Source organism: Pararge aegeria, chromosome 10 (assembly GCF_905163445.1).
Source record: "Pararge aegeria chromosome 10, ilParAegt1.1, whole genome shotgun sequence".
Taxonomy (NCBI): domain Eukaryota; kingdom Metazoa; phylum Arthropoda; class Insecta; order Lepidoptera; family Nymphalidae; genus Pararge; species Pararge aegeria.
This window is the reverse complement of record NC_053189.1, coordinates 3,927,695-3,999,783: the sequence shown is the minus strand read 5'-3', so window position 1 is coordinate 3,999,783 and position 72,089 is coordinate 3,927,695.

Below are 72,089 nucleotides of genomic sequence, written 5' to 3'. Positions count from 1 at the left end.
TAAGCATCCTTAAATATTATTTCGTAATTTGGGAACACGTTGTATACATATATATATATATATATATATGTATACAACGTATATATAAATATATATTATTAAACAAACAACTTGAAGCTAATTTTTCTCCTGACTTACACACAGACTTACAGAATCTTATTCAAATTGGACGACGTCATATTACCGTCTGAGATGAGACACAATAAACAGAGATAAATTATTACTCAGTTACAACGAGGAGTTTGAATAGAACTGAGGATTTTCGATACCTCGTGAGAGTAACTGAGTTTGGTCTCCGGGTCAGCTTTAAAATTGTTAAGTATCGGGTTTTCCTGGCATTTTTTTTTTTAGTACATTCTTTAATTCACAATATTGATGGTGAGCAACCGTGCCTCCGAGACTATGTTATGTCCCAAATATTAAAGCTAACATGGAATAATATATCTATAAAACGACTGTAAATATAAAAAAAGGGCGCGGCTTTATTTGGAGTATCTATTTAAGTACCTAGTCAGTCCATATAGGTGTGTTGTATGCAAATAAACGATTCACGGAATTTCACCTTACGCGCCAGTTAGCAGTGAAATTGTTATACCGGTCGGTCTCAAAGGGGACATCATCCGGGCCCAGTGTTCACCGGAGCGCGATTCCTGTGACATGCCCCTCCAACTGTCTGCATACGTCCATCTAGTTACACTTAACTTTCCTAAAATATTCCTGGTACATTCGGCATCACATATTATACGATGCTCATTTATTTTACTCTCGTGGCTCAGCGATCCGGAACGAATGTTAGCTTCTGTAGCCAAGAATTTTCGGTTTCGGCTTTTCTGTTTTAAATACGACGAGCACGAGTACGAGTTCCCTCGCTCGCAGTCATCGATCAATCGAGTCAATCGTTTTCGAGCGTCTAAACAGTAAAATGGATCTTATTCGTGTTCCATTAAAGTCCAACCTTTGCCTACAACTCTTCACCTAGTGCTTTTAGCAAAACAGTTTGTAAAATTAAAACCAGTACAAGTACCTACAGGATTTGTGACTGTAATACTTGAAGTTGTAACATATTTTCGTATACAGGGGGTTTTGGGGGTGATAAATCGATCTAGCTAGAATTCATTTATATTGGCATCTCGGAATCATTTATATTGGACATACGATATCATTTTTTTAAGTCGACTCATTCGCGAACGAAGTAGCGCGAGTCCGCTAGTAGTAATTATATGAAGAAGCGGCCGAAAGGGCTTTCTTGCCGTTGGTCGCTCTAAATATAGCTGGGGAGATAAAATTGAAAAATAATCGAGTGGACTCTAAGTCAGCAGTAATTGGTAGGAGATAGCTCAGGATTGGAAGGAACGACGTCTGACGTCTCTTGATTGCGGACTAAAGATATTCGACTTATTTTTCTTTTAACTAAATATCTTCAGCACACTTGAATCAATTTTACTCATCTCCAATAAATTTGAATTAGTATATATTTTATTAAAATATCTACCTTGTTATATTCGACTTTGTCTCTCCTTACTAAGGTAATTTCAAAACTTAATTGCCCTCAATAAGATCCACACTAGAAACGCCTTGCAGGGACCGACAATTATGCAAATCTAGATATATCAGGCTAACCGTAAAGCGCAATTATTCCAGATCCTAATTGTAAGCAATTGTGCATACATTAGCGAGTACTTTAATATGAGGTTCTGTTAAAATTGTACTTTATTATTAATTACTCCAATTACCATTCCAGGCTAATCTACTAGATTCCATCTACCAATAAGTGATGCAGTAATTTCTATTTACAGCAAGGAGATATCGTCCTTTATATTTCATATGATTAATTACTTTGCATTGTTTCATTCAATATTCCTCCTTACTAGCTTCAGTCGAGAACTTATTATCAGCTTAGCCTTACCAATACAGCTAGATTTTTTACCTTATCTCCTAATTTGATATTTGCATCGTTTTTTTTTTATTATAATACTTGAATTTGAATTTTCTCCATTGAAACTTTACGATGAAGTTTTTTGAATTATTGAACATCATTTATTAAATCTGGGGTTGTGTGCTCTAATCGGTGATTTGTTGGTAAAATTGAGCTACAATTTGCGTCTAAACGAAGACAACGGAAGATATGGAAGTCAGTTTCGGTTTGTTAAGCATTTTATTATTAAAAACTAACAACTCTTTTTCTCCGCCTTCGCCTTATTATATTTATATTTAAGTTTTCTATCAAAATAAACTTTCTTATCTTTTGAAATGAAATGAAAATGAAATGAAAATTTATTTGTTCATATAAAACAATAGCAGATAAGGCGGAGAACTTCTGTTAAGTTTAAAACCTGTGCCAGAAGATCTCGCTCTTCCATTACAAAACACATTTTTATCTCAATTTATTTATATATTACTTTTTTTTTTTTTAATTTCTGACATGCGAGTAAAACATGCAGTGTGAGTGCGATTATGTTGTGTGTGTGTGTGTGTGTGTGTGTGTGTGTGTGTGTGTGCGAGTGTGCGCGCGTGCGTGTGTATGTGTGAGAACGTGCTTGCGTGCGCGCGTGCGTGTATATGCGTGAGGCTGATTATTACTTAAGTAATAAACCTTATTGTTTAATAAATTTAATGCCTTACTTTATCAGTTGCAAAAGGAGTTCAGTTTTTTCATATGTTAGTGATTGTAACCATTGAGTAATTTTTGTTTTACAATCGTAAGACTTTAATTGGTATATATTAAGTGCTTTATTAATTCTGTTATATATAAGACTGGATTGTTTTTTTAATTGTTTATTAGCAAAGGTTTTAGTGATTACTGAAGGGACAACAGTATTATTAGTTCTTTTATTAAGAATACTTCGATCAATACGCAGAGTTTTATGTACTTTAAGAGTTGCATTTGAAACGTATAATTGTCTTACTGTAAGACAGTTACTGATTTGATATAACCACTCTGTTGGGAATCGACATGATTTGAAGTTCATAACTTTCAGTTTTATTTCATATAGTTCTTTTTTTATGTTTAATTCAATTAAATAAAAAAAGCTCAATTGAATTCATGTATATGCTCCGTGCATTCCCCCAGAAAACTATAAAACGAGATATTACCGGTCTGCACTCAGCAGTCGGTACGATTACATAACTGAAGCGAGCTCGTTAATTCCGCTCTTCGACTGAAAGAACGTGGAAATGTGCCGTGAGCAGATTGATTAATTTCCGCTTACGATCTGCTGACAGATAACTCAGCTGTGGACCGAAACGATACCAGTCTCTAGTTGCAGAATGTAATTATGCACTTTATGGCTCTAGTTGTAAACTGCGTCGTTGGTATACTGTTACAACGGTTCGGGAATTTGCGTTCCCGGATCGGGCCGGTTATAAACATATATTGGTAGTTTCTGACAAACTTACCTCAGAACCAACCCGGATTTAAGAAATCGGGGTATTTTAATCCTCGAGCCTTGTCTTGTCGAAATAGTTGCAGTAACGATCCAGAACCGGACATTTGTGTATAAATGAGACAAGAGGCATATGCCTAGAGATATGAAATATTTGTGAGCTGGGGATGGCGGTGATGACAATGAATTTATGAATGAATGAATTGATATGCCAGTAATATATATTGGACCAGCATGATATATCAACAAGAGTCAAAGTTCGTGCGGCGCCTAAAATGAACAGAAATTTATCTAGAACGGTGACTTGATGTTAACAATTGACTCTTAAATCTTCTTTATCTTAAGACAAATAGGTCTATCACAGGTTTTCGTATTTATTTATGTAAATATATATATAACTGATGATATTATGTCATGATGAAAGCTACACTCGCAACGAATTAAATAAATACTGATACACCCTACAGGAACTGCCAAAACGTTATATTTATTTCTCAATTAAACATTTTATGGCTATAGGTAAATTAGACCTTAATGTAATAAGTATGTGATAAAATTATATGTCAAAGAACTACGAACTGAATTAAATAACATAAAAATATATTATCTATTCGAGAGCTCTGCTCTGGAACCGTTGTTGATTCAAACTTTTTACACGACACACCGGCCTTTGCGTGGAATAAAAACGTAGACAGAATTGAAAATTACCTGACAAAGTAAATATTGGCCACGGGTCAAGAAAGTGGTGCCAGATAAACTCTCAGCTACTAATTGATTTAATCTTGTAGATCATAAGTAACAAGTTAGAGTTTCGAAGTAATGTTGCGAAAGATCCGAAAACAGCTAAGTGATAAGTTCTTTGTTTTCACGATTACAAATTTGATTTATTTTTTGCTTGGTAAATTCATGTTGTTTTACCTATATAAATTTGAAGAGAAAGCCTTTTATAGATAACTCGGAGTGATACGAAGCGGTCGCTATAAATGGAAAATAATTGGTTTAAGATATTAGAACTGCACTAATCAAGATCACGACCGTCAACACGCCAACCGAGGGCTCAAAATAAATGTTCTCATTTATGTCATCACCATCTTTTTACACTGGATGAGTTGTTAGCACGTGTGTCTCAGTGTTAGGATTTATTGCGTTCTTATCCCATGTTATTCAGAAATTAAAATTATAAAATTTATCTTAGAAATGTTAAAGTCACTGTTTATTCTTATAGTTTTAGATATTTGGACAAAAATGTATGTTTCAATGAGAACATCTTTGTTACAGACTTCAAAATGGAGGATTCGCTAAAACAAGGTATTTTCGTAAATGTACGCTAAGCATTTAATTGATTCGATTTATTTTATAGGTATTGGTCGCATTTAAATTTGTATGCTGGTATCTAATGATAATGTTCTGAAGGATGCTCCGCTAATCAAAACAGCAATGCACTAGCAAGCGTATGAAATTACATCGCTCGCAATCGAACAGTCGCTTTGGCGTATCGAAACTGTAACGTCAAAGCTAAGTGATATTTTCGGCTTACAATGCAACGTTTTAGTAAACAGTAGGTTGAATATATCTTGGAATACATATTAAAAAGCTATAGTAGCCGAGTATATTAAATAGCACATTAATATCAGTTTGTGATTTCCTGTAAATCCTATTTTTAAGGTTGTTGAACATCGTAAAGATTCGCTAATTGCACGTGACGTCAATACCGCAAACGTATCAAACGTCCGGACGCTCCAAAGGACAGACGGACTTAGAACAAAAATAATTACGCCGACGCACAACGGTGCGGACTGCGGGCGTCAATAAAAAAAAACGCAAACGATTAAACATGAACATCAAGAAGAACGAGACTGTATAAGCGATTATAATCCTACTCGCCTTCACAATATGCTATATAATGCCGCGGATGTGTAAGCTCCTTATAACTTATTGCCAGTCGTACGTACTGCATTGCAACGGACAACAGTTACACATACTTATTATGAAGTTAACTGCATACATTGGTTACAATCATGTCAGTCTATAAATCAATTAATTTCCTATTATGTTATTTCCTAGGTATGCAATTATACTGTTTATTTATTTCTTGCTAAGATTTACTACCGTGTGGATTGAATGTGATCACAGTTCAAAAAATCTGTGGTTTATGTTGTCAGTTATAATACGGTGGAGCACTGTCATAAATATTACAAAATTCGCGATACGTATACTACAGCAGTTGTAAACACATGTTGGTTTGAAGGCTGCTGATTGGCTAACCATCACAGTCAAATCGGTAAGGGACCCTGATAGTCTATGTATACTATTACAACTGAACTGAACACGAGATCAAAGTCGTCGAAATAACTGTACCTCTTCCTCTTTCTTTAGGGCCCCTATTTTAATTTATAGATTAATATCTACTTTCAAAGTTTAAGCTTTTACCAAGTATGTCCTCTGAGTTTCCAGCAAGCTCTTCTGTTATAGGTTTGTTTGTGTGCCGTTCCACCTTCTCTCAATCGTTATCTTGTTAATTGGAGAGCGCCAATGTCGCCGCTCCACTTGCGCTTATTGTTTGCGCCTCGACACTTTCTAAAGTTATCTAATCCTAGTATCTAGCTCTAATGAGCCCGCTCTGCATTATTAAAACGTACTCCTGCCAGTTTTGCTACTGTGTTCATTCTGAAGTCGGGCTCAGGTAGTGAAGTCTGAGCCCTAGGCCAGTATCAAACTTCATCGATCTAAGAACAGGTTTTTTAAGTTCGGTCTTAAAATTAGATTGAGTCATACTCCTGAGACCTGTTCGGAACTCGATGTCAGCCACCCTACACCTCAACTGGCCAGTGGTTGTGACCTCCTCTTAATTCTCTGTGACAAAGCCATTCCAAGAATAACGGCCAACAAGGTATCCCAAATAGGATATACAGGTTTATATATACATATATACTATTGTACAGCGTCTTTGTCAGCGAAGAAAAGCCCCCAATTGCTGACGTTACGTACGTTGATCTTATCCAGTCACAGGAGTGTACGGACTTAAACCTAGGCCAACCAACCCTAACTGTTCAAACGTCGAAGAGGTGCGAGCCTCGCAAGAATCTTTAGGGTTGACGTCGTGTCCTGGGATTCAACTCCTGGCGAACTGCTTAAGGTGGTTATTAGATAATTTACATCCGAAACAACATAACTCGATGTCGGTTTATTAATACGTGGTGAAAAGATAAATGTGTTGATAATATGTGTATTGCATAAATTACCTATCTCCGACGGCTTTTATGTAAGCAAGCCGTTGGTTTGCTGTTCACAAAACTTTGGGAAACAACTTCAATCGATTTTCCGATCCTTGAACTACTAGTTCTTCCATAAGGTGTCATAGATCATCTGACTTCTAATTTGATAACGTAGATAAACACACATCGAGCATAAACTTTTCTAACCCTGGAGTGACTACTTTGTTAACTCGAAGTCAGTTAATAATAAAATTCATAAGAAAATAAGTTCAGATATGCTCAGTAAATCGTAAAATACTTAATAACTGTCGTTACAATATCCATAAAACTTAATGCTCATCGTGATATTTGTTTGGGAACTAGAAATTAATTTAGTATTGTTCCATGCTCCATTGACCGGACAGAAAAGATATTAGCCGACTTAGCTCAGTTACTACGACGACCGTTTCATATCATGCCTATGTTACAGTCCAAGTGATTATTAACGGAAATATGAATAATTTCTAGTATTTATTTGGGATTAGTGTATAGAAATACAAACAAACAAAAACATTAAGTTGAAATACGAATATATTCCTATCAAATAGTTACGCGTATTCAATGAAAAAAATTATGCTTTAATAGTTATATCTTCTTTCACCACATTAATAAAAGTAAATATCACGTCCTAGCAATCCATGCTTCTATGTGGTAATATCATTTATGTTAATATTTATGCCCTGATAACGTAAGCTTATTTGCTATCGATTACAGTTTTTCTTTCGTTTGCTTGACGATTTTGTAATCTCTTCAAATTATGTGTTTAATGGTTTAAACAGCGGGCGGGGGTGATACCTTCTAGTCTCATGTCTTGGAACGGCGACGGCGACCAGACATTGCAGTTTTTCCCCCCCCCCCGGCCTTTTTTTCAAAGGCATTATTTATATAGTCCGGGCTTTCTTTACGATGCCCATGTTAACAATTTCACCGTAACATCAGTAAATGATTATCTCCCGGTTATTTGCATTAATTCATTGTTTGTGGGTTGAATGCCAATGAACCGACCGAAATTGATAACACAGGCCATTTTAATAAACATCCAATTCATCGCACATTGCGAGACGAACGGCAGGCAACACATTTAATATCAGTAATGGAAATGCGTTCTTATGACGTCATGTGTGTTTCTTTGACGTATTTGAGTTTAGAATTCAGTATCTAAAATTGTACCCGCCAGTCAGTTACATTAGTAAACAGTAAACACTTACGTTTAATGAGTATTATGGCCCAGCTAACCGAATTCGAGCAGTGTGGGGGGTAACAGAAGTCTCGTCGTCTGTACCCACCAGTCGGGCATTGATGGGCTAGTAACGATGATGATCAAAAGATTCTGTAGACCCAAGATAAGCTTAATTAAATTTAAAGGTGGGTATAACTTAAGACACAAGCTGTGCTTCTTCATAAAAAACAACTGATTCTGGAGCGAGGCATAGAAGATGTTTCTAATATTCGGTACACTTCGTAATTAATCCTAATAACACTGCAGTAATATCGTGACCTCGACCCAAAATTGCAAACTTGCAACTAGGACAGTCTGCAAATAAAGCAACTCCTCGAGTAGTTGTTTGTTGTTTGGGTTAATTGATTTTGTCGTGATTGATATGTTTAAGGATAATGCGGAAGTTTGTTTAAAAGTTTTGCGGCGACGTCCGTAATATGTGATCAACATTAACCACCATTTTTGTGTTTATTCTTCGTGTTCCAATATGTAATCTTAATAAGTAGCACAACCAAATGTGATTACGAGAGTCTATTTGAATATATATAAGCCAACGAATACCAACTTAAACATATGATGTTTTTCAAAGTAGCTGTCACGCTATGATTTTACTTTTTACTAATGGTAAAATAGTAGGTAAGTATTGGAAAATCTATCTGATATTTATAGGGCATTTAACTTTTTCGTCGCCAATGACTTCTATTAAGTATTTTGTATTGAGATAATGCTTAACTTCTCAAGTTCATCTTAGAACGATAAGAAAATAAACTAAGAATACCTACGGTAGAAATTTTCTTTTTAGAAACGTTACGTTTCCTATTATTATTATTAGTGTTTTTATCTAAACTTACTGATATTTTTTTCAAAGAACTTTTCAGTAGGAACTTGGCCTCACGCACTGCCGTGCGGCTCAAAAGTCATTACATTGTTCACTGATTATAACCTACTTTATATATAAATTATTCGCGTAGGAGTAATAAATAGTACTTTATGTAATTTACAATCTTCGTGGGCTCTCTTCTATTGTTTAAACTGTTCCATTCTTCTCAATTCATAATTGACCTTAATTTTGAGTTTTTCTGCTGATTCAATTACTGTATTTTATTTTAGACTTTTATTTTGCCGTGACATCTTTCGCGTTGAAATTTGTATGGTACTAGAATATTGTTTCGCGATACTTAATGCCGTATTTCATATTTGCTGGCCCATGATAGGTGCTATTTCTGTGTCAGAAGGGTTTGAATATTCGATTACCTTCTGTCCGCCATTTTTATTTGTTACTAAAATAGATGCCACGCTCAAAACCTTTATTTATCATATCATGTCATCATGGTTTTACTAGCCTCTCGTGGGCATTCTCATGACATGACCGCAACAGTGCAATTGTCGCCGCATTAGATACGTCTCGATGCCAGTGACTCTTGCCCGTCTTAATACGTCGGTGCTTCTAACGTGATCGGCCCACCGGATGGTCTGAGTATTACGAAGGCATTTAAGGTGAAATCTATCTCATACGCGAATATGCCTGCGGTATACCTAGAGTCCAAGTCAATGCAGAGTAAAGAAGATTTGTCTGTACGATCGCCATGTACACTTTGATTTTTGTATCCCACTACAGGGCAGTGGTTTCCTCTCACAATGATAAGGGTAGTCCGCCACGCTGACCCAGTGCGAATTGGTGGATTTTACACGCCTTTGAGAACATTATGAACTCTCAGGAATCTAGCTTTTCTCATCATGTTTTCCTTCACCTTTAAAGCAAGAATCTTTACTAACATATATATTAATAGATAAAACTGGCAGCTATTTAATTTTTGTATGAAAACAAAACAAAGAGTACAGACATTTAAATTTTATTAATTTGTATTAATAGAAATACAGATTAACGACCCTCGGGCCCAAGTTAAGAGCATCTATGAAATACTTGTATAATTGCAGTCTCGACGGAGTTCTAATTCGTGAGTCACGGTGCAGTGAAATGGCACGCGGTTCATGATCGGCCCGCCTCGTCCAATTATGGTGCGTGATATGACTCGTAAGCCATTGTTCCTAACTTGGTTCAGTCTCCGCGTCATACGCCTCAGCAGATGAAGCTTTCACCTTCTTTTGTAGGGGCAGCGCAGACCGGTGGAGTCGCGGGAATGCGCCCGAGTCTGTTCAGATTATAGTATTCGGGACCATAATTAGATGCAACAGTCTGATGCGACGCGAGTTGGTTCTGCGGACAAATAATACGAGACAGATTGCATCATCTCACTGTCACTCCAGCATGATTTTTGCACATATTTTGATTTTGTCTACATTTTGAATTATTTCACGCGGTGGCGTGAAACTCCGGCAATATCCGCTGACCCTAAACTCCCGTGCTTCTCAAGAGTTACACATTACTTACCTACCACGCGAATCTCGATATTCGAGCGACACTTCATTATTAAACTTATTCATTAATTCGGTCAACATTTGCGCTTCGTTGCCACTCGACCGGCTCTTGGAAACCTCTCGGCCCGTGTGCGCTGACCCCAAGAGAAACTCGCGTCTCACGAATCTTTTCCATGTTCCAACGCGTTTACCATATACATAATCAGGCTTTCATACATCAGATTGATGGACCCATATACAGGCTTTGACGGGCACCAATATAAGAACACGCTGCGGAGCCGATAAACACACAATCATTATATTGTCACATCGCCTCCGCCGCTGAGTACGGCTCGGTAACGGTTCACGGAACTGGGACACTGCGACGTACGTAATCCTATTATGAGCTCGTTAATGTAATCCCGCTTAGATGTCGGCCTGAATATCGACCACCTCCGTGGCGCAGTGATGTGCTCTTAGGTTTAACAACTGAACGCCACTGGTTCGGTTCCCAGCGCGCGTTTATAATATTCATCGACATCGGCGTAATCAGCGTATCAACGTCCCGCAGCTGGGCTGGAAGGTGTCCTATATCATGAGAGAGAGGTTTTTATAGCATAGACAATTGTTTTTGAGCTCTCTACAATATTATCACATATCTTATCCTTATATATACAGCTGTTGCGTTTGTTTGTTTGTTTACTTGAACTCGATGAACGCAGGAACTATTGGTCCGATTTAAAAAAATATTTCACTGTTACATAGCTGATTTGTCGAGGAAGCCTATATATCATCACGCTAAGAGCAATAGTAGCATAGCACCAATGAAGAATATCTAAAAATCGGCCGTTTTTTTCTCTTTTTGAGAGCTTCCGCTGCGTAAGCTGCGTAGACGGTTAAAGTTTAGATAAAATCATGTATGACAAAGGTGTTCCCATTTGAAAGTTCAAAAAAAAGTCTACGGCAGCATAGTATGTACATATTTTAAGGTTGACGTATACGCGGACGAAGTCGCCGAAAATGAAAGCTTAACGTGCGCTCCAAAACACTGGGTTGTTCACCGCCAATTTCTTAACTATTGGCTGGTATCCTGAGAATTTTTAAACGAAATATCCATTGTCACCATTGTCACCGGTTAGCAACTCGCGAAGTTAGTGAATTAGGCGCGATAGGCAAACTTGTAACAACTCAGTTAAAATGTACTTATCTTTTTTGTTACAATATATAAATTTGCTCTTGGTGACATTTTAGAACACTAAATAGTGTAATATGTGCGGTTTTAATACGAGGAGTTTAGTTCTATTTTACTTTGACACAAAAGTGATTTGTTACACAAAAGCCATTTCACGATTGCAAGCGTTCATAACTCTTTCGAATGGCACAGATGAGATAACTGCCAAGGGTTATCGTCGAATAAATAACAGTACGGTGATAGCCTATTGGTTAGGGTTCGGGCCTCTCTTTCGGGAGACCGAGTTCGATTGCCGGGACGTACCTACAACGGCCGATTGGCGCAGTAGGCAGCGACCCTGCTTTCTGAGTCCAAGGCTGTGGGTTCGATTCCCACAACTGGAAAATGTCTGTGTGAAGAACATGAATGTTTTTCAGTGTCTGGGTGCTTATATGTATATTATAAGTATTTATGTATATTATTCTTAAAAAAAATTATCAGTTATCTTAGTACCCATAACACAAGCTACGCTTACTTTGGGACTAGATGGCGGTGTGTGTATTGTCGTAGTATATTTATTTATTATTATTATTTATAAATTTCCGGGGTAAAGTGAGTTTTTAATAAATGCAATTCAATATCACTCACTCTACCTGTTAAGCAAAATATGGTGAGGAAACCAGCACGCCTGAGAGTCCTCCATAATGTTCTTGAAGGCGTGTGAAGTCTACCAATGTGTGTGTACCGTTTTAATTCTGAAAGAGGACCCGTGCCCTGGAGTAGGTCAGAAAGGGTTGAGAACAAATGAAATAAAAGTGAGAAGTCATCCCTACATTGTCACCTAATTTCAATTAAACTAGAACATTGAATAGGAAGGACGGCCGTTGGTACTAGGAATGGGCGTGTATAATTTATTGTTGCTACGATATTTAACTACGCTACATGACGGCGGTGTTATTTAGTCATGTTGTTATTATCTCTTTGTGCTAACAGCAGAATAAAACGGTGATGTGTCAGATCTAGGTTAGAATTATAAAACAAGCGGACGTCAAGTTGGACGGAGCTACGCGGACGTCTAAGTAGGTTATTACTTACTTATTTATTAAAAGAAAAAAAACATGATATTTTCACAATAGTAATCGTTCAACGAATCCGAATTACATCTAGCACGTTAGAATAAAATCAATTCTATAATAATATTCGAAATTCAATATTAAACAAAAAACAGTTCATAAAATTGATACTCGATATAAAAATAATACCCGATAGGATCTATGAAGTACCGAGTATATCTCGATGACTGTCACTGAATATCACAAGCAAGCGAGTTAATTTCAAAGCTCATCGTAGAAAAAACATTATCGTACAGTAATCTACTCTTAACATAATATAATATATTTTGTACTAAATTAAACCTGGTAAAATAACCTTGCGGTGACGGCAGAATACAGTTGTTATAACCCCTCAACTTCCGGATGTCGTACGATACGGCTAAGTTCGATTCCCACAACCGAAAAATGTTTGTGTGATGAACACTAATGTTTTTCAGTGTATGGGGTCTGTATTTATGTATACTATTCATAAAATTATTCATTAGTCGTCTTAGTACCCATAACAAAAGCTACGCTTCTTTTGGGACTAGATGGCGATGTGTGTATTGTCGTATTATTCATTTATCAACGAAGTGCGGGAAGCAACGTCGTCTGTGCTATTACTACCATCTACTGCGACAACCAACACGAGCGCGATGGTTACGGGCAAACCCTTTTAGTCCAGGGAGAAGCCTCTAGTTCAGCAGCGGGCTGTTATATTGATGAACTAAATCCATTTGAAGTTACTTTCGCTCGGCATTTTAAACGGATAGTATCTACGAAAGCCTGCTAAGTGGAGGTTCCGGGTTCGATTATATAGTTATATTTTTTTTTCTGTTCTGCACGCCTAGCATGCGCAGTAGAAAATTATATCCCCGGGGAAAGCATATAAATGTATCTTCTACCACAGCTTCATCAACTCTCAGATCACTGGCGCACAAGTGTAAATAATACCAATGACATATCAGAGCAATGTGATTTGTATTGCTGCGCTCTGAGTGAATTCACATTCGCAAACTGGTTTATTTGTTACAGGATTTTTTTTGTAAAAAAGCTACACTATCGCATTAGGTTTAAGAATTCTGTAATGATAGTGTTGTTAGTGAAGAATATAAATAAATAAATATCCACATAACATTTGCGTATTAATAAATTGGAGTAGACTTCTCCTATTCCATGTTCCAGTGATTTAGGAGGTGGGCACGTTTATTATATCCCTTGTCAGGGGATATAATCGGGGGATATAATTTTTTTCTCCCCCTTGGTCGGCCGTAACTAGTTACCATCCTATCGACAAAGACGTGCCGTGCCGTGCGAATCCGATACGATGCCGTATAGAAACCGATTCGGATGCCATACCCCAAACAGGTTAGTCCGTTACCAGTCTAGACTGCATCATCAGATGAGACCACCAAGTGAAATTGCAGTTAGGGGCTAACTTTTTTTTTTTCTTCATTGATGATCAAAGTAAGTTTAATCGAATACTATATCGCCATCCTTCGAAATGAAACCGTGCATGTAAGGATAGGCAAACTGGTAGTGGATTAAAAAAAACCTAAAACTCGTATTGGGGGTATTCACAATTATGTATAATTATTAGTGTTGTCTTTCAACCTATGTCCTTTAACAACACAATACAGAAGCTATTAGGTAAATATATCACAATTATCAGCGTTTACTTTAAATGGATGGTATTCTTTATGTGTGAATCATAAACAATGATAGATGACCAACAAAACCCCGCCCTTGACTCCTGATTGTAATATAATGAGGACAAATTATCCCATTAGGTACGTCCAAACGTCTATTTAGAACTGGCCCGTTGTCAAATTAAGGTTGATTAGCCGAGCGGATGCTCTAAAAGCTACATAATGGGAAAATTTGTTTCTGTCAATTAGTTTAATTATTGTGGAATCCATATTAATATTATGAATGCCAAATACTGTTTGTTTGTTCTTTTCTCTCGCCCTTTCTTAGCAACCAATCATACTGATTTTTGGCATATTGTTAGTTGAAAGGGCGAAGAGTGGCTTGGCTACTTTTTATTCCAGGAAAATTGTTTAAATAAAATACAATAATAAACGCGACGAAGACGGCTAGTCCTAAATATTTCTGTTTTGTTAATATTCTACTCTGTATGTGGATATATTTTTTAACCGACTTTAAACCGGTTGTATGTTTTATGTTTGTTCGCTTAGAATTCTGTCATTTATAAGAAGATTTGAAACCTTTTTGTTTGAGGCAGTTACTTCCCATACTTACACAATCTTGAACTCAAGAAAGAACAACAAGATATTTTAAACCTCGAGAATTGAGGGAACTCTTCAAATATTATAGGGACATCTATCGCGATTTGAGTACTTTTTAGAGTAACTTGAGAATTTTCTACCGAAAACCACCATTTGGTCAAGTGACACTGATGATGAAAAAACCTGAATGTGGTGGCAGTCTAGGCAGGTAAGGACTTCGGCTTCCCTTGAGGAGTGTACGCATATCTGACTTTTCGGAGTTAGGAACAACATCGTGAGGGAATCTGCATACCTGAGAGAACTATCAATACTTAGGCAGCGTAGCGGAATCCGGCTAAAACTCTTCTAATCCTGAGAGGAGGTCTCTGTAGCGAACCGGTAATAATAAAAGTATACGACATCACAACCTTATTTCAGAAAAACACCCATAATTAACAAAACTGAATTTAATTATACCTAACTATTCGTTAACATACATTAAAAGTAAGGTTTCAAACGCTTTTTCTTAAGCCTGAGATTGAATGCAGCCTATGATAATTCAACCATGCCTCTCTCTCTTGTTTAGTAAGGGTTTAGTTAATGGGTTCCTTAATCATATATAACCTACCTAACGATATATTTTTGATTCCCCTGAGGTGGTAAGTGATGATGCAGTCTAACCTATCCCTAATCGGCTTCTTCGTGGCATCATACGACAGTAGGGTGGTAATTAGCCACGGCCAAGGCCGTGATTTCCCACCTGATTCCAAATTATCTCCGCCGGCGATCGAATCCGGAACCTCCCGCTTAGATATAAGAACATAGCGCTCACCAATGCCATGCTGTTGTCAAAGATCAATAAGTGTAACAATGCTTCCTCCAGTACTTTATCCGTCTTAATTTGTTGGCGTCTTCCGTTTATGGCAATTAACTTAAATGCTTTTACGACCTTATGCGTAGCCGGTATAAATAATCTTTAACGAAACTGAAATTACGTGATCACAAAGGTCCAATTTTCTGGCAGTTGTCGATGTTATCAAACGTGGGCGTTGTCACGATAAGCTCGCATTTCTCAGATCCCGGCTCAACACATACAACGGCTTTATTAACCGCAACCAGTACGTGTAATGAAGTTCGTGCACGTCCAACGGTCGTGTTTCGAAGTTGGACCAAACAATGTGACGGCAATTGTTTGGTAAGATCCACCGCTTTAGATAGCACCTGCGGAAATATTAGTTCCGAGAGCGCTGTGACATTTTAAGTTAAGCGAGCAATTTCTTTCTGAGCTCGCTTTATACCGGTATTCCCGCACGAATGGGCTACTTGAATTGTATGACTTAGACAACTTATAACGAAAGACGAAAATACTATAGCTACGTACAACTAAATAGGATCTGAAACTTGTTTGTTATAAATTTTAATGAATTATGTTTAAACGTACTGTTTGTGGTGTGGTAATATTTCTAACGTTAGTCTATTCAAAACAAAAATTTAAGTATTTATAACCGATTCAATACATAAGGGAATAAGTAAGTGTCTAAAATCGTCTAATCAACAACAAAAGTCTTTTAGCTCTGCCATCACAAAGGCATTACGGAGTTAAATGATTTATTTTTAGTGAAAAGTAAAGTAGGAAGCCATAATAATATTAATAAAAAAAACAGTCAAACTAAATTGAATGAAAAATATATAAATTGATCAATTTTAAATTTGTGGTCTCATCTTGCATCTACACCAAGTAAAATAATTATGATTTCGTTGTAACATGTCGTTATTCAAAATAACGTAAGCCCTTTTGAAACCTTAGGTCTGTCTGTGTCTGTACAAACAGATAGATCGAGAACAGATAAGATTCGTAAGGACGATTCTACCACGATGAAGCCGGCGAGTAACTCAACAGTCGCTCTTTTCCAGTTTTTTTTTAGTTAACCCCTTCCAAAAGGTGTACTGATGACAACAAGTGAATCGCAGTGAATTGCTGTACAAATGCAGCACAAGATCGTGGAATGTGGAAGTCCTTATAAAATACTTACGATTTAAATGATACTCGTAGAATGATTTAAAATAAGAGCGCGGGGCTTTAAATTTTCGTTTCAATATTAAAAATTACCAATCCAGTAGGTACTTGCTTATCTTGCATTTTTCCTTTTTGATAAACTCCACTACTGCATTAAGCATATGGGTATGATGAATTGGGATGGAACAACGAGTGATTTATACCTCGACTCGCATAAAGACACTCCGTTTATAGTCAAAGTCATGAACCGAATGTAAACGTAACCTCGTTTCTTTATAAGCTCTCGACCAGTCGCCGTATACTGAGTACCAAGGGCGTTTCTCATCTCATTAATATTAAGCTGGATAATATCCCCTTTTTGCTTGTTACTTAAGTGCTCCGCAAACAGAGACACTTTTGTGTCTTGGTTGTGTTGAGTGTATGAAATCAACCACTACCTGCGCAGATGTACACACTTGGTGTCACGAATTGACAATCAAAAAGTGTGCAATCAACTACAAAGTAAATGTTTTCAATCCGGGCACAATATACATTTTCAAGGCAAAAGAACAAATTTACAAGCGGCCCATGTCGCTCACAGGACAGCAATCATAGTGTAACTGACGAAATATTAACATTGAACCTAGTGTCCAATTTTGACCAGTGTCCATTAGAAGCCACCAGAAACAGTGTCCAATTGATCTTACCCAATAAACGCAGTTTTCATTTGCTGTGTCCCGAATGTGTTAGTAAAATTGTCTATGTTCATCAAGCGCCTTAGCAAATTTTAAGACTTACTGACCAGCCCATTATCTGTATGTTGTTAGTCATTAGGACTTGAGACGACTTTGGGAAAAAATTTAACAGCAATTTGCTTTAAAAAATAATTGTGTAGCATAATTATTAATTTTCATTTAAACTACATACACACAGTAGTGTGTACTGGGTTTCATACCAGGGTATGCATACAGTAGGAAGATTGCAAACAAAAGGGCCAACAGTCCTGCTCCTATACGAGTTATTATATAAATTTTAATGTAGGCAGTGCTTTTGCACATGCACGCCTCTGCATACACACTACTAGGAAAGTTGCAGGCAAGAAAGATAAAGTAGTGCTAAAGACATTTAAGATTATTAAAATAAGTATAATGATCACCTAATAATTTAAGTGTACTTAGTAATAGGCGACGGACGAAATTCACTCTAGGCATTGTACCAGAAAGATCGCAGCGTCTAATCCGGTCCCGCACAGCACTTATCACCAACACCTTATCTTTATGTATATATTTCTTCCGTGCGTGTGTATGTCACTGAACTCCTCCTAGACGGCTGGACCGATTTGAATGAATTTTTTGGTATACTTGGGTGGCACCCTGGATGGTTTAGGTTCACAAATTAACCCGACAGATGGCGCTGGGGTCCGCTAGTAATATATAAATAATTTTACCCGTGAGAAATTCAAACTTCTTTGCCTAAGCTGGCTAACCCGTATTGGACAACATGGTGGATCTGAAATTAGACTGATGAATGTTGAATTTAATACTGACCTGAATTAAACTCAAATAATTAAAAAGATGAAATCGAAATAATTTAAACAAAACGATACTTTCTTGAATGATGAAGTATAAGGATTCTCTAGAGAGTATGCCGACGTAAATTTTGCGTCATTTTCAGAAAATACGTCATCATGAGATGTGCACTATAAAATATGAGTCGCTTCGTTTTGGCGGGTGCGTCTACCTTAACATGAGTTACTTGAAACACACACTTCGTCGCAATCAGAGCGTGGTTCGCATATTTGCACAATCGCGTGACCTTGCCTGAATCAGAGCAAAAATAATATCGGATGTCTGGCCACGTCGCCTTTTAATTTTTTTACGTACATGTCGAAGTACCTGCGGCCTTGATCGAATGCGTTTAAATTATTAAACTTGCTCCGGAATGGGTATTTTGGAATGCTTTGACGCGGAAGGCTATAAGTGTTAAGCGTTCCATGACGCTATTTTAGACTCATACTATTCTATTGAAGTTACAAAAGGGCTTTACACAATTCAATAGTTAATGGAAAGTAATTATTTAAAATGAAGAAGGAAATACTTATAGTATTGTTGCTGCCATACTTTAGGGCAGCTCGACTTATAGAAATACACCCTAGTAAAAAAAAATAATGGCTAATTTAAAAAGGACGAGTTATCCAACATTGAATAGAGTCAATGAAGTAAGTTCAAGTTACTAAAGCTTCTTTCAAATTCGAAACCATGTCCTTTGTTAAGCGTTCCATTATTCGAATTTAAACTTACAACCCCTCCGGATCACCTTGCGCTAACTTCTTTGACATTATTGCTTATTTTCTATGAAGGTGGTGGAATGTAGGTAGATTTCAATATCTATCTCGGTCGAGGTTTTTAGAGCGCATTCGTGCATAAAAGAATTTTAAAACACGGGTCTCAGTATAGTAGAACGGAAGTTGTTGGATTCATGTAGGTAAAACGTCTCTTTCGCCTGTGACCTAGCAAGGCTTGACATGTAATTTTGGCCTAGATCTTCCGACTTAAACTTTAACGCGACCATAGAGGTTCGTGTTTACATTTTTAAAAACCGCACTCACGTAACGGTAGGCGTTGAACGTTCAACTGTATTATTCAGGTGACAGTTTTCTTTCTTAATGGGTTTTTCTGTTGGTTCCAAACATTAATGTTTTCCTGGCACGGTGACAAAAGTATTTTTAAACTTGTATCTTTATTATTCTTCTTATGGAATTCAGATTTTCTTTTTTGTGGTAAAAGTTTTCAAGCAAACGAAATTTCAGATTTAATCACATAGACCCATTACCGGCCCACTCCACGGGCACGGTCTCCCGCAATGAGAACGTTATAGAGACCTCTATGGCATGCAGGTTTTCTCACGATGCTTTCATTCAGCGTTGAAGCAAGTGATATATTAATTGCTTAAAACGCACATAACCTAGAAAAGTGAGTGGTGCCTGCTGGGATTCGAACTCGGCCCCTCGTAAATGAAGCTGAAGGCCTTACCACTAGGCTATCACCGCTTAATTAAGGTTTCATTAAAAATGATAATTTTTGGATACACCATGTATTTGTTTCCATTGTCATTGCGATTTCATCTGTTCTGCTAGTGGAGACCTACCAATGCTGGTGAATGATCCAACGCGAGAACACCTGAGACTCTAAGTGTCATTTGGTCTTACGAGCATTATGCCCCGACTATTTCCCGTTAAAAGCGACCTAATTTGTTGAGCTTTGTTTGTTACACTGGTATTTCTGTAACAGCCTTGACAGCCATTTGATCACTTAGATATATTTCTGGTATGGTTTGTCATCCATGAAATGACTGGGTGATCTCATCTTTATGTTTCTTTTGGAAGACTTCGAGCCTTTCCAGGCAGACATTTCAGGAAAAACATTAACATTAAAAGTTTCTACTAGCTTTCTGATTATTTCCAATAACAGTTACATACATTAAATACCAGTCATGATAATTTTCAAAAGCAAAGCGTTCTATCAATTAACACCACGCTGTATTTAATTTCGTATTATTGTAAGTACTACCCTTGAAGATTCGCAAAATTTAAATTATGGAATGGTGAAGGATATAGATAGGGTAGCCGACAACATAGTTATGGCAGGAATTACGTCACTAGAAATGCTTTCGGATTAAAGCTTGAAAAATGTACCCACAGGCAGGATTTGATTTTTTGTAAACAACCTAATAAAACCCTACAGAATGTCTGTTCACTTAAATACTCATACTTACGAGTAAGTCTTGTGATATAAATCCCGTCTCCTTTGAAATGCTTATGACCGTGGGAAGTGGAAATTAATATACAACGAGTTCGCCTCAAAGAAGGCTTTGGATGTAATGTTTAGAGACTTGAGACCTACGAGTATATTATAAAGAAGAGGGGGCTCTTGTAAATCTGGAGACGTTCTTCATGAACTTTGGCATTTTCTGAATGTTAAATACCAGGCTACCTGAAATTAGAAAATTCAAATATTTTTTGGTTTTATTCATGTAGATCTTATGACAGGCACTTATGAAGCGGTCATACATTTTACATGTTAACACTAATGTTAGATGATGGTGATAACTGCATTCGTTAATTTAAAACTAAAGCTAGCAGGGTTCTAGCTCAATTAGTTCAGCACTTCTTTGAATTCCTTACTCTACAGCTCTTTGGATGCAGCCAGCTCTGCGTCAATCTCTTACAAGATAGAATAATGAATGGTAAATTACAAAATTGTATGTTGGAAAAGAGCAACTGCTGTTTTCTCGGCTTCTTCCGAGTGAATCTGCCTTCCAAACCACTATGTGGCGGTCTGCACATTACCAAACTAAATGGCGCAACAAAGATCGCGCTTACGAAGACACTACAGTCACTTTAACAGACAGATTGAAGTTTCAAAAATGTACACAGCTTTTAATAAATGGTTAATGAATCTTTGTATTTGAAAAGTATGTCCTGTATGCTTTTAGGACAAAGATGTTCTTGCGATATACCCTGAGTAAATTTGGTATACCTAAAACATCATCTTTGGTTGCCACGCGCCGCCTCGTTATTTTTCAAGAGATGTACGATTACAAATTCATCAAATTTAAATCTTAATCTAAGTTAATAATATGATTAACGTTGAATATGGTTATGGTAAACGATTTAAATCGTGTAAGGGTCCCACTTAACCAACTCTATAAAATTCGAAATGAGATCGCGTTTTATCCGGTAAGCAGGCAATTAAAAGGGATTAAAAAAAGAGGTAAATAATTCTTCACTCTTTTTTAACCATGATTCCATTTTTAATTGCGCTAATTGCATGTCATAGTATAAAAATATCTGCCTTTGAGGGAAAGGACGTGCCGCTCTGCAACGTAGAAATAAAATGCCCGTACGTGCAATTCTGAGACCTACCCTAAGAGGGTTTCGTACTATATCGGCATACCTAACAGAATTGTAAAATCGGTATCCCTTTTTTATTTAAGTGACGACATTAAGGGTAATTAATAAACATTGGTCACTGGATGCGGGTTTTGAAATCATGGATTTCCGTAACAGTTTTCAAGTCCATATAACACTGGCTAGGAAATTGGTTTGGATGTGGGGTGGTAAACAGAGTTTTCTAGTGCTTCCAATATCTATGCATAAAATTTAAAGTCCTGACTGACTGATATATCAAAGAACAGCCTCAACCGGCACAGGTTTACTAGGTTTACTAGGTTTACTAGGTTAACAGGTTCTATAGTGTACAACAACAACGTTTGTCAACCAGTTCAAAAACGTGCTAATTCTTGATCAAGCCCTTGAAATATGAGCGATAGCTCATTCGATGCGGAATACCGTCTAGAAAAAATATATCGAAACTACGAAAGTATATATAAGCAAATAAAAAATTGCAATTGTTATGAATAATTTAAGAAAAAAAAAGGAAAGTATTTTTTGTTATAAACTCAAAAATTATTCATATTTAAAGAATTTTGAAAAAAGATTCTTCAAGAAGAGGAAATTTCCAGTATTAAAGTCTGGCCTCTTCGTGTCAGTGTCTATCTTAATTGTTAGCATTTTTATTTAACGCCGAAAATAGCTCTCCACGCGGCTGTTACGGTAAGAGGGCAACGCCGCATTGAAACAGAATTATAACATAAAATTATAAATATTTCCTCCAACTGACAGTTAAGACACGAAGAAAATAATTAATATATGCGCGTAAAGAATTCAATCAAGATCTTCAAGGAAGACCACGGAACGAGAATCCATATTTCATGGAGCCAACCTGTTAATTAAGCTGTTCATGTATCAAATTTACACATGTAGAAGACGCCGGCGATCCTTGATTCATATTATCGACCGGCAATGCTCCGCGTTGAATGCTAACGCGGCAGATTAGTCATGCTACGCACTCCTGCATTGTCGTTCACACGCAACACAACCAAGATTGCTCGATATAACAGGGTCTTGAAGCAACCAGCTGAGCCGTGCGCTACTAATAACAAATGTGGTAAAAAATAAGCTAATTCTCTTCCAGCAATATAAACCTGCTAGTCCTTCAGCTTTAAATGCGGATCTGTTAATTGTAAAATTTGATGTTTAGTGCCATGGTAAGCGATGTGCTCTAAATGGGGATCTCCGGTAATTCGGAGGCTTCGGCCATTGGTATTTACCAGTGCTGAAATCGTGCCACCGAGCGATTTAGAGTTCCGGTACTATGCTGCTAAGAAACGAGTTCTATAAACGAAAAAAATATCAATAAAGATTTGGGCTTCGGCTATGGGTATTTACCAGTGATGAAGTCGTACCACCGAGAGATTTAGTGTTCCGGTACTATGCTGCTAAGAAACGAGGTCTATAAACGAAAAAAAAAACAATAAAGATCTGATATGATATATGAAAATAAAAAAAAATGTTATTCTCACAGACCCCAAGATATGAAAATTCAGAGCTCCACACATTAGATAAAATATATGATATATTAAATATATCCCTTAAAGTGTAGCAAAAAATGCGAGGATTCAGTTTGTGATTTACAGGGACAAGAAATTAAACATACATTTCCTTATAAGCATATAATTTTGGAAAGTCCTAACCACTTGTTTGAATATGCCAAATAAATAACAGAGAGTTTTTATGTAAACGTTATTTACTTTCCTTGGTTCAAATCTATATCCATTCCACATCACCATAAAACGTACCGATAACCCAGATATCTCGCTATTGATATAAATCCTAACATTTTATTCTGTGAATGACTGCCGGTAAACATTGCCCGGCCGTTGTCTTGTTATCGTTAGGTGTTTCTATCGCTGGAGGCGCTATTGGTTGCTTGGCTGCCATAAAAGCAATAATGCTTTGAATGTAATAGTTTGGCTCTAATCAAAGGAAACAGAATGGTTATTAATGAAATCTTAATAGCCACGGTGCGTATCTTTATTATATATTTTTGGTGTCAATCAGCGTTATTTTAAATTTGTTGGAATAATTGTTGCTTTGACCAAATTTGCTGTGAGTTTATAGAAACAGCTTAGCAGTTTACTAAATATGCCCTGGTTTATTATGCTATGGTAGAAAAACAATTATTTTTTTAAGTTTCCTTTAAATACTATTTTTATGGTGTGGATCTTGATCTAAATAGTGATTAATTATGATCGTCATATTATAACATAATTGAGAAAAAATGCTGGTGTGTATTGACGTGTCTCAAAGTGTCTCCTTTGTCACAAAGTTGGCAACAAACGAAGAACCGTTTTCTTGATGATTTGTATGTAACACTAGGCGTATTGTCCTCTACTAAAATAAATGTTTCATTAATGCATTAGGGTTAGCCAGTTACAAAGGAGTACATAAGTGACATTGTCAACCTCATAGTTATGTTAATCAAGTGACGATTTAGGTTAAGATATAGACACGGTATTGTGCCAAATGCCAAATACGGATTATCGTCGTCGCTCAAATTAACTTGACAGACATCATTAATCTTGAAATGCTTATTTTCGAATCTGACAACAATCTACTTGTCGTCATACACAACTCTGAAGACTTCATTAAAACTGATTATCCCCGTCGCTAATGGCGTACCTACTTGTACCATTAAATTAATTAACATTCACGCGAATGTATTCTGAATATTAATTCATTTCTTGTCTTGTCTATTTTAATTTAATTGGATGCCGCGACGCACTGTATGATTTGTTGCTCCAGTACCTCTTGTTAATGTAACAGCCTGGTCTATTAATGTTCCACAAGCCACGGTTGCGGGTTGTAGACAGGGTTACCAGATATAGACATACAGGTCTTTTCTTACAGAGCTTTCTTACTGGATTCAACTTAAGTATCGATACTAGAACAATCGGTTAGATCTGCAAACTGACGAAGATCGCATCATTTCGCTAGCTTAAACATTGGACAAAGACCCTAAATAATCACTGGGTATTTTTATTGCACCACTGGCGTAGGTTTTAAACAGCACAGAACAAACTGGCTAAATATCCTAGTTGTGTGTTGAGTGCAATTGTTTAATTGGAAGTATTTGATGATTTTAAGACGTGCGGATGTTAGATATTCGTTAAACGAGTTTTCATTATTATTTATTAGTATAAAATAGTTTGAAAAAAATGAAGGCGAGGTATCGTTGAGAACATGGATGATAGATTAAGGAAACTAATATACTATTATATAGCTTAGGTTATCATCTCACTAATTTAAGATAATATAAAGATATGATTAGATAGTTAGATTAGATAACATATGATTTCCACGAACAAACCTGGTAAAGCTTAAATTTAGACAATTTCTTGTCTATTGTAAGATATTTTATTTTAATTGGAACACACCCGTGTCACACGCCAACAGTAAGACCAGTAGCGCTGCAATTATAAAACATATTGCAGAATATTTCTACAATGTAACTATCTGAGACGTCAATACAAACTTCAAGGAACCGATAAACCGTATCCTGCAAATGTTGTTTTACTTATTTCAATTAGTTATTATTCGCGTCAATGTTGTATGATTATTTATACATTATTCAATCTTGTCCGCTGGATTTAAAATATTATTGGAACGTCCCAAGAAAGGCTGAAATTTGCATCTCTTATTATATTAGGTATCTGCTATCTTGATAAAATCTATTTTTAAAATTAATTTAAAGATAAATACAATGATATAAATGAAACCAAGATTCGTAGTGAATGATGGAATTCGAAGTAATCTAAAAAAATGCTCCAATACATTAAAAATAACAAAAGCTCCGACCCACATATAAATATATAGGTTCAAATTCATTGTATCCATTGCCCACACCATTAACTCACCTGGTATCTATTAGAGACGATCTAAAAACGTCTGCCAGTCGACTGTCAAACAAAAAAGTTAAAAGAAAAAATTCTTTAATTGGTTGTCAATTAACATAAACGACGCGCCGAAAATTCTCGTTTCCCATGTTTTATGGTTCGCTACGCACCCTTGTGAAATATTTTTTGTTGGTTCAAAACAAAATAAATGATGCTTAATGACGACTCTTCCTTTTGTATTCTGAAGTGTTTTATTAACTTTTTATATATAAAACGATCAGATTTCAAATACGCTTTTTTGTCTTTTATCTTCGTTCCCCTTCGTCAAATATAAAAGCAATCTAATCAAAAACGCTTCTGTCATGTCTTTAAAAATCTGAAATGATTTTATGCTTTTTGAAATTCTTTTTTTTAACTTTCTATAAATCAAAATTATTTTTATTTGGAATTGTTTTGTGTGTTGAGTTTTACCAAAGAAATCAGTTCTAAATAATTAAATATTCCTAACAAACGGAGGAGTTATATCAAATTTCACTTCAACACGAGTACAGAGTACATTTCAACAATCTATTCAGATAGGCCAAAGATATATTGGGGATAGAAAACTTGTTTCAATCCATTATAAGGAGACGAGTATTAATTGTAGTTTACGGCGACATCTGCGAGAAGATGATTTAAGCTGTCTTCCGGGTTACTTGGCCCACCTTACCCGTGATAAATCCTGCGCAAATAGAAATGTAGAAATGTTTTTATGTTAGCTGCTATAATGAATAATGTTGGGACTTAGGACGATATTTCAACCGATGTCAATTTTAAACAATCTATTGGAATTAGATATTTCATAGAGATAACACCCTAAAGACAATTTTATTCTTAAGCCGGATCCTCTTATGACATGTTGTACTACATACGTCATCAGCACACCAAAGTCAAAACAGAAAAATAAATTCGTTGCAAGTTATTTGTACACTCATATACTATCAGCAGGACAATTCTTTAAGAAAAATTGTTTCTTTTGAATTTTATTCCCTTTGGTAAAATGCGATGTTGCGACCGATGTACATAATTATTATTTTCCTTAGAGAATCACCTGCAGCATTCAGTATTACTAATACTCCATGGTAAGAAGTTAAAATCTCTGTAGAATCGAACACACTTATCAAAACAGTGAAGTAATGCATGGGTCGCTGATAAAAAAGACAAGCAAACAATTAATAAAGATGTCACAAACAATCAAATCGAATGGAACATTGAAGTGATTTCAAATTGAATAGCATTTATATCTCGACACAACAAACGAATCGAGGAACAAAAAATGTATAACAACTCCCATATGAAGAGTCACTTCGAAAGGAGAAACTTTATTATAAAAGCAAGATGAAAATACAATCCCGACCATTGTCAAGATGTTGGAGATAGATGACTTATTTAATACACGAGAAATGTAAAAAGAGATTGTATGCCTCCATTAAAACGTCACATAGCATGCAAATATGGGAGAGATAAATGGTGAATAGCATTTTTTGCATGTAGTAGATGCATGATAAAGGCCGGTCGGTGCTGCTGTGCACAGACACACAGGCCGACTTGACACTTAAATGCATGTTTTACATACTATAGCTCGGTGTACGGCTCACAAATTGGGACAGAAACTATACTCTGTGGGTGTACATTTCGCATTCTGGGAAAGCTTATTCAAACGGAGTTTCGTTTTCCTAGTGTTTGACAAACCTACATTTTGTTCGTGGAAGTATTACTATTGCAAAACTTCCATTGTATAATGCATAGTCAGAGGTGGATTTGAATCCAACCAAGATTTACATTTGTTCCTTATAACACTAAACTAAGACCAAGTAGACCCTATCAAATGAATATTTTCGGATTTGCAATTAAGTCGATTATGGTGGATATGATACATGGACTCTAGCTGATAACTGGCCGAGTTACTCTTTTGGTGTTAATATACCCTTAAGCTTTACTATTCGCCTCGACTTGCATTATGTTTGATTTTATGAATAACGATATTTAATAAACAGCATATTTATTAGATGTTGCGGGTAAATATTCATAGTAGACCGATATTCGATCACCGAACTATTACTAAGTATAGTTAGATCGATTAAACGATGACAGAGTATTGTTTGTGAGTCAGATCGTAACTCTTTGTAGTCTATAATCATCGACATGCTAATATCGGTAATTGTTGACTAGACGTGATACAAATTAGAAGCTTCGACTGGAAACATGACCGTAGATTGTATCCACTGTAAGGTTGCCTTTCCACTAGAGAAATATGAAACTAGGGAAAATGTCTTGCCAATATAAAACAAGTTATCGTTAGCTGAAACACTCCTTTTACTGTCAAAGGCAGTCACGTAATTCAATCGTACGAGACTGTCGACTTAGCCAAGATCTCGAGTTTGACGAAATTTTGAGATTTGAGAGAGATTGGGTATGTTGTTACAGAAAACGTATGTGAATTGTATTTAAATTTACTGATATTATCAGCATGTAAGATTAAAATACACCATGCATGCCGTTTAATTTCAAAATAAAACACCATAACGATATACTTTACCATCACGTCATAATTTAAGTCTTTAAATCGTTTTATATTGTAATAAAATCATTATTTTAATAAGTATATTTAAAAAATAATAGTATTTTTTAAATATACTTTTTTTGTTGCTTTAGTAACTTTTGTCACTCTTAATTTATTAATTTTTTGAATTAAATGGTGAAAGTTATTTTTAAAGATGGCTTCTCATAAAACACTATATCAAGTTTCATCTGACAGACGACTCCTGATTTTGCAGGCCAATTACTCTGCGGTTTTAAAAGCTCGTACTCCCTCTGGACTCGGTGTGGTGTGGTGTGTGATTAAGTCAAAATTTAACAAGGCGAGCTCTGAAGGAATGTGCTTAGCTACGAAAATTAAGCAGTTGTGTTGAAATTGTAGAATTCTCTCCATAGGGCGTAAAGCATCCTCGCTTGTCAAAAGACAACCTAAGTGTAATGAAACGTAATTGATGGAAGTAGGCGTTACTTCATAGAATTGTATGACATATGAGGAACAATACAGTACGATTACTTTGTTTTAATTATATCATGGCGCTAGTTGCCTTACCCGGCTTCGCAGGGGTATTTTCACACACCTACTTGTGAAAATAAACCAAAACAGGTAGTTTCGATTTTTTTAAGAAAACAGTAATTAATTAATATAATAATAATAATAATAATATTATAATACCTTATTGCCTGAGATACCCCACTTGTTGTTGTTTGTAAATTATTGTATGCCCACTGCATGAGAATGATCTGTAGTAGAAAAGTGTCTTGTAATGCGGTTTAAATATAACGTCAAAAATTAATGTTGATATTTTGTCTGTTACAGGTACGTCATACATGCCGAATGGTAAGATGAACGTAAATTTTAGGGTAAAATTTTGGCCTTGGTGGCGGTGATCCTAAAGTGTCAACGCATGTTGCATCTCACAGAAGCGCCTGAGAACGTTTTTTCTAGGGAACCAGTGTCAATCCATCAGGTCTCAATGAGAATAGGTGTCAATAGTCCTCTTGATTGAATAACCAACTAGCGGATACGAGCAAATTCCTCGTATCCCTAGAAATGAAATTTTGCCAGAAAGCTTTCTTGCAAAGCTCAAATCAATTAAAAGACATTAAAACCAAACTTATGCAGTATTTTCAAAAAGTGTTTCTTATTTCTAAACTAATAGCTCATTGACAAATTACCATAGATATAGTTTTAAGAATGACAAATTTCATTCAAACTTCCTTCTCTATGATTTAAGCCCTTAATGGTAGAATTGACAACAAAATCCTGTCTTAGTTTATATCTGTAGGACGTCTTTAAAAATATTCTTTCAAAATTACTTTCTATGCTCAGTTTTCGTAGATTATCTGTCATCTTTATAGTTATAGATTTATAATAAATTTCCTTATATGCAGATTAAAGCCGTACCCAATTAACGTCATACGATAATGTGTTTCTTGCGCAGTTAAGATTTTAATATCATTCAGAATGAGTGCTACTGATGATGATAACAATGGAATATTTACGATCCTCGCCATAAACAAAAGTATGAAGCCATAAAAGTTACATAAAGCGATAATTTTAACTGTTCCCAGCTATAGCTTACAAAATTATATTAGGAAACTGGTTAGTTTCCCAATTTGCACGCACGTGTTATAAATAACTCTTTTTTTTTTATTCACGACCAGATATAACAGCGGAGCGAATAACAAAATAACAACTCTACTCGCAACACTATGCTAAACGTTCTTTTGTAGTTTTGAGCGCAACAGTTAAACATTATCTGACGGTAAAAAACAAGCTCAATTTGCTGGAATCCGCGTAAACCAGACAAATTTTGTATACGTTGAAATTTAAATATTTTTTTATTTTTGTACGAATCACTCTTACGATTGATTTGATTCAATTTCGGAGCTAAACATTCGTAGATAGCGTATTTAAGAATATCTGCAGGTTAAATAAATATATAATTACAACGTACGAATATATCTGGATATCGCTCTTTAGCTTGATTATCATTGTATCTCATAGACTTTCGCAAGGTAACGCGGGCTTCTATCTCATTTTAACTCAGTTGGTATTTGAAATTTGCGAAAGGTGTTGAAAAATTTTCAATCATTATCAAAATCTATCCCGGTGCTACATTCCATAACTCTCTCTCGCCCTCTCCAATAAAAAAGCAGTGTGTTTAAGTAGCAGTGGGGCATAGATTAGACTAATAATTATTATCAATGTTATCAATGGCACATGTCTTATAAAATTTACCTTGCAATATAATTATATGTTTAGCGAACGTTAAATATTTTCGTGTTGCCTTCATAAAATGAGGTTCTAAGATCCGTGTCTCTGATGTTATTAAAATTCTTATTTCATTTTTAAAGCAGTTTGCAAATTCTAATGCCATGATTCAAAGAGTTACGGAACTGACTGACTTAGTTACAGCTAACAAGTAACCAGAGCCCTGGGGGCGTCGTTCACGCACGAAATTTACATTCGCTAATCGAACCGCATCTGAATTTTAGTTGCGTCAATAGCTTTTGAGAATACTATTGCTTTCTATTAACAAATATTGAAAAGGTTATCTTTCCGAAAAAAAAATGTATTAACTTTATTGATTTCTTTGTACTTGTACGTGTCTTGGCTTATCTGTTATCTCAGACGTAAGCGGCAAGCTAATTTCAGGAGGCGGTCAAATGTGAATTGGTTATTTTAAGTGTGTGGCAAGATCATAAATTGGGTTTGTCGTGGTTGATAAGTTTTTCAATGAATTTTATTTTAAAATATATTCATGTTAGATATGACCCGATAGATATATTTAGATTCAACCTACTTAGATATTATTTTTGATCTTTAACATGACAAAAGTATTCTGTGATTCTTATAGAGTAAATAATGCATTAGATTTAACATCTATGTTTTGATTTAGTATTAAAGATTTTTACGTTGCTAGTGTTAGTCATCATATTTCGCTACTTTAAAGCGTCTTTAGAGCAATCAAATGAAAACGTATTATCACTCCAACTTCGCTTTGGCGTGGTGGTAATATGGGTTAAACAATTCAATTTCCAACAATCAACGACAGCGTGTCGGATCGAAATGAGGTAAAAAGGTCGCCGAAAACAATAGTTTTTGCTATGACTCGATTGTAATAGAAAATCTAAATTTCCCAACATTCGCAGTCGGCGGCAGCTGCAACGCTTTCTAACTCCTGGCTCGAGACCGTCGATTAAGCTAAAGACTGCTTTCTAACAAAATTGTCATTACAATTGGAGACCTCTTTCTTTTCGCTTTTCCTTACACACTCGCGGTACGACGGTTAATTTGAATGCGCCGTTAATCAAAAGGTTAAAATATTTGATCTTGCCATTTTTTTTGTACTTATGGAACGCGTTAAACTAATGTGCAACCACCACGTCATAAATGAAAAGTCGTGTAATTTTTGGTCATAATGTGAATAAATACACAGGAACCACTTTGTATAACACGAATAGAATTATTTTTTTGCAAATATGTAAAAAGAAAACATTATATATGTAAAAAGAAAATATAATGTTACAATTATAATCACTCGCTACTAGACTGTTTGACTTTCTCAACTCATGTAGTATCGCGTGAAACTGTATTTTAAATGGGGATTAAACTTTAATTGGTGTCTGACTTGACATGAACTCACTCCCATCGCGTCAGCTCCAAGCAAAGTTATTGCATGAATTACGAACTGTAATGACGGTAATGGACATCAAGCAATTTTCGTCAATGCGCCAGTGCTGCCATATTTTTTAAAAATCGCAATCTACACATTAAAAGTTGAAAATCATCTAAATTTGAATGCTTCGGGACGTGCACAGGTACATTTTTGTGTCCTCTGCGAACCATTTGGTATTCCAAATTTCCATTTATCTCTGTCCTCTGATCGCACGCCCAGCTTCTTACCGAAGTTACCTCAACACGTTTCCTTTTTTAATTCATTCTGGTATCTACCTGATTCTAATAACGCTTGAGCAACTTGTTCATACCGAATCAGTTCCGACCGAGAATAATTAAAATAACCACATAACTAAACATCCTAATTTTTGCGAAGTACCATTTTGACTTTTTCTGACTAAAACCCCACGCTGTTGCTACTCACCGCCTGACGGTGTAGTCACGGGAACGCTTTATTTTATTTATTTATTAAGAGCACTAATAACATGCATATTACACGTTTTTAAACATAGCACACACACAAAAACATGGACTGATATGCACGTCAATTACAAGTGCACATAGCAAAGCGTCGTCGTGTAAACTTAATTTGCCAAAAAATTTAACTCACCGATAAGTGTTCGGTGAGTTTTTTTTCGATGCCAGGTAGCTTTTTAGATAACTCGTTGTATTTCGTACAATTGCGCTTTCGCATACATCCGCGATTCAGCCGGCGATTGTCCGCCGAAACCATCCCCAGACACCACATGCAGGTGTTAAGGTAAAGGGCTAGCTGGAACAACAGCAAGCCAAACAAAGTGAGACTAATTGGGGCTAATAATTACTATTTCTTCCTTTGAACAACTGTTCTACTACAACTGACCACTCTGTCGTTGTCCGTGAATTTCTCATATAAACTTCCTAGGCCAAGCTACTGCAGTGGCTTATTTAACGGCGTTCGTCGGAAATTCCTATGTACTTGTTCCGAATATAGCTCAATATAACAAATATGTTTTACAAGACATTGCTTGAAATTGGTAAATCCGATGGGAAATTTGATTGATAACGTTGTTAAATATAGTCAGAAAGACAATCTTAATGTGAGTGAATGTTAATCTTCGAAAATTATCTTATGAAGTCTTCGAGATTATATTAAAAAAAATGTTTGCTCAAATAAATTCACAAATAATAATGCTCGGTGGAAAGTATAAGTAATGTGACACCTTTAATTAACAGTAATTAAATGCATAGGGTATTGACTATTAATACATCGTTCCGTTCTGCATATAAACATAAAGCAAGTAAAAACAGCGAAACGGGATCGAAAATACTTGTTTTGCCCTTGACTTATATTTTATTTCCAGTTTATTTTCCACAAAAGCATTTATTTGCAAATGATCCCATTAACATACAACAAATTAGTTTTGAACTTTTATGTAATTCGAAACGAATTCAAGAAAAATACATTTGTTTACAGTATTTATAGAAGAAAACAATCTTTGGCCGCTGTTTCGCATCCGGTAAATTTGAAATATAATAGTTCTGCCTAAACTAGGAGTAATTTTGTTAGAAATAAACATTTAGTTAGAAGGTAGAAAACTTTGATAGCAATTTCAATAAAGGGAATCTATACACGTATGTTTCACAAATCGTCCACTTACATTAAAGCAAAGAGTACACTTACTTATATCTTTTTCTCCGTAATTCAATCGTCTTCATCGTCTGTCCTTGATGTTTCACGCTTCTTCGACAGGATTACAAAAAAGAAAATTCAAATTAACCTAACAGACTTTCTCTTTTAGGAACTCGTTGGTGGTGAAAGTCAGTCCTTGAGGGCCCTGTTTAAATTTCGTTGCGGTCTGCGGTATACAATCACTGTGCTCTTGATTTACGTTGTTGCTTTTCGGTAATCCATCCGTTTTATCCTCCTTGTTGCAAAACCATTTCAAGTTAGTAACAAGAGCTAAACTTTGAATGTTAAACATGGTATTTTATGCTTGACTTATATAACGTAGCACTCTAGTTCTTCTACAGATCTCTTAATTCCTGATCACGTAGAGATACTCCTAGTATAGCTCTTTTTATCGCCCGCTTCGTTACTCTGAGCCTTCTTATGAGATCAAGTAAGTGAGAAGTAAGAAGTTACATGTACAAGTGAGAAGTTACATGTACAAGTGAGAAGTTACATGTACAAGTGAGAAGTTAATTATCTTGGATAGACCCTCGGTACTCTTACATTGTTTCTGCTCATTTTATACCTCGTATAATGTGCGGCCATGTGGACTGCCTGATTTAAGGGATGATTCGCCGCCCACTGAAAAGAAAATTTGCAGCACTAGAGGAACCACCACTATATTGCTGGTTTGTGAAGAAATTGTTTATTTCTTCTTCTGTCTTATAAGAACGCAGAACGCAAGCTACTGTTACTGTTGCTCGCGTTTTTACGCTTTTTTAACCAAACCCACTGGATAAAATTAAGATTTTTTTCTTGGGATAAAAAGCCTACGTTACTCTTCGGCCTTTAAACTAACACTATGCTATAAGACTAGTTGATTGGTTTCTAAATTGGGCCCTGCAGCAAAGAGAAACAAACAAACACACTGTCGCATTTATAATAAAAGAGTAAGGATTTTTGTTACAACATTATTTAAATTAAGCTTGGTATTTCAAATATATACCTAAATTATAGTCAAATATATAAATTATAGTCCAATAGGTAACATTCCTATTTAGATCTTTTCCAAACAAATATCTCCGTTCCATTTTTGTACATTGTAACTTTGTATCGTGTTGCTAGGTTAACCAAAAATAAGGCAAACTTTCTCCAACAGGGAACTCGTAAGAGGTGAAAGTCTGTCCTTGGGACCCTGTGTAAACTTCGAACGGCTTGCGGCAAATAATTTAATTTAATCAGATTCTAAATCGAATTAAATGTACTTTTGCTTTCTATTGTGTTCAATTAATCTAGGCTTTATAAACAAAATGATTGTATTGTATTGTATACCTAACATTTATTTTTGCGATTTATATAAGGAATGATCAATAGTTTTCAGTACAACACGCAATATAACCTGAGGTAAGTACTCTTTCAATTTGTTTATGAATAAAAGTATTCTTACATTTTGAGTTATTATTGTATATCATGTCTTTATGATTTACTTAAAATCGAAATAAATTATGAAAATTAAGCATAATTTGCTATACTCCGTGAACAGTAGGAGAATCTGTATTGTGTAATTTATAATTTTTTCAATCCTTATCCTGCACACCAAACAGATCTTCGGCAATGTACCCTCTACGCACGTTTCGCTAACGAAACCGGAGCATCTTCAGGAGATGATGACTTTACAATTAATAATTGTTAAGTAAGCTTATTTTTCATAATATATTATTGATTTCCGCAAAGTAACGCCTGCTTCTATCCAATATTTAAAATCAAAATTTATGTCTAACTTGAATTGTTGTAATTTGTATGCCTTATTAATGTTTTAGCATACTAAACAATTTAAGGTTGGATACCTCTTTCGTACATCGCAAGCACAAAAAAGATTTATCTCCATCAAAATAACATAACCAATTGTTACATCGCCGTATGTGGGCGAGAATGCGTGAAGCGCATCTATGTCACGTCACTCTTCCTAAGTTTGTATGCGGGATATTTAATAAATTAGCCATGCCTGTCATTACTAATATTTTATACTAAAATAGGCCAGCTAATGCGGCTGATCTTGATAAATTATAGAGAATCTTTATTAGTTAGACTTGCGTTTGACCGTAACCCACTCCATGGAATGGGCTGATGAAACGTATTTATCGAAAAGACGAAAACAAAAAATTTAACAAGAGATTAAATTTAATCATACAAAGTTCTTCTTACCTAAACATGATGCCGAAGATGTATCAGGAGGTGAAGCCTCCGAGAGATTTATTTACTGAAACAATAGATAGTCGTTATGTTAATTTGTTTTTGCGTGCTCGCAACCAAATACAGAAATTTGTACCTACTACCTAGTTAATTTAAGTTCTCAGTTCACACTTCTCAATTGTCAACCTTGTTATTGTTTAGTGTTTAAATCTACATGATTGCTTATTAATATTAATAATATTCCATTATGGCGAACATACAGTATTTAAATGAAGAACTACATGTTTACCAATAAGGGGTGTCATTGTCCTGTGTTAGGCCTATTATGGATTATATTTTAATATTTTGAAGCCTAGCAGAAACTCGCGGCTTTACCTTTACCTTTACCTTATACCTACCTTTATACTCACATCGTTTCAAAACAATTGGATTCTTTGATGGTATTTATAAGTGGATAAAAAAGGCGGACCTACGACACCACCTTGGAACACACTAGCGTGAAAAAGCTTTACAGTCACACCAGTGGAAGTGGTAATTGAAGCTTAGTTCTAATGAAGACGTTCACACCACGATATCGATTAATTGCTATTTAAAAGTTAACGGTGTCAAAAGCTTCATAACAATCAGGTGATAGAAGATAATTTCACAATTCTATTTTTCTATTATCAATAGCTTGAGAATCAGTACTCACGCTTCTACTCAGGTATATATTGATATGATAACTGAATCATGTTCTAGAAGCGTTCGAGATTTATTCAGGACTGACTTTTGCCTAATTCATATATTTGGTGTTATAAAATCAAATTTATGTTAATATTTTAACCGTTATATCTGTCATGCAACTGGATAACAAACACCCTGTTCCTGTTCTTGCCCTTATTAGCATTGCTTTATTTAGCTTCATAAAGAAACATTTATTGGTAAATATCAACCTTTTGTAACACCTTGAGTGTTGAAGCTTAAAAATAGACTATAAGAAAAATTATAAGTTTGTTATTCAAAATATTTGTAATGATTTTATTCATTCGCATTGGTCGTCCCTTTACTGCAACACTACCAATAATTCTTAATTTTATTATTTCACCAAAGGGCCTTCCCCTTAAATATAAATAGTTTCAGTAAATTAAATAAATTCAGTCAGATAATACAAAATTATATGACTGAAAATTTAAATTGGTCAATTACTCGCAATTATGCAAAAATAACGATGTAAAATTAGTTAACTTAGATTTGCAATATTTGATTGCTAAATTAACAGAGCATGCTAATAAGCAGCTTTTAGGTAAATAACGGCATTTAATACGTGATATTACCGGGGCAACACATTATTTTGATAATAATTGCGTTGCATACCTGTTAAACACGGTTAAACACTGACACAGATAACAATTTTATTCATTTACGTTTCCTTGCTGACCAACTAAATTGCTAATTAATTGAGTGCTGTTATATTAATTTCGCCATTAAACTAGATTGTTTGGAGAAGTCATCTCTAATTAAGTTAGATTTAGATTTACAGCCCATTTAAACGGTACCAGTTTCTTGCTTATTCTATACATTAATTTAACGAATGACGACGAACGAAGAGAATCGTCTTATAAGTATTCTTGTTCTAAAGACTCAACCTAAATGTTTAACTTGCGGTCAATATTATATGCAAAATTAAACTGTAGGACTACTGAAACACACAAGTTGCGAATTGGGCTATGGCTTTATTACCAAGCGACTACAAAAATACTTTTAAAATAAATCCTCTTCATTCCTTATCCCTTTGAAATTCAATATAACCGGCCTTATTCCTCGTCTACAATATAAAGGGCTCCTCTGTTCAAAACAGCTTTCTAGATTCAAGTGTTTGGTCTGAATATTGATGAGTCATTTAATGAGTGAGTCATGGCTTATTTTTATAATATGTATAGATTTTAAATAACGAAAGAAATAACGGTCTTTGGGATATAATATCGAATATAATATTCACTAAAAATGGAAGATTCCACAGTTTTTCTGGGCATGACCTTGGATTGTAAGCTTCACTGGGGTACCCATATAGATACACTATCAGGTAAACTAAGCTCGGCTGCCTACGCCGTCAGGAAAATTAGACAGATTACTGACGTAGAAACAGCAAGACTTGTTTACTTCGCGTACTTTCATAGTGTGATGTCTTACGGGATCTTATTATGGGGCAAAGCTGCTGATATTGAAACTATATTCATATGGCAGAAAAGAGCTGTACGGTCAATATATAAACTTAAATCACGTGAATCCCTCCGTGAAAAATTTAAAGAAATTGGTATTCTTACGGTAGCCTCACAATACATTTATAACAATATAGTATTTGTAAGACAACATATTAGTCTTTATAAACAAAAAGTGGATATAAACAGTCGACTTACAAGAAATGGTCATAAATTAGTGACATCTGCATATCGTCTGCGAAAGGTGCAGAAGTCATTTGTGGGATTGAGTATACGCTTTTATAATATGATTCCTAAGGTAATTTTGGACCTACCAATGCATAAGTTTAAAGAAAGGTTATTATACAATTGATGAGTTTCTTAATGACAAGGTTGCTTGGAAGCATCCGGCTCCGCTTTCATCTCTCACAAGATAGAAAAATGAATGTTAAAATATAAAATGTAAATTTTTGATGTTGGAAAAGAGCAACTGCTGAGTTTCTTGCCGGCTTCTTCTCGGTAGAATCTGCCTTCCGAACCGGTGGTAGAGTCACTACACACGGACAGACTTGACGTTTCAAAAGTGCTTGTATTAGGCCTACTTGAAATAAATGAATTTTGAATTTTGAATTTGAATTTTATGAATCACTGAACTAAAGCTCATACATTGCACTTATATTTGGAGCCCTTTTCAACCGCAACATACCGACTTTTTTGCTAGCAACAAACGTTAAACGTTTTCCTCGTATTGAGCTTGAGTGGTACTAATAAAAAGCTTAATACTGAATGCGAATTTGAATTTATAAATTCTAATATCAAATAGGTTACGAACGTTAACAAAGTAGCTACGAAATATGACGTACCAATTTCACCGGCCCGCAAACACTTCTGACACGAAGTATTTAGAGAGACATGACTCGTACCTGAGGGTAAATGACCACCTGACCCATATTCCTCCCGACTTTCACCGGCGGCCGTTCACCCGGGAACCGACATACCCCGTTCCAATTTCGAACTGAACGCCCAGCATCCCATTAATACTTCGTGTCCCATTAATGCGTCACGTTCCATTAATTGGAACGCTTTCCAATTACGACCTCGTTTACTGCTCTTACGCAATTAAATGTGAGGGCACAAGTTTTTTAATGGGATGTTTGGGGTGAATTTACGATTAACACGGTAACCGAGTAGGCGTGCTGACTTTGTTATTAATGTTGTTTTTTTAATTGGACTTAGTGATTAGACGTATCATAGCAGTGTGAGGCAATGAGCCGGCCGGCGGCGTCTGTTTTGTTGCCTTTATTGTTTGCCGCGTCGTAACCGCGTTGTTGGTCTAGTAGTTAGTACTATGTTTATTACGGATCACGAGGCCTTCGACCCAACGCCAGCACGCACTTCTAACTTTTCTAAGTTAAGTGCGTTTAAGTAATTAAAAATATCACTGGCTTCGACGGTGAAGGAAAACATCGTGAAGAAACCTGCATGGTAGCTTTCTTTTTGGAGAAATATGTTATATTCTGGCATATGCGCCATAGGATCTTATCAAGCCCACGTGAAATCAGGAATTTCAGGCCGACGAAGTCGCGGGCATCCGCAAATCACCTGGAGGTGCACATCATTATAAAATTGAGATTGTATATCCTGTCTGATTGTGACCTCATAACGTATAATATCATGGAACTAATTTTGAGGTACTGCTGGAGATACTTGGTCCCAGGATTACTTCTTATTTCAGGGCAAATCAAAATTCTTTCGCTGCTGAAGTCGCTGGTAACGGATTACTAGAAAAAAAATGTATATTTGTTAAGCTTCTATATTCTATAAATATAGCTTAATTGACTGTTTGTATTGAAATAACTGGCTATTTAAAAGTGTTCATCCGTTTATTTTATCATATATAACCCCTGTGCGATAAAAGCCACGCTAATTGCGTGTAAACAAAGATAACAAAACTTGTTTTGCATGAAAATAATAGCTCAAGTTTTGATAAGAAGTTAATCACTAAAAGTCAATTTATCGCTTTTTTCCCGTTTTTAACGGCATTCTGAGGTATCAAATTTATATTGCATTTTTTGACAAAAAGTGACTCACTAAGTAACGGAGTTTCATATTGAAATTTAAAAAAAAATGCATTTATTTTAAACTGATTTTGACCTCTGTGTTGTAATGGCAGATCAGAATACAGTTGTCATCATCCCTACTACTAGTGGATAATAATAATAATTTTCTTTATTTCAGGCAAAGCCCAGCATTAAAATAAACAAAAAAATAAAACTAAGGCCTCTAACCCCAAAGTACGCGTCGCTTGTGTTTTGGATTGGTACTAAGATGACTGATGAATATTTTTTTGAATAATATACTAAAACACTCATAATGTACATATAAACAGCCAGACACTGAAAAACATTCATTTACATCACAAACATTTTCCAGTTTTGGGATCGAACCCACTGCCTTGGACTCAGGTCACTGTCCTCTGTCCTATTGCTACTATTTACTGTGTTTTTCAATGATAAGCACATCCTCATTTTACGAGAAGATTTTAGCTCTCAGTGCTGGGATAACATTTCATTCTCACATTGCAGTCCATTGCCAGAATGAAAGCTCCTACTAATTTATAAATGCGAAAGTTTACACGGATGGATGAATGGATGTTTGATACTCTTTTACGCAAAAATTACTGAACCAATTTAACTGAATTTTGGAAAGGAAATAGGTTAAAAGACCCTGGATTAACACAGGCTGCTTTTTATCCCGGGAAAATGTACGATTTTCGCAGGATTCATGAAAAAGCAAAATACCGCGTACGAAGCCGCGGACAAGCTGGTATTTACTATATTTTGGCGAGATCAGTAAAGTATTTCTTCTTCTTCTTCTTCTCCTGTACCTGAGCCTGCTTCCTATTTGTTTGGCCGGAACGGTCGTTGTACGTAAGGCCGCTGATGCGGTGATGACTCCAGAAGCTTAGCAGGCCGCCCAGGTCATCTGCAAATCGAGATAGTGGTTGTGCACGTATGTTGACGTATCGCTAAGCGATTTAGCGTTCCGGAATGATTTCGCGGAGAAACCGATTAGGGGTATGGGTTCAATATACCTGCCATTCCCCTAACAGTTTAGACCGTTACCATCTGTGACTGGGAAATCACTCAACAGGTGACATTGTAATGGGCTTACTTGCAGTGGAATAAAAAGGGGGTCAAACCCCAATGAAAGAAGAGTGCCGATCACCAATTGTGGGTAATCCAAAACTTAACATAGATTATAAAAATTCCATAAACATAATCAGCGATCATTGAGCTCTGATAGATTGACGCCCACGAGTCGCGGCGACGAAGGCGTCGACTGCGTTCATTCGTCTCACTTTCACACTTTCACTAGGGCATCGGCCGGCGCCCGCGCCTCGTCACAACGCGACCGATGTTGCAAAACGGATTACCCAACACAAACACACACACACACACACACTCGTCACACACGACGATGAAGTTTAGCATTCAAAGAATGGTTCCCGATAAGAACGAAAAATATTAATTTGTAACAATTTAAAATACATACTAACTAGCACTAAATTCTCTCTGCAGAAAAGCATTGAATAATTTATTTAAGTAATATAATCGGTTCTCAAGATTCAAATCGTCTTTTTAAGATTTTTTTTTAAAAGTATATTGATTCTTTAAAAGTGTCAAAAATCTTGTTATTATGTCCGGTTGTTTTTCTTATATCCTTAATTCAAAACACTTTAATGAAACGGAAATCATGAAAAACTGCTAGGAATATAGGCTGGCGTAAACGAACAGTGACTAAAGTTATCCTAAATCTCTCAGTTATTTATAAAAATCAATTATATTTTATTTATCTCACTTAACAGCCCCGAAAATAAGATAGATTTTTTTTGTTATTCCAATTAAGTGGCCATAGATGTGATGTGATTTTTGACGATTTTACGTGATCTTGATGAATTTTTAATTGAAATTTTTTTGGACAAATTAAACTTCAAGGAGGATCTGATAAACAACATCGGGTATTGAAAAGGGAGCTCTCTCCGGTATCCCCAATGATGTTCATTCATTAGATCGGTAGTTTAAGTTGTTGACCATGCTAACCAATTGTTTCGGTTTTTTCAAATTATTTTACATTCATATGCATCGTATAAAGCGCTTTACATAAGCCTGTACCATAAAATCGAATTAAGCCAACGACTGAATCACACCTTACCTTGTTGGGTTCGAAGGCTAACAGTATCTGTTCGTTCGCCTTACCGCATCTTGCGGTCGGCGGTTAACTCAAGGTCCACGTGTCCCTTCGATTCAGTCTGGTTTACCTCCAAACTGACTTTACTTACCTACAATTAAAAGTACTGTGCTATGAGGAAGGGTGAACGAGGTGAATATTTAGAGCTACAGCAGAATTGGCCCTTTTTGTCTCAACTCTATTTGCCCCGTAGATTAAACGATTCAGTAGACTACCTACCGTGAAACGGATCATGTGCGTTGTGGAAACTTGCATACTGTTGCGTAGTGTCAATCGAATAGTATTACCAAAACTGTTTCATTATCCAGATAACCCATTTATGGATTACCCTTTTGGTAAACAAACTCGTTACCGAAATTGACGACACAATGCGACGGCTGAATTTTGTCTTATATCGACAAGTCCTCGTCATCATCATCATCGTCATCATTACAACCAATGGAGGTCCACTGCCGATATAGGTATTTTGTACAGAGTTCTAAAAAGCAAGATCTTGTGCCGCTTGACCCAAGCGGCTTGGGTCGACCCTTGGGTCAAGCGGCTCGTCGGGGGTCTGTTAACTTACGTTCATCAGTCTATTCCAGCACCTAAGGATATCAACATCCATCGATTCGACAACCCAAGCAAATTAGTCAAATTTTGCCCCTTGCGAAGACTATCTAAACTACTGGCTTATGCACCTGACTTGAGCACTAAACGAAGTTTCTGGGAAGAATATAAAATAATGCAATGAGGCGTAAAAATAACTTGTGCTCATACCAACGTATCCTAATAAATATACTTAATGCTAATACATTCGAATACAACGTGTGCATACAATGTCGTTTTCCTTTCCAAACACATGTCGATTCCCGCGATGAATTACACCAAATCTTCCCAGATTTGGGGCTACAAAGTCACTTGTTAGTGGCTCCCTTATTAAGCAATTTTTTATCGAACGAAATATATCTAGTGAAAATTATTTACCTTCCTTGTACATAAATAGCTCGAGCATTAATCTCTTGATACATTTTTTAAACTGGTTGCACTGCTATTATTATAGGTATGCAAGTTATAGCCGTATGCGGTAAATGATTCATTGATGCAGATCCCAAGGCAGTTTGTATAGAGCGTAAAAGTGGGTGACTTCCTGATTTTATTTGATGAGATTTTAATTGAAGTGATATAAAGATAATTGTTTTTTTTCACCGATAAGTATGACTTTGTAAAATAAAACTTCTCCTATACCTATAGAAGTGAAATTTTAATTTTAATTTTTTAGGGTTTCAAACGCACTCTGTACCTATGGTTAAGATGCGGCCACGAGTTGAAGTCTACGAATTTTTTCTCATAGAAATAGGACGAGAAGCTGTAGACATCATTATCTCGTGGCGAGCATGTATGCCCTACTGTTCTAATGCTAAGATATATGAAGCGTACTCCGGATTTAAGAAGCAGTTAAAACGACCCACACCTTTATATCTCAGCCTAAAAAGCCCTTAAAACACGTAGCCCGCTATTATTTATACTGTCACCATCTCATGCATTGCTTGTGATATCGTGGCGCTCAAATGTATTACGTACAATATATATAAATAGGTATATATATGAATTGATTTAAAACTAGTTGTAGAAATAATGAAAGGTCTCCTTATTTCTTCTTATTAGTCTTTGGTCAATGATAGACCAGAGTCTATCATTGACCAAAGGCTAAACTCATAGCCTTTTCTATGTGTATTTTTATAGCGGTTTCGATTTCAAATTTTCTGTGAACCGTATACGAAAGCGCAGAAATTGTACAGCAATGATGACTGTTTGCTCGGCGATTCCCTTTCGATGCACTCAATCGAAACCGCCTCGCTATTAATTTTATATTTCCTCTGCTGATTGCACTTTCGTTTTTATGTATGTAAGTATAAATAAAGCTCGTATACACATTTCTTTTTTTAACTTGCGGTTTAGCGGTACAATTTCTGATAGGCAAAATGTTTTACTTTCTTACATCCCGCTTATTGCCAGCTGTAAGGGTTGGGTTAAAAAAAGAACCCCTTATAAAGGTATGTGGTCGTCATCATCAGCAATGTTCACCGAATCGAGAGTGCCAGTCTTTGATTGCATTGCTAGAACTCCATTTGGAAATGTTTTCGGAGCTCCAACAATAGAATACTCAAGGTCGTCTGTTAAGGTATGCCGCGGTCTTTTTCAGACTATCGGCTGTCTGTTCATCGAAACTGGAACAGAAAATAAATTTAGAACCAACTAAGCTGTGACGTAAATTTTAATGTGTACATTTGATTACAGTTTTTTTTTAAATATTGTAACTTTAAATACCAGCGGATACATGGGTGTATAGCAAAAAAATTCGCAACCCACTTTGTGTGAGATATGTGCTAAAAATCGAACTCGGTCCCTCCAAAAGAGAGGCTAAAGACTCACTAAGCTGTTATGTATTTTTGTATTACCTGTTAATTTATATTCTGATTTCAATGTCTGTCACTTTTAAAGCATAGGTCTTCCATACAAGCCCTATAGCTTATATTGGAGTTTACTAAGACGCCACGCGAGTAGACACTAAGAGGAATCCTGTGGAACTGTTTAATGTTTCAGACTAACTTGAATTGAACAGCTCTCAATAGCTATAGATTCACTGTAAGATTTTTTTTTTTTTATATTTAACTATATGGTAGCCCTTGGCTGAATAACCTGGTAGTAAGTGATGACGCAGTCTAAAATGGTAACGGGGTAACCTGTAACCTGTTAAATCCATATCCCTAATTGGTTTTTGCGCGACATTGTACCGTAACAGTAAGTCGCTTAGCGGAACTTATTTGTCGGTATAGTGGTAACCATGGCCGAAGCCGTTCACCTACACCGAGTTCTAAACCAGACCAGAGAAAATTAAGAAATAGTCCCTGCCGGGAATCAAACCCGGGAGCTCCCACACATGAGACCACAGCGCGCACCGCTGCGCCACCAGAGGGGTTCTTTATTGCCCACGCCTGATAGTTCATCGAAATCCCTGCCACTCTTGTCTTCTATTTCCAATTATAAATTTTCATAAGTTAATATTCCAAGACAATACATTTTTCATTCACTGCAGGCAACACTTTATTGTAAATTTCTACTTTTCAATATAATTCTCGTGTCGCGATTTTATTTTCCGTACACGTTCCCCGATACGTTTAAATCAATCACTGGCTACTGTTTTAGAATAATACATTTAATAGCTTTAATAAAGACGCTCGTTTTATATTCCTATATACAATAAGAAGTAAATTTCACCTCGCGGTTATGCGATGCATTATAAAACTATTACTTTAGTGATATGGAAAGTTGGTGTTCCGTTTTTATTTCTTAGTAGTTAATGTAAACAAATATTTTTTTTCCTATAACCACCGGTTCGATAATGCATTGACGTAATTAATAATGCAATCGTTATGTGAACTAAAATGGGTGAAGCATTAAGAAATAAGGTAATAGAACCAAACACCATGACTTGGGGGTTTGTTCCAAAGGTTACTTACTTTTAAATCACAGTTGTGTTTGGAAGCCACGTAGTGCTGTAGGTAGGTACGTTGAAAGGTATGAACCCATTAAGATGCGTAAAATGACTATATTGGGCTTAAACAGTTATTTCGGACCTCATATAGATACTGAGTCCTGCATGAGAACTGCACGAAGACTTCTTAAATCTTTTTCTGGCCAAGAAAATGGTTATTTACCATAAATATTACAGTCCCTTGGACTACATCTCTACTAATATTATAATTGATAAGATCGGATGGAATCAAAGTGAGAAACTGATGTGATATAGAGTTGGGCCGGAGCCCAAGTTGAGTTGGAACTGAAAAAACCTGGTGCCTATAATACAAATCGCAATTCTGCTATTACCTCTTCGACTATATTCAATTTACTCTATTTACTCCTACTCGAGCTATCCTTTTATGATTAAAAGGATAGAAGGAGTTCTAGGCCACCGCCCATAAAAAGGACTGGACTTTACTCGATTTAGAAAAATAATTTTTATAATTTCAAATTACGGCAATTTCAGTTTTCATTTAAAAGTAACCTTATTTTTATTGTTATATAAGCAAGCGTAACTAATTAAAACTAAACGTCTTAATATGTATGCGTATGAGCGGGCGGGGGAATCATAGTTTTAATAATATCTAGGAGTTTGAACCATTACGTTTTTGCTGTTGCCATAAGTAATCCGTGACCCAATTTGACCTTCAATGTGAACACAGCTGATATTATGGTTGTCACTGCGTATTTTTATTGAAACTTTGTATATATATTTCTCTGAAGGTATTGATCACCTAAAAAATTGCGAAACATATGGTTTTCATTAGAATGAATGCTATTATCGGCTGAGTTTACCCCCCTTGCAACTAGGTAGGAACTTCTTGTCATACAATTTTCAGTTGCAGCATTGTACAAGGGTAATTTCATAAGAGCAACAAAGCGCCCCCAATATTCTGCCGTATTGCACCGAGCTCTAGCAAGATGTGCGCGCTCGCAAACGAAGAGTCGCTTTCGCATATCAAACTCTTATCGTCAAAGTAAAATTAACCTAATGGCACTCGTTTTAGAGTCTTAAATAATTTACATCCGATTTTTTTGCTTTACAAAAGTTCTAGCAAAATCCCTAGCAGAAGTATTGTCGTCAAATATGAGATTTAATGCTATTTTAATAAGATCCATTTTACTCCGATGTTCAAGTATTTTGATACTCGAAAACGACACCTCGATTGCGAGCGAGTACATCTTATACTAAGACTACGATAATTGAACGCAAACTGCATCTCAGTGCGCACCGTACGCGACACAGATACCCAGCATTGGCATAATGACGCTAAATTATCGCGCCACTCGTGTAATTGCACCTCAATCGGTACATATGTTCGTTTTTCTTTTCTCACCGAACGGGATACTGAATTGAGTTTTAGTTTTTTTTTATCGATAATGTTACGATAAAAATAGTGCCAAAAATGATGGCTGCATTTCCGTACTTTCAGGCTAATCCTTTGCGCAAAAAATGAGACAGCCTTTTTGTCAATAAATTGCAATCAACCGCGGCGTAATGTCACGCAAATATTTTTACCTTTATTTTTTCTTGACAGATTCGGTTTAAATTTTGTAGAACAGCTTTTTCGGCCAAAATCGAAAATCAAATCAAAATTTCTCAATGAACTGTTCCGTTTTCCGTTTCATGATTCTTAAACCAAGGCTGTCTTTGCGCATATATTTTTTTATGTTATTTTCTGTGCAATAAACAGTTTCATCTATCGAACTATCTATCTTCCTTGTAGCCCAAATAGCAGGACCTACTACAGAATGTTAAAGTTTTTTTTTTTTCAAATTATTCTCGGAAAGTTTCAGGAGCTGTGGATACAAGACAAAGTTAGAAATGAAAATCCTTTGTTATGGTGCTGGTTTTATCGAAATCTAAGTGCTTTATTTACTGAACTAAATATAATAAAACCTGTAAAATTTACACAGTTACAGTTTTGAGCGCTATTTACTTACAGTGACTGTTATATATAGGTACACAGTCGTTTTAGTGGAAAACCAATTTCGAAAGCAAATAATAAATTCAAAACAAATTTGGAGTGTTTTCCGCAGCTTTGAAATCCATCTATCTATATATTACTTATAAACGAGCAACTCTTGTGTAAATGTACATATCTATATGTATTGAATTGAATATCGGAAATGACTCCATCGATTGTTATGAAATTTAGTATGCATAGGGTTTCGAGGGTGATAAATTGATCTAGCTAGCTTTTTATTTTAGAAAACGTCATTTTATGCGTTTCCCAGCATTGACAATCTGCTAAAATATTATTAGAATACGAAGGTGATTTTCGCCTCTATCTATATATAAGGTTATAATAGCTCAGATTGGAAATATGGCGGTCCCGAAACCAGAAGACTCCGGATCGAGTCCAGACGATTATTTTTTTGCCTTTTTTTCTGCACGATATTTTCTTTTGGTCACCCAGGTGCATATAACTTTAGTTATCATAAAACCTTTATACTTGCTAGGCAATAACTCTGCGTTTTACTCAAGCTCACGTACTTCTAAAGCCCGTATCCACATGGGAGCTTTCTTTACAAGAAGAAAAAAAAAGTACTAGGGAACGTTGACGTCTCTAGTTTGTTTACGTTTTCTGAACACGTTCATTTTAACTGGGAACCAATGCTGTGTAAAAATAGGCCGTCCTTGAGCACAGTGTTCCCATCCGTGGTTGAATGAATAGCTGAACTAAGAGACGGTTGCTAAGTTGCTCGGAAATGGATGAAAAAGTGTTTCTATTATGTATGATGGAATATAATTTGTAAGCGAAGTCTACTTACTCACCAGCTATTAACTTCATGCGACTACGTCTGCGTTTATTTCCGGTTTTTAATAATCCCGCAGGAGTTAGTTAGTTATTCCAAATGAATCAGTAAATACGTTCTGTCACATCCCTAAAGTACCTATTAGTATTTGTGCAACGTTAAAGTCGAATCAGCAATTTATGTCTCATTAGAAGATATTCTAATTTCTATAACCGAGTCAGTCGTAGTGGTATAAGCCGAATTGCTGCACAGCTAGGCTAGGCTATGCTATTGTTTTCTAGAATTTAGTGTTATTTGTGGACTTCACACACCTTTGAGAACATTATGGAGAACTCTTAGGTATGCAGGTTTCCTAACGATGTGAAAGTTAGAGGTGCGTGCTTGGATTCGAACTAGCCCCCTCCCGAAAATGAAGTCGAAGTCCTAGTACGACGCTATAACCGCTTAATCGAATAAATTACCAATTGTACACCAAATACAAAGCAATAAAAAAACACTTGAAAGAATAGGTGGCCTTATCGCTTAAAAGCGGACATACGAACAGACAGACCGACGGACGGACAGCGGAGTCTTATTAACAGGGTCCCGTTTACCCTAAAAAAAAGCAATTATTACGTTTTAAATTATTGATATAGTGATGACATTATGGTGTAATAACAAACCAAATAAAGCCTGTAGAAATGTAACGACCGTCGCTTAAATACAGCAGAGGTATCTGACTCAGATACCTCTACTGCATGAGAAGCGTGTAGCCACGTTTATTAATGTTATTTGCTGGCTCATCGACTCTCTCCATTGTGCGAGCGACGTGTTTCATCTATTGACTCGCGGCCCTCATTACTGTTGTACTGTTCCTCAGACTCTCCTACATTTCACAGCGTATCAAAAATTTCATCTGACTTATTAATAATCCTACTTGTATCGCACATCAAGATGATAAATGCGATATGTTTCACAGCTTTTATTTGATTTGGCTTTTGAGGGTAAAATCTTGTAAGTAATTTTTTTTTATAATGCTGTCAGAAGGTACCTTTACATTGAATCATGATCATTATATCAAACCATTACTGACCCACAATAGGGCACGGGTTTCCTCCAACAATGAGCAGGGGTTAAGGCTAGGTTCACCTCGCTGGCCCAGTGCAGATTGGTGGAGTCCATACCCCTTTGAGAACATTATAGAGAACTCTCAGGCATGCAGGTTTCCTCACTATGTCTTCTTTCACCGTTGAAGCAAGCGATATTTGAATTGCTTTAAACGCACATTACTTAGAAAAGTTAGAGGTGTTTACTGGGATTCTAACTATATAAACTCGAAGGCGTACCCACTGGGCTATAACCGCAGTCATTGGATATTATTTGGTAATTAAAGTGCATGAAAAGGGGAAAATACCATCATCATTACTATGGCTATATGGAGAGTGTCATAGTAACATCGAGGGCAAAAACTAAAAAAGACAAACTCTCACTTAAAAATATAAAGTGACTGTTGTAGATACACTCTCATATATGGACTGCAAAATATCAAACACGATATGATGTTTAATATTTTCGTGGTCACTAGTCAATTTGAACTAACACATATAACTTACTCTTAAAGCTTTTGAAACAAAACATCTTAACCCATTTACCATTTTGTGTTAAACTCAATTAAGGAAATTCTCTCAAAATGTGAAACGAGCGAGCTAACAAGACGATCATATTCCAAAAAGATTTTTTTTATTTTAATTATTATTATTTAGGTAGGTATATAACACGCAACTATCAATGAGAAAGATAACTCATTGCAGTACTCTCAATTCAACATTCACAAATATAAATACGACTTAGCCCCCATCACACAAAGACAAGCTTGTTCCAATTTTATTATATGCTCGCACCGTTCATCAGATGATATCGTCGCTCGTTAGTGCCTTTGAGGCGCCAAAGCCTCCGCTATAATATAACACCGACAGGATTACCTACGATCCGTTTGAATGCCTTGAATTCCCTGAATTAACCAACGCTGAACAAAACTGAACCACTGATTTATGCACTGCTGGCTGGATAAAAGGCGAGCGATGCGTTCATAATAGATTAAGACTCGACTGCGGATGTTGACCGCTTCAAGCGAATTTCCTAAGCAAAGGTATCGCTTTTTTTAGGTGTAATTATAATAATAATTGTCTTATTTGTTGCATCACCAGTATGTTTTTCTACTTTTACGCCTTTGGTTGACGGGAAGTTTTGTATGTTTATATCTCTGTAAATACTTTTTTTTTTGGTGTAAATAAAAGTGTATTCATTTATTCAAGGACCAAGCATAAGATGAGTGGAAAACCATCGCCCAACACTTCGCTGGGCATGCAGGAAACACGTACTGCAACGTGCCGTCCTGTGTCCATCAATGTGGCGTTAGTACTTCCCCGGTCGAGCTCTGTCACAAAAAGCTCTTCTACTTATGTGCATTGGCTATTTGTACTCACCGTTCCTTTATTATATAGCATATAAATAGCTCTTTGACAGCTTTAAATGGGAGTTTAATTGGTGGCTTTTATGTTGAAGGCACAAGAACATTCTAGTCGCTCTGATAGATAGGCTACTTCCAGGGGACGTTTCAATTGTGGGCGATTCACTATTTTCCTTAGATTTGACAATGATCCAGCAATATCGCAAAACAAAAGATAAGCGGCCAATAAAATTATTATTATGGTTCCATTTTTTTAAAGACAGGGTTATAAGCTGCTTGTGATGAGTTAGAGGTTTATTGAGATCCTTACTAAAGTTTCGTGTCATCCATAACAGCTATGATCCTTCTGCAAATGATATTAAGCAGACGTGGAGTAATACTGACACATTCTGTTTGCTAAGGCGTTGAAAGATGTCAATGTTCATGATCTGATCACAAATATTGGTTCTTGTGTGGCCGCTGCACCCGCTTATGGCGCACCCGGTGGTGGAGGAAAAGAAAGGAGAATAATCTGAATATGACATCTATATTTTACACTAAAAATATTTATATGGGCTTCGGTATTCCACTGGATTCTTTGTAAAGCTTCTTTATATGTAAGAAGGTTGATATTCTCCAAGCGGAAGTCACAATCCTAGAGAGAGTTTTTATATCCGGGTGTTTCTCTGTTTATTAAAAATATTCTTGTCTTCTTAGTTCCCATAACACAAGCTTACTTTATGGCTAGATTACGATGTGTGTAGTGTCGTAGTATTTATTTATTTATTTATTAAGTTTTGATACTCTTAGAGCCTTAGAGGAGTTATATAGCCCGTGTTTGTTTGTGTGCACTTCCTTCTTGCCTAACTAAGCAACTAATCAACTTTATTTTTGGCCAGTTACTGGATAGTCCTATCCAGTAACTGGCCAAAAAATAGAGTACAACATAGGCAACTTTTTACTTTTTTGAAAACAGAAAACAAACACTTTCCACGGAATTTGTAAAAAATACGTAATAAACACGAAAGAAGAACGGGGGCAACAGCTAGAAAGATATAAGCTATGAACTTACAGTCTCAATATAATTCAAGCGCAAATAAATAAGCTGGTGAATTCTATGATAGATGAAAGAATTGATTGCATTGTTAAAACCGGAAGTTAATATAATCAATTTAATCCAAAGTCTGATCTTCAGATGAAGTTAGTTCCTTAACGACAGGGTAGAGAAGATAGCTTCTTAAATTAATCTTCGATCTGTAGAGTTTGGATTAAATTTACTATTTATTGTGGACGTAAACCCGCCTGACGGTAATACTATTTACAAGAAATATTTTTAAACAAAACAAAACCGACTTCCTTTATACATTTAATATCGAATGGAATGTTAATAATTATTTTGTATAAATCAAGCTTGAATATTATGTTGTACAACTAGCTTCTATTCGCGAAAAAATATGCAACTACAGTAGTACTAACTTTTATAGAAAATCTGGGTGTACCCCGATATACAGAACCTATATGTTATGTGATTGCTTAAATAATGCATATTTATGCAGCAATCGTGGTTGATCTGCTATAATTTTTTGAACAGTTTGTTTATTGTCTGTCTTCGAAACTCTTTATCAGATCTGTATGAAATTTAACTGGGACCATTGCGAAATAAACACATTTCCAACAAAAAAATAATTTAAGTAAAATTTGTAGACTGTATGTGGCAGAGTTATGTCCGACCTGACATAAAAACATCCGAATTGATAACCTACTCCTATTGAAGTCGGTTAAAAATTATCTGTATATAGCAGATAGGAGACAGTGTTACTGACTTCAATTTATTTCTTGTAGGGATATCGTTCCGTGTGTGAACCTGAGAACAGGTTAATGGTAGGTTATGGCGTTCCGCAGCCTAAGTCGTGATTCACAGACTGTAATCGACAACGTGCGTAGGTGTTGGAAGCGTCGTTTGCCTCCAATGCCGACATTTAAAGCTGATCGCACACTTTCAACTTTGAAACTTCTTTAGGCGCGATGGAGATGGAAGTTAAGAACTGGTTTCTAACAAAGCGGAGAGAAGAAGAGCATAAGTGAGGTGGTGACGAGCAGTTCAACGAGCAAGTTATTTTCAAATTATGGAGCGGAGATGTGAGCTGATTTCTGCCTATATGTTAAGATATAAGACAACAGCAGTGGCGTGCACCCATTTTTTGACCAGGGTATGCATAAAGAAGAAAAATACAATAAATTGGAAAAATCCTTCGTATTTATGAGTTATACAAAAATGTTAGGGTAGGCAGAGCTTTAGCGCATGTATGAATTGCACGCCACTGGACAACAGTTTAGTTTAATCGCTCATTTCAGCTGCGCCGCTCATTACTCCGCTAAGCTCACCGATACATAAATAAGAAATCATTCCGCCAAGCAGCAGCATTTATTTATTTGTTTATTTTTTGCATCCATTGCAAATGCATTGCTGTGAGGGCATAGCAATAACAAACAGCTTGACCCTTATAACTATTACAAATACACGATTTCACGATTCTAATTAGTGTTAGTAGAAATATATATTGTCGTGTTTCGGTCTGAATGGTGGTAAAACAGGCACATAAGGCGCAACCCAATAAATACGTACATAACACCAACGCCTCAGGTGGACACATGGTAGCACACTGCGAAGTTCTGTTTCAAGGCCATGGTTTACCACTTATCAGGTGGGCCGTCTGCTTGGTCTGTCAATTATACTCGTAACTACGAAAAAGTTACTCGACTTTGGAGACAAAGAGTCACTTGCCCGGCGATAAAGAGAGCTATGTTAGCAGTACATATACATGATCAGAAATAAGAAAGTCTGTAGAAGAACTAGAGTTACCGATATAGCTCAAAGAGTCGCGAAGTTTAAGTGGTAATGTGCGGGCACTTAGTTCGTAGAACCGACGGATTGGGACCCCCAAGGTGTTAGAATGGCGATCCCGCATCGGTAAACGCAGCGTTGGTCGACCTCCAACGAGGTGGACAGACAACATCAAACGATTCGCCTGGAGCCGTCTATGATCAAGCTGTCTAGGATCGTGGATTTTGGGAGGCGATACAAAAGACCTACGTGGTAGATCTTCGGAGATGAAGATCATCAGATCAAATCCTCATAATATTTCAAATATGCGATAAAGATACTTCTTTTAAAGTAAATATTTTAAAATAAATCCTCAGAACCGGTTTAATTTTTATAGAAATATGGAGTAACCTCGCCAAACTGGCTCTTTATAAATGTGCGTCAAGCTTTATATGTAATTGTGTTCATTGTGCTAGATCTCGAATTGAATGCAGCGGTTCATGTATAAATAGACATTGTATTGTCGGGAATGCGGTAGCTATTGCGTGGACGGAAGATTTGGACGAGATAAATCTGTTTAACTATAACTTAGCATTACTTATGCCCGAGCTGTAACGAGATGTTTCTGGGGATACATATATTAAAAAGATCTACAAAAATATCTATGCATATTTGTCATTTCCTAGAAGTATGTGATTTTAATGCAAGAAGCTGTACATATAAAGAAGCGCTATTTCAAATAAGTTAAATAACATTCGGTGTAACTCGCATTCTCGTGCGGTGCACGCGGTTCATACTTGTACTCGCTAACACAATATCTAATACGACATATATACAATTATTTTGGACGTTTTTCCAGAGCTTAAGTTGCGAGCAGTAGTAGTAGCTTTTTTAGAAATCTATTTTTACGCGTTTTGTTTTATGTTATATTTTATTTCGTTCCAAGATATATGTACAGTCACTTTGGTATTTAGCTCAGAACAAAACTTATTATTTATTTCAAGATATTACCATTTTTAGGATTCTGTAAATAAAAAAAACGAAACTAAGTTAGTACTGGACCGGTCGGAATGCAATTCAAACAATGCCTACATAGAAACGCCAAGTCGCAAATAATTAGCAGTTCAAAGGCCTTTGCTCATTTACCGACTCAAGACAACGGGTTCAACTCTATCTTAAGATCCACGTTGAGTGAACGCGTCGTTCACTAGACGATCGACCAGGAGTCGTTAACGAGTGGATTGTCCACTCGTTAACGACTCGTAGTCAAATATCAGCCTATCACCAGCGCGGTATCGCCTTTCACGTCGTGAATTTGCACTAAGCTGACTTTTCCATGCCCCTTAGAGTGAGAAGGGGTTAGGCCGTAGTCCATCCAGCTGGCCAAGATTTGTAGACTCCGCACACCTTTGAAAACATTGTAGAGAACCCTCAGTCATGCACGTTTCCTTACGATGTTTCCCGTCACCTTTTAAGCTGGATATTATAAAACATCGACCATCATCACTTCAACCGATTGAAATCCACCACAATAGGTCGTGTGCGTTCTAAAATCCACAATACCGGGCCGCTGGTTTCCAGCGGCTCCCAGCGAATCGTTGTGAACAACGCTGCGTTTACCAATTCGGGGTCGCCATTCCAACACCTTATGACGTCCGCCGGTTCTTCGAGCGGTGTGCCCCCGCCCATGGCTACTTCAGCTTCGCGACTCGTTGAGCTATGTCAGTTACTATAGTTCTTCCACAGATCTTCTCATTTCTGATCACGAAGACATAGTGCTGACATAGCTCTCTGTATCGCCTACTGAGTAACTCTGAGCCTTCTTATGAGGCCCATAGAGGATCGATCTTAGTTTTCTCGAAGAGAGGCTGAAGTCCTAACTACTAGGCTATCATCGCTATTTTCTGATATTGTATGCAAGGGCCTTAACCCCGCGTCGTTTCCGCTCTAGAATTTTCCGCAACGGAACGCTCTCACTCTTCAAATGCGAAATCGTCTTCCATTGTCTCGTCTGCGCTCTCGCGGGTTATCTAACGAACCCCACAATGTCCCGCGGTCAAACGCTGCACAATGCTTCCGTCGACAACCGTTCCGCTCTCGTGAACTAGGTAAATGGTGCATTTGACGAAACTGAGAAGCTTCACTTTTTCCGCGACGGAAAAGTGGAGCATAGTTCAGTGCCTGTTTCTTGGGAATCGCCAGCTCAAATGGCTGCGGTTGTTGGTCGTTCGTCTTTGGCAGCTCATTCAATGGACGACCATTGCTATATATTGGCTACAAGAATAATACTCGTCTTAGTTTGTGGCTGGGTTCTTCTAAGACCGAAACGCGTTTTTAACATCGTAAGTAAAAAAAAAAAAAGTTACGACTTTGATTTGGGCTCTTTTAGAGATTTCCACACACCAAATTTTATAATGCTATAGCTCCAGAGTTTATTTGTATGCACTTGTCTGTCTCGGAGGTGGACATAGGATATTTTTTATCCCAGGAAGACTAACAGTTTCCGTGGGATTAACAAAACCTTGAAAAACACGAAAGAAGTTGCAAGCAACTGCTAGTATAGTTATATATCTAACATAACTCCCTGGCGCAACAGTGATCGCTGTGAATTTCAGTGGCAGATCCCGCGTTCGTTTCCCGGCTGAGACAATTTGGGAATTTATAATTTCTGAATTTTGACTGGTCTGGTCTGGTGGGGGGCTTCGGCCGTCAAGTTACCATCCTACGACATGCCGCTAAGCGATTTTGGGGTATAACAGGAAAGCCCACTACCATTTTAGACAGCATCGTTACTTACCACCAGGTGAGATTGCAGTCTAGGGCTAACTTGTAGTGGAATAAAAAAAAAATACGGTGCAATCGCAAGTTACAACTGGTATATGATAGTTTATATAAATGAACGTTGTTTTGCAAAATTTCGTATTCTACAATTTCATTGCACCTGCATAAAATTTGTATTCCCACTTTGACACTAAAGATATAAATCGTCGGAATACAGTCATATGGGTAGGCGTTTGATACAATCTGATGTTCGTGAGGCAGATTTGTCGCGATCTTTCGGTAAACACTTATTCACACGCCCTTACGGGTCAGCAACGATACGGCATGCCTAACTGAAGATTCATAAACAACACGATAGTTTTTAATTTTTCGCAGTAAAATATACCTCAACAGTACAAAAGGACTTCTATTGGATAGAAGCAGGTGTTACTTTGCGGAAATGCATAATATATTATGAAAATTAAGCTTAATTTGCTATACTCCGCGAACAGCAGCAGAATCTGTATGTTGTAATTCATAATTACTTCAATCCGTATACTCCACACCAAACAGATCCTCGGCAATGTATCTTCTACGCACGTTTCGCTCCTAAACCGGAGCATCCTCAGAAGATGTTGACTTTACAATGAATAATTGTTAAGATATAATTGTAAATAATTGTTAAGTTGTTTGTGTTCTTGTTGTTGTTTTGTCTTATACGGATCGTATACGGATTGAAGTTATTATAAATTACTCCATACAGATTCTGCTGCTGTTCGCGGAGTGTAGCAAATTAAGCTTAATTTTCATATTACAAAAGGACTTCCTTCTAGACTTTTTCCTATACACGAACACCACGAACCTGTTCGTGTCTAGGAAAAAGTCTGAAAAGAAACAAACGGAATCTTTTTATATTTTTTCGTTTTGCCACAATTTTTTGATGTAGTATAGCGAGGTCACAATATACATAGAGAGGTATATCACAAGAGAGGACAGTCACATAGATATCACTATGTAGCAATTATCAGCATCATCATCGACAGCCTATTACAGTCCACTGCCGGACTAAAGGCCTCTCCCAAAGGGAGGGTTTACTGGGCGGGCGGGTTGGTGATCGCTGTAGATGGTAGTAGTAGCACGGAGGACGCTGCTGCCCGCTCTCCGTTATATTCCCTTAGTCGCCGCGTACGACACCCGCGGGAAGAAGAGGGGCGGTGACAACTGTATTCTGATCTGCCGTCACCAAACGGCAAGTATATAGCAATAATGTCGCTAAATTGTACCTTCTAAACTATCGCTATTTTTGTAGAGTTGTCTCTTTGGTGTATAATAGTATCATTTTTAACACATAACAAAATAATTGAATAATGTGGGTATATCGCTATTTGGTACGATACTCCAAGTATCAAATGATGAGTGTCCCATACGTAGGTATATTCTCTTGGTAACTAACTTACTATACTTTCTTGGGCGACAAAAATATTGTTATATACAAGTTTTTGTTGTAAATGTGCTTTGTACCAATTTGTCCTTTTGCACTTAAGTGTCCTCACCCAAAATTTTATAGCTTTTTTTTATTTTTTATGTCCTCAATGTTTTTATGTGTTTTATGTGAAGACCTTTATCTATCTATCTTATCTACTGTATTATCTTGCTGTCGCGACGCTGTATAGACATTATTTACATATACCATGCGATATAAGACATCAACAAGAACTGCTGCATTACTTTTTTGACATTGTGTAAAACAAAAGATTTCGCTCGTGACACTGGACACACTGGCACAGTCGTTAGTTACGCTTGCCCGCTTGTTTACCATTAATTATATTTATTGACGCAGCAGTAATTTTGCACAAGTGCAATTTTCATGGCGACTCAAGATGTGCGTTAGATAGCCAAAGATTCACCACGCAGCTCCGAGCAAATCTTTCGCACGGCAATCGGGAGCGAGACGAGTTATCTGGAGCGGCTAATATTTAGATGAACCGGTCTTGAACAGCTGACAACTTGGAATGTCTCGCCCGCTACACTGTTTGCCTACTTAGTTTGAACTATGACTTTTGTAATAGAGGCTCGTTAAAGAGGTCGCGCGGTATGGTATGGATATGGTAGCACAATAAATAATTGTATAATAGCACAGCATTAAATAATTTGCATAAATTAATGTAAATATAAGGTAAATAGAGGATTTAAAATTCCTTAAGTTGGTTTGACCTAGTAGCGGCAGCGAAAATCAGTCGAATGCGCTGGATAAGCAACCCAGTTAACAGTACCCCAATTTCAGTAGTAGTAGAGCTTTTTGTGGCCGAGCTCGTCGGGGAAAGTACTACCACAATGCTTAATTCTGCCGCTAAGCTGCATTGTTCCGGTGTGAAAGGCTGGTTTGCCGGTTGCTTACGCCTCAGGCTGATGGGCACAGGGCACTTTGTATGACGTGTTCCTTGCATGCCCTGCGAAGTGCTGCGATGGTTTTTGACATACCATTAGGTGGGCCATTTAGCTGTCAATTATTACCTGAAACAAATAAATAAAACTAGCGGACCCGCGCAATTTCGTCCGCGAATGAGCCGACCTAAAAAAATATTCGTATTTTGTCGCTAACTGTTTTTATAGAACTTTAAAGAAATATATAATTCCGACAATTCTGATATACTTACTACATACTTCCGTCGTTTGGCGTAACGTTAACCGTTCACGTATCGCACGCATCAGAACCTCTCGAAAAGGATATTATTTTTCCCGAGATTCCAATATAAATGAAGCCTAGCTAGATCGATTTATCGTTCCCGAAACCCCCTGTATACTAAATTTCATGAAAATCGATGGAGCCGATTCCGAGATTCCAATTATATGTATATATATTTATCGATAAAACACGAATAAAATGACACTTTCTAAAAATGAATCTTAGCTTGATCGATTTATCGCCCCCGAAACCCCCTGTATACTGAATGTCATGAAAATCGTTGCAGCCGATTCCGAGATTCCAATTATATATATACAAGAATTGCTCGTTTAAAGATATAAGATAAATAGTAATAGTCAAACGTTCACAAAGGTGAATTTATATTCTGACGTGTTTCGATAATCAAGAAAACCCTAGGAGTGTACGTACGTAGGCTCTTTATGAGATTGAGTTAGTTTTGAGTTTCTTAAGATTCACGTCTAATTCTACGGGTGTAGATTAGTGTGACTGAGTTTGGTAGTTATTTGGTCTTAACCTTTACTCGACGCATCGAAGAAAAAGTCTCCGCCGCGTCCTTCTGGTCATTATCAGTAAATATATACTGAAAACAAATCCCGTGGGAACGGCTGCTTCTCTTGGCATAAAAGAAACCTTTGTTACTGTTCGTCGTTTCAACTAACTCGATGCCAAAAACCATGTTTATTGGTTGATTAGTAAGGGTGTGAAGGGAGGACTAACAAACAAACACACTTTCGCATTTATAAGTGAGGATTATTCAGTAACTACTAACTACCCACATATGCATCTTTCTTTGCCCATCATCGAGAAAACTTACTATGCATATGCCAATGCATGGCTGAGCACGGACGTACAACAACTATTTATGTTACAAAAAAAATGCATTCGCATTCTAGAAAACCTAGAGAATAAGAAAAGCTGCGTGCCACACTTCAAATCTTGGGGAATCTAAACCCTCCCATGTTCATAGAATTCTATTGGAAATAGCTACGAGTAAGTTAGTGCGAAAGCAGCCTCTGTATTTCCAATAACTTAACAATGTACCACGTCATCATGAGCTTTAGCATTTAGCTGATACAATAACAAACAATGCCGCAGTACTTTTCAGAAAGTAAGGAACCAATTACGTTACAGTTTTTTTTTCTTTGAAAAATAAACTCCACTTGATTTGCATAAAACTTTTTTTAGAAACGCTGCATTATTCCGTAGCTATTACAAATACGGGTCGATTTTACTTAACGTTACACTTTCATTGGCGATATGCAAATCAGAGCGTGAGCGCGCTTGGAGTCCGTGACATACCGTCTCTAATAAGAAACGTACAATGAAAAATTTGGACGAAAAACTTACTTAATGAAGTAGCTACATAGCACTTCTCGTATATTGATTGTGCGATCCTAAGCTGCCCGATTTACTCAGTTTTCCAGCAGTTGCGAGATGGTGGTTATTCCTATACAAATATGCGTTTTGTAGGAGGACGACGTGTTGGTCACTTGTTGGAAAAGTGAGTGAATCGGATAGCATAGGATGGTAACTCGGGCGGCTACTGTCGCCTAATTTACGCTGTACACAAATCTCGAAATACCCGATTTCTAATGTGGTCTGGACGTGGGTCTTATCTTACTGTCACGCGGCGTACTGAATGAATCCTAGTCCAACGAATCTAAATTACCTCCTTGGGCTTACAATCCTCCAAATATACGTCAGACGCAACGTTTCTACGTGAAAGAAGAACAAACCATCAATTCTTTATACTTGTTTACCGATGTTATTTAAATCTACATGTCTCGCAGAGAATAGGGTATACACGCCGCCTATAATAGTGTTCATCCGATTACGTTTATATGGAGAAACTTTAGGTCAATACATTCACCAAGTAATGTGTGGGAAACAGGCCTTCCGAGTACCGCCATTTTTTTAATTGCCTCGCGTCAGCCTCACGGTGTGTTATTATTGCGGGCCTGATGCATCGCGGGCTATAGAAGTAAGGCGCCTAGCTGTCTCCGGCCAATTTCGCTGTTAATTATCTTACTTCGCCTGGCTGGCTGCAGTCGGCACGTCTGGCCCGGTAACTGCTGCCTCGAAAGTAGGCAAAGCATGTGTTGCCTGTATATCTTAGCGCAGTGATTGCGAACCTTTTGTTTGGCGATTTATTAGCAACTTCGTAACTGAAGCGGTGATAGCTCGGTGGTTAGAACTTCGACTTTACTTTCGGGGGCCGAGTTCGAATACCAGCACGCATCTCTTACTTTTCTCGTTTATGTGGGTTTTATGCAATTAAAATATCACTTGCTTGAACGGTGAAGGAAATTATTGCGAGGTAACCTGCATGCATTAGATAGAGATCTTCATAATGTTCTCAAATGTGTGTAGAGTCCACGAATCTGTACTGGGCCAGCGTGGTGGACTACGCCTACGCCTTCTCATTGCGGGAGGAGACCCATGCCCTGTGGCTTTGTGTGGGCCAGTAATTGATTGATATAATGATGATGATGTAATAAATTTATGCCACGCCTGTGTTTCTTATGTGGCATTATCACATATAGTTTTTCCACTCCTGTAGTTTTCAGTGTATCTACAGGACGTTTTGGTGAAAATACATTTATACCCAGGTATATTATTTAATAGGTATTACCTCACTTATATTATAAATGCGAAGATGTGCTTGTTTATGTGTCCTTCCATAACAATCAACTTGATTTTTGGCAAACAGTTAGTTGAAAGGACCAAATAAACAGAGAATAGGTAAATAACTTACACATTATTTTATAATACTGCTTAATTTTAAAGTGCGTAAAAAAATCACAAGGAAAATTACGCTGCGAGCTAATGCAAGCGCGTTTTTTTTTAACTTATTGAATAATTGAACAATAAATAGCCTTTTCCCACAGGGTGCCGTGGCCTAATAATTTTACCAATATGGCATTTTGGTTTGCCACCCCTGGCTCAGCTATTCTTGATTTGCGTTATTTTTTGACGCACAGCTGCTGCAGTTCGTCGACCTATCGCTGGAGCGATCCAGCTGTTTGTTTTTTCAGCGCTTTAATGAAACGATTGATCTTAGGTCCAAGTGTATTAATAATTTCACTTGACGCTATAAATCTGTCGGTTCCTTTTCTTTTTAGATAAACTATCACGATATGCAGAGAGCTGTATATCGTGAATAATTTCAAAGGTGTAGGATAATTTTTGTTTTAATTTAATAAATAAAACCCCTTCTTCCCCTAAAGTATGCATAGCTTGTGTTATGGGTCCTTAGATGCTGCTGCATATTTTTATAAATGGTAGATAAACACCCAATCACTGAAAAACAGTCATGTTTTAATAATATATTTGTTCTTGCTCTTGGATGTTTAATCACCCACTTATTTGAAAACTTAAATAACTTAAACATTGCAAATGCCAGTCCCGAGGGCCTACTCCGTATTGCGTTATTTTAAATACTTTTAATTACAAATGACTGAAAATAAATAACAGCAGCACTACATATTAGTCGACAGCGCTGGGATAGTAACGTTGACAAGAGTCAGTAAACGGATGGGTGCCCGTCTTAGGAAATTTGAAGGATAATAATCAATCAGTCTAAGCTCCTATAACTTACGAAGAAAAGAAATCGTTAAAAGATGTATCGAAATCGCATTGTTAGTTGATTCGTATGCCCATAACCAATACCATTTTTAACAATTTTTATTCAGTCCTAGCTCTGAAGTCCTCATGAATGTGACAATATTTTATGCCTTCAGTATCCTTAAGCCTTATGTGAGTGGTTTGCTAACTTCCGCAGAGGAGTTCTGTTTTCCTTTCTCCAATCATTTTCGCGAAAAACTAAACCTACGCAGTAAAAAAAATTAAATGGGTTTTAGTAAAAAAAACATTTGACAGAGTTATGGTGATAAATCGTCAAACACTTTCATCCCCTCTCCCAAAAGAACTGAGCTGAATTTCAGAATTAAAAGTATCCTATGTTCGAACTCGTAGTATGAACTCAAACCGCGCAAAGTTTAATTTGAATTCATACAGTAGTTTCAGCGTGATGCACGGCCCAGATACAGAGAGACAGACAGACAGACACGAATGAAAAAAATTACATTTTTGGTTTCAGTATCAGTTATAGAATGCCCTCAAAAAATGTTTTTAATATTTTCAATGGACAGAATTTGACTCACACTGTAGAAGTTTAATTATAAGTACCTATTGATTTAGGCTAAGATCGAATAATATATTATACTTACATTTTTAAGCAAATCTAATCTACTTCGTAATCCGCCGTGAAGTTAAGTTAAGGAACTTGTCCTTACTTTGCCAAATGCACGTCGTGCTTTTAATGATGTTTTTTTTTATTTATATTTTATGTAATTCCTTTTTAGTATCTGGTTGACCTAGACTTTTGTCTTCCTTGTCATATGAATTCGGTCATTACATCCAACCTTGGTCTTGATACTAAAGAACTGGTATTTCTTTATTTTTGTTTTAGCAGACTTCCTAATAATTAAACTAATATTTCTTGCAATAGGTAATAGTTTAAAGGAACAAGATACCTAATTTTATCAGACTTATGGATGTTGCTCACAGCGCTTCAGGAGTAGGTTAAAAATCCTTCTCATAAGCCTTGGTGATATTGAAGCGAGCGAGCAAATGAGCGAAAAGTATGATCTGTAATGTTTTTTAGCTTATAATTTAAGAGAAAAAAAAAACAATAGGTCACCTGGCCAAAGACGACAATACTGTCTAAAGAGTTTACGCCACGCACCACCACAATCGTGGCTTTTGCCTGGCTTTTTACCCCTAAAAGGCGGGACGAGACCACTGGCTGAAGGTGTTAAACATCTTAATTGAAGGATTTTCACGTATACGCAATGGTACAGGATAAGTACTAGTTTGTTGTTACACGCGGCTGCGTCCGAAGTTCAGATAGCCTTTAATGGTTGCAAATCTCCGATCAGAGACAGAACTTCAAGAAGAAGTAGCATTTTTGACGTCAGTAAAATTTTACACGGATTCAACGATTCTACTGCGACCAGTTACGAGGTACAAGCTATAAATACTTAAGGGTAGGCTTTTTATAACTCTTACAATGATGAGATTTTCTTCATTTTATATCATCTGCATACCGTGCATACACTAAACAGTCGGAGTCAGGGTAGGCCCTGACTTCGATTGTATAGTGTATATCCTATTTAAAGATCAGGATCTGAATGTTTTAACGAATATGCAGTAATTTTTTAATATCTGTATCCTTTCTGTTTCATAATTAGCTGAAGAATTCATTTTTTGTTTATTTGGATCGGAACCACCAGTCGGATTTCAAAAACTTGTTTAGTATTTAATAGAACATCAGTTCTCCAGTAAGGTTCAACACAAAGAAATGGACCGTGAACTTTTATCTTTTGTAAAAAAAAAAACCTTCGCTTTCTGTGATAAGTATAAGACGCAATACCACCATCTTGTATCTTATTATATTATATCATTACACTGGTAGATTTCCTAGTAACTCAATACGTTTTATTGGATTTCGTTTCACAGAAAAGTGATATCAAATTAATGTAATTTGTATGAGAGGAAATTTATTTATAACTGCCAATTTCTAAATTCTCAATTGGTCTTTAGGGTTCGTTTACAAAAACGGAGAAAATTTGATACCTTATATTTATCTAGCCTTAGTCAGTCCGTCGCAACTTTATTATTCAGTAACGACTTTTAATTAAGCTAGCGACTTAATGATATGACTTTGGGATATGTGTAGAAAATATCTATCAACTAAATTGCAAATAAAGGGACAAAAGCGATGCATCGAAATTGAATTGCTGGTGGCCCACTACCAACTGGAATATTAGACGCTTAGTTTGATCGAATTAAAAAAAATTAGAATGCAAGCTTTTTGTTTTATGACATATAACATGCCATATGCATTGCCGAGCAAACCGAACGTGTTCGAACGGTTCATTTGAACTGAGCCAAATACTTATTTATACGTTTCTTTTCCAGGTACGGAACCCTCGGTGTGCGAGTCTGACTCGCTCTTGGCCGGTATTTTTATGTATGTAAGTACATTTCCCCGCCGTTACTTTTGGCCGGTTTGCATTTTTCGCATTTTTACCATTGAATAGCGAGAGTTGGGATCTGCCCTGTTAAGTAGTTGAACGATCATAGCCTAGCGGTTAAAACTTCAGCCTCCCTTTCACCGGGACGGAGTCCGACTCATAGCACTCACCTCAACTTTTTGGGAGTTACCTACGTGCCTTTTTAATTAAAGCAATGAAATATCACATTAAGTGTACTATAATAAAGGGAAACATCGCGAGGAAACCCGCATGTCTGAGAGTTCTCCATATACCCTAAGACTTGAAAAGATCTACCGATCAGCACTTGGCCAGCACAGACCAAACTCTGAGGAGGCCCTATCTTGTACCAGGGCATGGCCAGGAGACATTTATCTCAACGGCTAAAGAACAAAATTTTATCTTCTCCCACAGCTTTATAAACTCTCCGACCGTTGGCTCACAGCTCGATATATTATCCAAATAACAAATGTGTAATAATAAACGAGGCGGTGATAGCCCAGTGGGTAGAACTTCGATTTCACATTCAGGGGCCGAGTTCGAATTCCAGCACGCACCTCCGACTTTTCCTTCTTTTTAGCAATTAGAATATCACTTGCTTTATCGGTGAAGGAAAACATCGTAAGGAAAACCTGCATGCCTGGAAGTTCTCTAGCCAGGCCAGAATGGTGGACTACGGCCTTAACCCTGTTCCCTGTAGTTGGATTGTAGTGGGTTGATATAATAAAAAATAAACGAGGGTAAACTTCCTTATTCCCTGTTGCCGTGATTTTAGCACGTGTTAATTTTATCTCTTGTCAGGGAAATAATTTGAGTCCTATAGTGGTTCGAAAAACGTTTTGTTGGTGATAACGTAATTGACATCCCATGGAGAAGTAAGTTCGATATAATCGACAACAAAAAAAAAATTGCCAACAATTTCGCAGACGTTACTGTTACCCGGTAATGGAAGCCATAACATGGTACTCGGTAGACCCAAATGGTCTAATTCATAGTCCATAATCAGCCGTCAATTGTATCTGTATGAGATGACTCACCGCTAATCACGTGGTAATCGAGTTATGAGACCTGTAATTTTACCTAAGATTTATGACATGATATTCTCGCGATGTTAATTATAGTTATTTGAAGTGTTGGTGCCGAAATAAAGAGCTTGTTATAGTGGTTGTTACGCTGTTTGAAAACACCTGTCTTGAACAGACACAAAAACTGTAGGCAGTTTTTCACAAAATTGAATAAATATTTACTATTATTAAGAAAATAATTTAAAATACTACGATATTACACACATCGCCATCTAACCCCAAAGTAAGCGAAGCCTAGTGTTATGAATACTAAGATGATGATGAGTTTTACTCAATTCTTATAATATACATATAAACACCCACATACCGAAAGACATTTATGTTCATCAAACAAACATTTTTCCAATTGTGAGAATCGAACCCACTGCCCTGGACTTAGAAGGCAGGGTCGCTTCTCATTGCGCCAATCGGCCGTCAAGTAGGTATATCTAGTTTTAAACCAATTTCCAATCGATATAGTTTTTTTTCAAAGACTGCCTGGTTAGTCCCATTTAAATGTTATGAAGTGCCTAAAGGGCGGAACCCTTTAACGAAACTGTATCATCATCATCAATAGCCCATAAGATTCCATTGTTGGACAAAAGGCATCTCCCACAGAGAGGGTTTGGCCATAATCACCGCGCTGCGCAGTCGGGTTGGTGATCTTAGTAGCACGACACCCGTTGGAAGAGGACAGTGTATTCCAATCTGCCGTCACCACACGGCACAATCATTCTCATCCTCAGTCCATTATTGAGTATGCCCACTGCTGGGCAAGACTCTTCTTTCACAAGACAGGTTTACACACTGCTCCAAACCCAGTACAAAACATATGAGTGCAGTTTTTAGAAATGCTAGTTTTGGAATATATTTTTTTACAATACTATCAACTATGGATATAGATTTATTGTTTGATTGGGCAAAATTTGCAAGGCTCTATAAATTAAATAATGTGTATTTTCATATTTGGATATGAAACACGATTCGAAATTTACTTGCAAATTAGCTGATCGATGCAATTGTGCTAACTCTATTAACTAAATGGCTTGATTACAATGGGCTGTTTACTCGAATTCGGACAAACGTAAAACGATATCGAGTATCTAAACCAATCTTTGTCATTTCCACTAGCGGCCTTGATTGCCGGTAATGACTCAAATATCCCCCGCCTTAATATCACATTAGCAAAATGTGTCCATCGTGAAATGCGTGATCAGACTCATTTGTCATTGGTGCGTGCGAACAGTGACCGATGTATTTAGACATGCGTCTGTACTGAGAACGCGGTCTAATAGGGGTCTCATACCGATTGAGATTAAACATGAAAACAGTGACATGCTCTTGGTTTTTCAGTATTAGGACATATCTACGATTGGCTGCAGGTGTAAAAACTTGTTCGGTTTTAGGTAATCTTGGTATAATTAACGTAACGAACGCAAGCACTTTTCTTTTGTGGTTTACGAAATGTTTTACTTTTTCTATAACTTTCTCCCCCTCAATCCAAGGTAGCAAAATCTTGCCAATTTTGTTTCTCCACATTTAACATTGGTTACATCCCCTAGAAGTTAAAACCTAATTTCTCCTCTTTCCTCCCTACAAAGCGATTGATCCTCATTAAAATACTCATCTCACTACTAGGAGACTCACCACACTATACCAATGCGTGTTAGCGAACAGCTCAAGTAAAACATTTAAATACATTTAATGTTACTTTGATTTATTAAAAATATAAGTTAAATATAGTTAGTTGTCACTACCGGCTCCGGTACCTATATTATTATTTAACTCTTTATTTGTATACCACAACATTAACATATACGAACATAAAATAAAAACAGAAACATAAGAAATAAGTAGAATACAAAAGGCGGCCTTATCGCTAGATAGCGATCTTTTGAATTTGAATTAGGAAAAAAGAAGAGGAGAATAGGCTGCTGTTGTCAAAATTTTTAAAATACACACAAGCGATTAACTATATACTGATACATTAAGTAGTTTACACAAATAAATCAAACATAATATAATTAATAAATATAAAAATAAACTAATATATAATAACAACACATAAATATTTAAATACTTTAATATACAATAGATACTTACGTCAGAGTGAAAAAAAAAATGTATATATTAATAGTACTGTATTACTGGCAATATATTACTCCTATAGGAGATGAAATTATTTTATCAATCGATGGACTTATGCAATAAAAAGATACTCGCAGATCTATCACAGCTGGGCATAGGTATTTTAAAGGGATTTCCAAAATATACGACCTTGTGCTTTCGTTCAGCGGCTGCGACCTGCTGGATGTCGGCTGTCTGTCAACTCTGCGTTTTCCGATGTAGAGTCGCCATTACACTACCATGTGTCTCCATAATATTATGGCCTTAAGATAATGGCCAAGTATAATCATCTCTTAATTTATATTTTAACATTTGTTTGTGTCCTTTCATCTTTGTGCTCCCTCCACTTATATAAATGTCGTTGTATTTACAGCCAATTACATTTTAACAAATTCACAAAGCATTTCATCGTCCTAACAATGTAATGTACTCTTATGCGTATATATAATTATCTCCAAATCCTTCAAGCGCAGAGCTTCGTAATTTTAACTAATTATAACGCTAGCTTTGTTGAGAAAGACGTCTCGATTTTTTGCCGTCAGCGTTTAAATCATAAAAACATACACCGTTGGCATTCACAATACCTAGCATCATTTATAATGATAAGCTTTCATATTATGATTTTTGTCTTTCAACATTTGGTAAAGCGTCCACAGACGTGCCAACAGACGTGTTGATCTAGTTAATAATAATTACTGAGCCAGCCTCTCGTTCGTGCCGACCGAATTTTTTTTGACGACCTCCCTGGCGCTGCGTTGCGCGCTGTGGTTATAGGTGGGAGGTCCCGGGTTGTATTCCCGGATGGGGAAATTTGTGTATTTTTTTTTAATTTGTTATAATATCAGAATTTTCTCTGGTCTGGTTATGTAGCGAATCGGCCGTGGCTAGTTACCACCGATAAAGACGTGCCGCCAAGCGATTAAGCGCTCTGGTGCAATGCCTCGCGGAAACCTATCAGGAGTATGGATTTAATTTAACTTTTAGCAGTTTAACTCTTAACAGGCTAACCCGTTACCACCTTAAACTGCATCATCACGTACTAGCAGATAAGATTGCAATCAAGAGTTAACTTGCAGTGGAAAAAATAAAAAACTTGACAAGTAGCGGCACCCGATCTAGTCATTTAGTATTGAGATAGAACTTGGATAAAGTTAAACAGAATGTACTTATCATAACAGAAGGCATTAAATTGCGAAAGTCCTTGAAAGAGTGTCGGCTTGTTGTTGCCCCATACAGCTTAATCTCTATTTGGCATATTAGTATGTATTGGCAAAATCTAAGCTTGTTGTGTCTTGTGAATAGGTAATTGCGCCAACATACAAGTATGCTGTCGATCTAAGCTAGAGTTGGGAGATGTCTACACTGCTTTAATATAAGAGACGTATTTTGCATGTCAAAAGTTTTTTGCTTCAATCAATCGCCGTTTTGTTCTTGGTTTTTGCTTCTTCACTCAATGGTAAGTACGTTGACATCTCCATCGTGTGTATGCCCTGGCACAAAAGGCTGCCCAATTTACAGATTGGGGGGGCAAAAATCTAGTGAAAAATTACGACAGGTATTTCAGATAACCTGTGTCATTGATACGTGTTTCACAATATCCAAGCTGAGCATTCCATTTCTACGAAGTCATAATGTATTTTAATTAACGTGCTCTACGGCAGGCACGGGGAATGACTCCACAAAATTTCCTAACTCCGGGCTGGCACTGTAAATTCTTTAACAGCAGAAGATACACGATACCAATCTTTGACCGCGTGAACATCTTCACCACTAAGCCACGGCAGCAGTTATATAGTACATAGGCTACCATATTTTTATGTAAAAAAGGTACTACACCATGGAGGATTATATATGTGACCGGAACGCTTGGATGGCTGATATTCTAATGAAAAGTACGTACATATCTAGTTGGTATAACCATAAATGTTTTAATAGCTAGATTTAAATTATAATTTCACGTTAACTTGTTTCAGTAATTTCAAACTTTTGTCATTAGTAAATTTTTCTGTTTGTTTTTAAAACTTAATTACAAAATGGTGTAACCAATTCATGGAATAATAAAAAATATTATTGAAATAATTACAAAGTTGTATCACATTCAGAAAGTGTACAGTTCGGTACCTACTTTGAAATAAAATATTTGATTCGATTTGATTTTACGGCTGTAAATTTTCTGTGCAATCTCACGGGAACATCAAAAATTAATTGTGCGGTCGTCAAAGTCAAAAGTCGCGCGCTATTTTATAATAATTTATTACAAGTAGCATTCCTACGAGTGCTCTGCGATGTTCATCTTATTTATTGAGGCAATTAATGTAGAAATATGCGTTTACAGATATAATAATGATAACATTATAATCTATAATTGAATCTGTTCGTATCATCGGTTCATATCGTCAACTCTAAACGTATACGGTAAGTATAATCACTTTATTCAAATGGGCTTTAAGCTTCAGGAAACGTATTATTAAACGTAGTGTTTAGTAGCATTTGAGATGTGAGCATTATTAGCAGTACCTACTAGCTGCTGCCTGTGTTCATCGTCCGGGTTTATTACGGTTTGTTTTGTTACCAATTCCGTGGGAATCGTGTTTTCCTGGGATAAAAGAAGAAGCCTATGTTACTCTGCTTCCTAAATCAAGTCGATTGCTTACTTTTGGCGTAAAGTAGAACAAGCAAACACACTTTCGCACCCATATATTAGTATGGGTTATATTATTAAGACTATAAAATGGACTACGGAGCATTGTTCTCAGAATTCTCAAAACAGAATATACAATTTGAATAGGGCGTGGTACGCCTGGTAACTCGGAGTATGCACCTAAAGGAGTTGTGTACAGTTACCAAATTTACGACCCGGCCCCGAAAGCCGACGCAGCCGAAAACCTAAAAAGGAATACTGAAGTAAAACTTTTCAAAGGAATTTGAACTGGCGCGGTATTAATATGGCCACGGGCAAAGTTAGCGAAGTTTTTCGATGGTTTACTGGCATGTATTTATTCTGCGTAATGTGTGGTTGGAATAAACTTTATAAAATCACTGTCAGCTTAATCAGTCTCAGTTTTTTTGCTACAAAATCCATTACTCTATTGCTAAGTGAAGAGATAAACCTACATAACACTTTCGCAACGATAACAATCTAGAACAGCTAGTTATTTACTTTTGTTTTTTATTACTAGTATTTTTAAAATTCGTGTGCTTTTTTTAATCCCGCGGCATCCTTTAGTTTTCGATTCCCGGCACGCGCCACTGATTGTTCGGAGTTAAGTACGTTTTTAATTTAAGCATTTTAAATATCACTTGCTTTAACGGTGAAGGAAAACATCGTGAGGAAACCTCATGCCATGCCTGAGAGTTCTTTTCTCCATCAAGTCTACCACAGCGTGTGAAGTGGGCCTTAACCGTTCTCATTTTGAGAGGATACCCGTGCCCTGTAGTGGGCCTATAATGGGTTGTTGATGATTTTAATGACTACTCAGTTGAGTGGACTTCTCTCCGAAAGTAAGTACCTATTATGCACTAGAAGTTTTGCTATTGGTGCTGTTTAACCAAGCAGCAGCGCCCTGGGGCGCCGTAGAATTACAGAGGTGAACCGCAAGGCGCTTCTTCTATACCTTCTTCAAAAAAATCAAGAACAATAAGTTTTTGTGCAGCGGTGTCCCGGGCTTTTTCCACACTTTGAAAAATTGTGTGGAGATCGCCAAGCACAGCCTAACCTCATCCCATTGTTCGGAGAGGTTTTATTTTTCTTTACTCTTTTTTAAAATATATT